Source organism: Homalodisca vitripennis, chromosome 3 (genome assembly GCF_021130785.1).
Source record: "Homalodisca vitripennis isolate AUS2020 chromosome 3, UT_GWSS_2.1, whole genome shotgun sequence".
Taxonomy (NCBI): Eukaryota; Metazoa; Arthropoda; class Insecta; order Hemiptera; family Cicadellidae; genus Homalodisca; species Homalodisca vitripennis.
The window spans coordinates 145,002,744-145,074,832 of NC_060209.1; the positions used below are offsets into that span (position 1 = coordinate 145,002,744).

Below are 72,089 nucleotides of genomic sequence, written 5' to 3' on the forward strand. Positions count from 1 at the left end.
CAAGTTTTGTACTGTAACGTGTTTTGAGTTACAACTTCGCTTCTGTGTTTCAATTACCTAATCTTTACTGGTTTAAAAAACGCATGAAGGATGGTTTACTAACGTTAGATGGCGAAGAAGTATATAGTCCTTAAAAAGTCCTTATAAGACTTATAGTCCCTTGTTATCGCTGAACTTCTAACCCTTCCTCGCTATTTATTGTTATTCGGTCTGTCCTTCATTATAATTACCATAATTAATACTTCATACGACAGTGCAGCAAAACTAGATTTATACTCGGTTACGTACCATTATCAATATGACTCATCAATTGCCTGCGTGGTCACTGTTGTCATTGCCATCCAGCCGGATTAAAAATAAATTATAAAACCATTAATAATATCAAAAATTATTAAACTACTATTTTAACTTATAAAATCATTTGTTCTATTATTAGTTTTGAGTTCCAATATTCACGACCAGAGCCTACGCACAGGTCCTAGGCCCATGTAGGCTCATCCCGGTTATACTACTCTTCTTATTTCAAATTTTAATTGCATTAAATAGAATTAATGGAAGGTTTATTATAATAAGAAATAATTAACTATGTATAAGTACCGTATTGTTACACTCTGATACATGATTTCAGACATTGTATATATTTGCTTACGTTTGTTGCAAAACGTGTATATGTGTTTTATTGTACTATTTTTAAGAAAATAAACCATTTTCATTTCATTTTTCATTTCACCTGATTTGGAAAAAAGTATCAAATTTATTCAGTTGCCAGGCCAAATTGAACAAAACTTTCAAAGTGAACGGGAAAGTCCTTAAAAAGAACCTTAAATAGTTTATTCGTAAAAATCCACTACATTGTTGTATGCAATGCATGGATTTAACCTGTTTTTACGTTTGGTGCTGCAACTCAGTTATTTGTTATTCAATCTTTTTGAAACAAAAATTGTTGAATTGGTAATAAAATACGCTAAAAAAAGTTATCCTGGTGAATTTGTTGTCAAAGTAGCCGTTTCAAAGCTAATACAATTTGAAAATTTTGAACGGCCGCCATTTTGAAATGCAATGAGATATTTGTTTTATTTTTTTTCACTGAAAAGGACTAACACTAGGTTAACGTAACTGTTAAGTTTGAATTCTGTATCTTAAGTGGTTTTTGAGTAGTAATTTTTTTCCCAAAAACACATACAGACTGACAGACGCTAAACGAAGTGAAATAGGACACCTGTTATATTGCATTATTTGTTAGTTTTGGCCTGCTGAACAATGTGGCAAAATTTGTTCGAATGGTTGCTGGACACCCTGTATAAAGTCTATCTATATTGAGAAAACAGCACCGGAGCAAATAACATACTTTGAACTCGTAATGCAAAAATTAATAATGAAATTTACTGAAATATTTGATTGCTCTCTTTCTCCTCTTTGAATTTGTCGTACACAACACAACACCCATTTACCCATGCTGCTCTTTTCTTGTTTCTGTTGTGATAGTCCTCAGAAGACAGGTCCCATATTTCTCGATACTTATTTATTTCATCAATATATAATTCAATGTCGTAACTAGCCATACTTGCGGTAGAAACGCGGAAGTGTACACTGTCCAATTTAAATGAATGTACTGTCCAACGCACGTACGGTCACGATACCATTGCGGTTCCAGGGGGGAACTCGATTCCGCAAGGTGAACGTTAGGCGCCGCAACGATAACGGAGGTAAGTGTGCAGCTCTTCACATACGTGCGTTATAAAAAAGTAAAGATGTCTTATTTTACCAGGCGAAGTTAGGGCTAAGAAGCCCTCTCTAACACGACCTGGGGACCAACGGCTTAAAGGTAACTTCCTAACCACCACCAATGGCAGGGCAGGCGTACTGCTTGCAAAGGTTGTCGCCTTTTTTGGGGTGACACCCACCCGGTCTCTCAACTTTATAAGAACAATGTACAAACAAACAAAAAATAAATCGCTAGGACAAACATTTCTTTTTCGGCGATTCCTCTACTAGCACTATCTGAGCTCTATGTATAATCCGGGGATTCCCGCCCCATACTCATGATCTTTGACGTTTCAGTTGCAACATTTCTCATTTGTTTCGTGGAGTGTGTTGTATTTGGTTGGCGTGAATTGTTAAACGTGTATAATTCTTTAGTTATAGAAGATTGGGTGTTTCTAGATTTTATAAAGTTAATTGTAGAATGGGATTTTACAGAATATCTTCCAAATCATTGCACTGAAATAGTTCACGACGATTTTGTGTGTCCGTAGCTTCATGTGAGAGGGGTTTCAGTAAATTAAAATCAATGAAAAACTATTTGCGGGCAACAATGACCCAATCGCGGTTTTGCAATCTTGGTATATTAGCAATCGAACACGAGGCAATACAAAATATAAATTTCGATGAAGTTATTGCTGAGTTTGCAGCTGTCAAAGCTAGAAAGAAGAAATTGCAATTGTATAACATTTCCTTTTCTGTCTTAGTTATTATTGTTATGCTATTTATTCAATATTATAAATAATAAATGATCCATGACCTTTATCATATAACATTTATTGCTTTTTACTTTCGATGGGGTGACACCACCAACTTCCGCACCGGGTGCTACCCAAGGTAGCTACACCACTGCTGGATCGCTCTGGGGTTACCCATCCAAGCAGCAGCCATGCTCGAGGTAGCTTGATCCGGTTATCTTGCTTGCGATAACCGTTGTACCCGCCACACTACGCCATTGGCACATAGACAGCACATGCGCCCACGCAGCGGCGCCGCACGTTAAAATACCTGACGTGTACATCGGGCATCATTGGAGGTATACAGTATAACACACGTTCGATATTTAGCATGATTATCTATACATTATCTTATAGTTCGTAACTGTTTCTGAACGAAATCGTCTTTTTAGGTAATTTTATAAATGATGCAAGTTGTTATCTTAATAATTATTATACAATCAGTGTTTTTAAAAATTTGTATTTGTTTTGATCTGTATAAGAATAGGTCATGTCTCTGTATTATTCCTGTTCGTTGTTCATGTAAACATTCTGTTTGTAAATTAGGTATTGGTAGTGGCATTGATATGAGGAATAATGAAAATGCCTATTATTTTTTTCCCTCTTGCTCTTCTACTGAACAATAGGGCTATGTAGAGAGACGTTAGTCGTGTATGCAGTCCAATATCAGCAATAGATTTACTTGACAATTGGATGATTCTATCTATGGACCATGGTTAATTGACATTAGACTAGCACGGATGTGCCTCAAAGTGAGGACGCGCAATATAAAACCCCCTTAACACGCACGTAGACGCATCAACGGCAAATTGTCGCATTTTACTATATTAAGTGAAGCCATTTGATTATCTCTGGACAAGAGTAGGAGCTTAGGTAATCCTCACCTAACTATTTTCCACGTGAACTTGGTTAGGGTTCCGCTCTAATTCCAATACCTCTACTGTTAGTGACGTGCTGTATATTAACATCAGTTACGATGTACAGAAGAGGTAAGTGACATCTGTATTTTCTGCACTCTGAGTAGGTTCCACTGGCTAACATATACCAGTAGAAGAGAACCTTGTTATGGAACAGCAGTGAATTAAGCAACTAGTATGGGGACATTATTATTATACATGGATTATATAAGTTTGGTATGTTCTTTTTGGGCTATTTAGTAACTAATACTGAACATGTTTGAGACAAAGGAGACAGAAAGTTCAAGAACACTGTTATGCTGGGAGCTATGTTGGTGAGGGTCCTTCAGACCCATAGAACAGTCTATGTTGGAAAAGACTAATCTATTTCTCAGAGTTGGCACTATCCAGTTAACGCGCTGGTCTATCTAGAATACATAATTATTGTGAATGGATTTTGACATGGTGATGCCATAGTGTATTCGACTGATATGTATTTAAAAGGTATATACTCAAGCAATAGTATATGATGTTAAAACGGTACTTTTGTATTATACAGAGACCACTATTTTTGTTACGGGAACTGAAAAAACTACATTATTAGAAAGAACAGACTTTGACTTACTGTGAAAATTACATGTCATTGTGATGATTGGTTCTAGTTTACTGATTCCAAAATGAAGCTATGTCGGCGAGAAGGCCATTCTGTCCCTATCTACTATTCGTTATTGTACATAAATAGTTAAACACGAGTACATACGCAAGTATTATAAATATAAAAAGTTAGTAAGCACTCTCATGATCTGAGCTTGAATTTAGGTACTATTTTGAGGTATATTTATCTTTTTTCACCAGAATTGAGGGGTGATTGAATGACCGAAATCTGCTCTCTAGATCTGTACTTTCCCGACCTCAGATCAGGTGACAGATCGTCCTACGTCATCTTGCGTCGGAAAAGTTTACTTACTGTTGTTGATTTAGTCTGTTCTTTTAAGTGATGTCGTTTTTTTTCACCTCGGTAAAAACCTTTACTAAAAATATTGGCTGTAACCAAATTTCTTTTCACGTAACAGATTGTCCAACGTGATCTCACAAGGAAAAGTTTACTTACTGTTATTGACTTAAAGTCTGTTCATTTTTATTAATGCATTTTTTTGGCCTCTGTAGAAAACTTTACTAAAAGTAATAGCCATAAACAAATTTCTTTTGAATATCGAAGCCAAGGTTGAATTAATTGCATGATGTGCTACTTACTGATCACAACTTAGATCTTGGAATCTCAATAATACTGTTTTAATACTATGGAATAAGTAGTGTCTTTAATTACTTTTATTCCTTTTCAAATTGCATTGCAAATTATCATATTACATGAGTACATTATAGAAGTGCTATGTGGACGACTAGTATGCCGTCTTTCTACAGCCTCCAAACGTTTAAGACTCAACAATTTTGGTTGAAAATTACACATTAAAAATATGTTTGATATTTTTAAAATTTGCCCAATCATACCAGGGCAAAGGAATTATTAAATATTGTTTTACTAAGGTCGATCTAAAAACTATACAAAATAAAAGATAACAAATAAAAAGAATTTAATTTATTTACAAATTAAATATATGTATACACAACAATTCGCATTTACACTCCCAGTAAAAATACTGCATAGTTTTGTATTTATTTTGCATTCAACATTATGATTGTTACCTAAAAGTCATAAAATGATTATATTAAATAACTCTCTTCATAAATAGTTGTTGATTTAAAAAATTAATGAACAATAAATACTGCCCTATTAAGAAAAACCAATGTATGTAGAAAAATGTCATATTTCGAGTTATATGTGCACTATGGATAATTTTAATGCTCTTTCAAAGGGTGAGCCCAAAATAACTATGTCTTCAATGGTTCCCATGATATTTAAAAAAGAGTATGTGGTATGTACTCAAAAAACGAATGTATTTCAACATGAAAGTGCCATATGTGCTGCATCCACACTAGTAACACTGTACCTACATCACAGTTACAGCATTCTTATTCTGTAGTAAGTACTGCTTTTCTATTGGACAAACATGGCATGCACTTGCAGTTACACCGTTCTTCGCTGTATAAGCGATCCATGTGTTTAATGTACATAATGTATCTTCTGTTGAGGTTGTGACAGTGCTTCAAAGGGTGTCCAGTTTACAATAAAACACCATATCTACACATTATTTGACTATAAAAATAAATAGAACGCAAGTTATAATATTTTGAATTTGAATTACAATAATTTATCTTTATAGGTAACTATGAAAACTTTCAAATTTCAGGTTTATAATTTAGCTTTAAACGTTGAATACATTGTTCTTGGATTTGGATAGTGTGTACATACATTTTTACTTAGTAGTGCACTACAATACTATTTTTTAACTAAAATCAGATCTAAATTTCCATAACATTTAAACATGAGGAAAAGATAACGATTTAAGAATGTATAAAAATAATCATAATCAATATTATTTCACTAATAAATATAAATATTTTCTTAATATATAATAGATACAATATTGATCAAATAAACACAATTCAAGTAACATACAGTAACTCCCTCTTATCTCGCTACCTCAGGCCAGCTGACTGGATAAACCAATATGCTCTAAAACTCATTATATTACAGTTTCATAAATGATACATTTATATATCTCGTATATATATGTACAAGCAATAAAACAAAAAGTATTCCTGTGTGTATATAAATGGTGAACATAAACATACCACAAACATCTAGGCAGACTAGAAAAATTAAAGGCTGTACAGGAATAAAGGAAAAGCATCATGTTGAAACAGGTCCATATGATTCATAGAGTTTAGCTGAAACATTACTACCAACAATTTCAGGCCAATCACAATCAGTTAAAACAATGTCTTATTGAAAATTGACTGGTTAAAGGATAACAATCTTTTCAAAACATAGACCGGTCGGGGAAAGCCAGTGGTTGGTTGAAAGGTGGCCAGTTTAAGAGGTAGGTTAATATAAATATTTTTTATTTAGTTAACTAACTGATTATTTACAGACTAAAAAGCTATCAAGTTATACAAATGAGTTACATGTATATAAACATCAATAAGCTACCTTAATACAATCAATATTGGTAGATGCAAAGAATTCTGAAAGAATAAGTTATTCTTGATTATTAACAATTAATTAACTTAGTATTACAAATAAAAATAAGTTGACTATCTATGATTATAAAAAAACTTATTTGAGGATGTATTTTTAAAGCACTAGGAATAAATTTGTAAAAATACGCAAGCAAGTAAAACAATCTATGTTCTATTAACATATCACAAGCTAGCTGAACATTTCAGCAATTAAAATTAGCACTATTTAAGTTGTTATTAATCCAAATCACATGATAAATTTTATATTTTAATTTTATTTATGTAAAAAAATTAAAATTGTTTAATAATTCCCTTAGTTTTAACTAAAGCAGAATTGATTAACATCCCATTTCCCATTAACTGTTAGGAGATGAGTAAATAAACTAATACATGCTTGAAACAAAACCAGGGATGCTACAAATTTTCTGGAATTAAATTTTTGGTAATTTCCAGGTGTTCTAGACCAAACTCCAAAAATTTCAAGTGATATCAAAGAATGAGAGTAATATAATTTGATAAAAACAAACAACTTTTACTGGTACTTTAAGCCATGATAGTAAAAATTAACTTTAAACCATAAAGTTTACAAATATGAAACCATATGAGTGGCACTTACAAAAGTAACAAATTATGAAGAAGATATATATTTCTTCTAGAAGAATTTCCTTTTTTTGTGTTTTAATTTAAAAAATGTTTTCTTCAAGTAAAGTTCCTTTTTTAACCGATAATTCATTAATTCGGTCAGTAGTTATCTTTTTAACAGCTCTGCGCAAATACGCACCAGACTCGTGGTGATGCATGTACATAAATACAGAACTGCAAGCAAAATTTTATTTTCAAAACTTTCTACCATTAAACTTGACCTTTACAACAAAAGGAAAACAAAAAGATCAGTGAAAATAAAAATAAAAAATTCTAGAACAAATTTTAAAATTCCCTGTTTTTTTGAGTTTTTGAGAGTTAGCAAAACTCCCTGAGAATTTCCAGATTACCCTGAGGGTATCAACCCTGGAAACTCATTTCTGTAAATACAAATAAATTGTATATGCAGTGATTGGTTATTTTTAATGGGGACAATCCAAACATTGTTGTTTATAACCACTAAACTACAGTTTAATTAAATGAACATAAAAGTTTTAAAATCAGCGAATAGAAACTGATCAGTTAAGCGCAGTGAAACACTGGTAGGTACATGCGTATTAGATGCTTTTGAATTCTATGCACAAATCATCAGTTACTTTACACCTAAACAGCTTTAAAATTTAACATACCATGAGCAAACACATAAAGCTTTCAAACACAATTTACAATAAACGTGATTTACAAAAATCTAATAGACAGATGATAAATACTTAGAAACATGTACTTTCTTACAACTGGAATATCATCACATAAAGATTAGTGCATCTTAGTGTGCTGATGATATAAGTTGTATACTTAAACATAATTTTATGACAAATTTTCTAGAATTATTTGATTATAGTTTTTATTATCATGTATATAACATGTTTTAGGAGTTATTTAGCTGTATAAATCAAAATCGATCTTTATCTCAAACTTACAGTTAAGCACAGTTCAAACAAATTAACTACTCTAAAAGGCTGTAAAACATTAAACTTTGGTTGGAGTTATAAAAATGAATAATTAATTAAACATTTAACATGGTTTTAAAACTTGAGTATCATAAAACTTTTATAAATAAAAAAAATTTTGGTTTTAATTAAAAATAACAAATAGAGTATTTGACCTAATTTTACTAGAGTCTTTTGCTGAAAATATTATTAATTTTTGTAAATATGAAATACTTAATTCAGTTTTGTGTTAATACGTAAAATATGAAGACTTTTTTATGCTAATAAATATTATTTTTCTAAAATATTAATGTTTTAAAGATTTTGTTAGTGTGATATAGGCTGTTGAATGAAAAATTGATGTACTTATTTATAATTTTAATCTTCTAGCACTGAGTCAAGCCAGTCATCAAGCTCTGAGTGTTTTTCTTGAGTTGCAGATTCAGATACAGCAGTCCCTCCGGGTAGAAAAGACGTATCTATGAAAGTAAAAGTCAATTTTGCATAGTATTATAAAATAAACCATAAATACTGTTATTTATTTCTATTTTGTTTTCATAACACATCTGTGTGTTGTTAACAACTCAAAATAACATCACACTGATATGAATTTTTCAAGAGAATGCACAAGCAGTAATACTGGAGTGACGTATCCTACAATTGGCAACATCAAATGCAATCATACAAATGTTATATAACAAATTAAAGTTTTGCTTCAAACAATATATTGGCCAAACGTCTGATCATTTAAGAATTCGTATGACAGGGCATAGGTTTTGACATTTTTCATCAAGACAAAGGCAAATCACTGGCAATAAATTGTCTTAAATATAATCAAGAGAAAATTCAACAGGGTTTTATACCAACGCAGTACACCAAATACCACCATGCCCTAATGAAAATTACAACAGGTTGAAATTAAAGCACATGGAGCAAGCTCATCAAATTATGTTGAAGACAAAAATCAATTTGGACTCATCATAGATTCAACATTTATCAAAATAATTAGTATCATTCCATCCTTTACTAAAATCTACTATTTCACAAATATTTGGTTTATAAAGCTTAAAATCTGCTGGACTTCATCAAATGTTATGTTCTGTGTTTAAATTTATATTTGTTTGGTTCTTGCAACTTTTTATTTTGTTAAAATTTTTTAATTTGTGTTTAAAACTTCCTGAAGATGGGGGTATTAAATGCTGAGATATAGAAGTAAAAACCACTTTCTTTTCTTTTTCTCTATTTAAACAGTCATTACCAACTCTAAATGAAAACACACACACACACACGCGCACGCGCCCACACACACACACACACACACACACACACACACACACACACACACACATATATATATATATATTATACTTAAGACTTTTGAGTGAAAGAAGTTAGCATAATGTAATAGCACTCATCAAACAAATATCTTTTACAGATTTTTGTACCTCCAAACTTGTAGTATAAGAAACATGTAAAGAAAATTTTTGCCTATGAGGAAGGAAGTTTTTCATTTGGTCAGGGAAGTTGGGTTGGTAAGAAATTCAATGAGATGCTATCATTTTATAATTAGTTCAACAGTTTCCTTGGTACATATGTTTCGTTATAATATGACATCTCCAGTTGTTGTCATATAAACTTACATTTTATTCAGCATTCAAACAAACCAAGTATGTAAGGAGCTTCAAATTCAGCTGTATTTTTAATTAGTCCTATTACTTGAATCATATCAGTTGATGTGTGTAAATAGCATTGTGTCAGGCTACATTTCATTACTGTCAAGTTGGAAGTACAGGTCCACTCAAAAAGTATCCAGATTGTTATCATATCTCCACTGATAAACAATTTAAGCACTGCGGAGCAATAAAACTTACCTGAATGGAACCTATACTCGTATCAGTTAGTTCTGTGACATTATCAGTTTGTTTGAATTTTAATATGCTGGAAAAAAAATTAATCACCACACATATATCTATTTTGTCAAAACCTTGGAGATCTTGTATAGCAACTCTTACTTACATTTAGTGAGTTGACTTTATGAGTCATGTGCAAGTTTATGAAAACGCTTTAAAGAAGGTTGTGAAAGTATTGAATGTGATAAGCGTTATAGAAGGAAAAAGTGAGGATTTAAGAATCAATGTTGTGTCATTCAATTTTTACCGATGATTTTGGTTTAAAATATGACTATGAAAAGTTGTTTCCAACATTGCTTTAACCTCAGATAAAAGAAGCTGTGTCTCGGCTTTTCAATGTTTCGTCCAGAGCTTTTAGCACTAAGAAACCTTTTTAAAAACAGTTATTACTGATGAGGAAACATGGGTTTTCAGATAGGACCTTGAAACACAAAGCACAGTAGTCCATATGAAAAGCTTCAGGTTACTTGAGATTTCAAAATGCACAGTAAAGTAGCAGCAATGTAAAGACAATGCTAATGGTTCTTTTTATTGCAAATAAGTCATTCCTTAAGAATCTGCTCATATAGATTAAACAGTCATTAAAGATTACTATCTTGATGTGTTATGTTATTTATGTGATGCCATTTGGTGAAAAAGGCTAAATCCATATGAAATACATGAAAGTATTGAAAAATCAATGGTGGTAATGCTTCAATTCACAAATTGCAATAGTTTTTTTGCTAAGGATCAAATTACTCAGGTCCAGGGTCCCCCTAATCACGTGAGCGACTAGCTTCAAATAGTGGAAATGGTGCTGAATAGAGTGTGTGCCATCAGAAACTACTTTAAAGTATTATAAGTCTCAAAGCCATAAATGAAATCCTTCTTTTTTAATAACATCAATCGGAATACAATTAAAAAACTCTTGTACATAGAAAATTGGAATAACTGTAATTTATAAGACATTAGAATGTATGTATTTCTTTACTTTATATAAATAACATTGTACATAATATTTTGATTTGAATCTGTAAATATCAATAAATAAACTAAGAACTGAGTATTGATTTTTCATTTTGATCTAAAGAATGAAGTATAAATGTAAAACAAGTATACATGACTATTAACTTTCCAAATGTGGATGCAAAATTGTACAATTCTATACATTACAGCTTTGAACCATTGCTAAATGCTTAAGTCTAAATCTAATAAAATATAGATCAGCACTAAAGTGTTTGCATTATAATTCTAAATTGAATGAAATGAACTCACCTTTAATGGCAACTGGTTTAATCTCTTTCTTAGTTTGTGGAATTTCTGGTTTCTTCAATGACAACAAATAATCTAAGTCATCATCATCTTCCAAAGTATCCTTCAATTTCTCTGCAATTTTATTTGATGATGTTTCGACTGATTTTTCTCTGGTGGTTGTCTTTTTTGAGCGCCTTTCTTTTGGCTGGCTGTTTATATTTTCATTTAAATGAATGTTTTCATTATCCATTTCATTCAGTGTACATTTGTCTGGTTTTTCAATACTTGGTGATTTTTCAAGCCTGATCTCTGGTGATAAAGATTTTTCAAAAACATTTTGGTCTAGTTTTTTATAACCTTCTTCATTATTTATTTTTTCAGGGGGTATGGGAGGCATACTTGATATCATAGGATTTTCACAAAAATCTATTTTTTCTGGTTTTGTATAAACTGTAAAGTTACTTCTACCTATCATCTGATTTGTATCCTTATTTAATTCAAGTATTTCAGGGCTTTTAAATGTTTCTTCTAGGACTACAGTATTCTGTTTCAAATCTTGTGTATTACCTACAGTATCTGATTTGGTATTTTCTGTGAATTCTTTAGCTGATATTTGAGCATTTAAAGACTTTTCAGACTCAAAAGTGACATCATAAGCTATGGTTTTTTCTACATTAAAAATATTGAAAGGATCTTTAACATCTGAGCGTGTGTTTATTTTACAAGTAGGTCTTTGCTCTAGACTTTCTTCACTTTGAAGTGAATTAACCAACAGTTGGAATTCTTTAGTATTTGGATCTTCAACTTTATCTGTATTGCAACACTTCTTACTCTGTTCTGCAAGAGAGTCTAAACACTTCAATTCTTCTTCCTAGAAATATAAAAAACTGATATAGTAATTTATAGTATAATAGATGAGTAGTGTAGAATTGTAAATAACTTTATTTGTGAAAACTTACACTTATTAGAAAAAACTAAACAAATTCTATGATTTAGATTAGGAATAAATGAAAGTACATGTACAAAATACATAGTATGAAAGGAATTTTAAGAATATTTAATATAATAACTTTAAGAATATTATTTTAGAAATACTTAATATTTGACTAAGCAGAAAAATATTCTACATTGTAGTTTGAATTTAACACAAATATTAAAGGCACAACAGCGTACTGACAATATGATAATCTTCTATATGATCTACAGCAGTCTGAATATCTCACTTTTATTTTGAAAAAGTGAGATATTCTACCTAAAATAACTCCAGTAAATTAAAAAATAGAGTCTATAACAAAAAAATACCTCTGCTTTACATTACAGCCCGCCAAATAAATAGAAATGTGAACAGGATTCAACAACAAATTATTGATTTTCTTCTTTTTGTTTCAGAATGTGTCATTTATAGGCATTCAAAACAATCCAATAACTTACAGTGAGCAAGTTTTTTGGTAGACGGAGCTGTTCGTACAAGGGAAGACATGCAAGACTTTGACCTAGTAGCTTCAAGTCCAGAGCAAAGTAGCCCCCAAGCTCAGAGCCTGAAACTGCTGACCACTCCTGCTCCTCCTTCAGCAGTAGATGACCTCCTCCTGACAACACCATAACATAGTGATTATCAGTGCAGTAACATCTAACTAGGACTTATACGTCACACTCAACTCAACTGTTCCTGCAAGCCTGTCAGTTCACACCCTTTCACCTGCGGATTGGACTTGTCACTGTTAACTAGTACTTAGATAATAGGTAAACAGGATTGCATTATGGAGGGAATGAAACTGGTTGAGAATCTATGAGGTACAGGATACACTATAAGTGAGTAAAAGCCAAGTATAAATTGTTTACAACAAGTTTTTAAATTTTTGGTTCAAAAACAGAAAAAAATCATATCTTTCGTTACCTTCTTGGTCATACTTTTTACAGTTTATTAATACACACAACAAAGAAGGAGTATGATCGACTATAAGATGCATAAAAAGCTTTGCTAAGGATAGAATCAGGTGTGTGTCCTAAGGAGAATCATCATGAAACCTTGCCTATGTAGAAATAAAGTTTAATGTAAAATTTCATACATATTATACTTCATAAAGATATCCTGTGGGAATCACACAAACAAACAGACATATGGGAAATTTACCCAAAACTTTTGCTACAAATGTTGTAGAAATGTTTTATTAGTGTCATTGTGTTTCTTTTTAATTGACCTTTAACCCATTGGCCTTGTATCACGGAACGGTTCCGTGACAGCTAGTATGGGCTCAAAATTTATATCACGGAACCGTTCCGTGACAAGTACAGCACCATCTAAATAATTTTTTCAACTCCTTTTTCAACCAAATGATAAGTATAAATTAGACTAATATTGTTGTAACACATAAGAAAAACTGCAATACTACAGTTAATTGAAATTTAAATGAATAATAAGTTACTATAAGAATATTAGTGTACTACAAGAGGAAAAAAAATCAATATTCTTGGAATTTTCAGTATATAGAAAAAAACATTTATTCTGACAAACTATGCATATATATATATATATATATATATATATATATATATATATTTACATAGAATATATATATACATATTCTAGTATTGCTAGGTAGAGAAACTACATTTCAAATAAAATAAAAGCAACAATGGGGTATTTTATTTTATATTATTTGAGTAAAAAAAATTTTAAAATTTAAAAGATTCCAAAACTTTTTTAGTTTGTACAGCATTATTATTTTTTAATTATGACCAAATATATCACTATCTATTTATTATTAAAGCCCATTTCATGTTAATCCAAAAAGATATAAAATATAACCAAATAACTTGAAGAATAAATATTTTATAAACATATAACAAAACTCTTACGTTTTTAGCACTTTTAATAGGATAACTCCAGTTGAGCTGATAGTAAAAATATGTATAAGCCAATGGGTTAAAAGGACATGTCACAAGATAGGTGTTACAGTTTGAAAATTTAAAGCTATTCCTTTCTACTCCCCTTTGAAAAAGGGGAAACATTTGATATCTTCCAAAAATATTTTAATAAGTATGTTGAAAATTGTACATTGATATCTCAATCCGTTTGGAATATATCCAGGTGTATCAGGACTTAATTTACACTGTATAATTTAAGACTCAAACATTGACTTTATTAGGTGCCAACTTAGTTTAGAATTATCTGAAACCATATTACTTTCATCAGATAATATATCCATAGATAAAGACTGTGATAATCATGGACCTATAAAAAATCATCAAGTTTGTAATCTGTTGTATAATTCTGGTGATTTATATGACACAATCAACCTTGTTGAAGATAATCATACTAACATTGAAAACTTATATAATTATGAACTTTTTAGATAGAATTTTTATTTGGAAAAGAAAGCTTAAGAACAGTTAAATCTACGCCAGAAAGAGAGTCAAGTTGGCCCCTTTTTAAAGAACTTCAAATAATGACACTTCCTAGTATGTATATTTATTGTTAAGGAAAGTTTGTACCATTTTAAATTTAGGCAAGATATTTATACCCTCAAAACAAGGAATAATTATTTACTTAATCAAGTTTCAGTAAGGTTGGAAAAATCAAAAAGTAGCCACATTTTCATGAAAATTATATTATTTAATAAACTACCTCAGAGAGCTTTTAGTGTTGCAATGAATACATTTAAGTTGGTATTACATAAATGATTGAACATGAATGCTTCTTTTTACTGTGTTGACAAATATTTAACATGTGATATTAATACCCCGATTTGTTAATGATTTTAATTTATAATTTGTTGTTTACTATTTGTACTTAGTTTTATGTGTCATGTTCATTTATTAAGTTTTAGCTATGAATTTTAATTAATTATTTATTTATACTTTTAAATGTACTATTGTTTTAGGGTAAACTGTTAAATATTGCTGATCTGACTTTGTCTATTGCATGTAAATTGTTTAATGACAATAAAATATCTTGAATCCTCTTGAGATGAAATATGTGTATTGTCAACAAAAGAACTCACTTTCTGTCATACCAAAATTTGATAAAGTTAATTTAGTTGAGGACACTTTAAATTTTGCAACTAATGTTCAAATTAAAAATAATTTTTCAACTGGTGAATCTCTACCTTTAAATGTACCTGATTGGAAAAGGTGATTGAGAACCTCAAACCTCCGCCTTTATCAATTGATCATTCTGTTGAACAATTTATCAATGTTATCCTCTCAAAATTGTCAAGTTCATCTTTCCAAGATTCATAAAAAAATAAGAATAATTCAATTACAAAAAATGAAATAAAAGCTAATTAAAAAAAGGTTATTTAACTAAAAAACAATAACAATATTATTATACTACCGGTAGATAAGGGAAACAAATTTATAATTCTAAACATAAATGATTATTGTAATGAAGAAGAGAGACAGCTGGCTAGTGATGGAACTTACCAATTACTTCAGAAAGACTCAACCAAAGAATTTGTTGGGTTCAAATTAAAGAATTAAGGTTCAAATTCCCAGCAATATGAATCTACCATTACAGACCCGAAAATTTACCTCTTTCACAGTCAATTTCAACTAACTAAAAGAGAACTGACTGGTATTTGAGACATTTGTATTTTTTCTGCAGCTATTTCCAATAAGAACTGGTTCCAAGCACCTTCACCTACTTACTCTCCATTGAATGATCTGCAACTCTTAAAAGATTTGGTAGCTTTCAAAGCTGTTAATAATACTGTAGCAGAGAAAACTTTAAACAAAATAAAAGATAAACAGTGTTATCTCTCTGAAACACTATTATTGATGATCGAGTAACAAATGAAACTAAAAAGAAAATTGTTACAGCTCTACAAAATGACAGTTCTGATCAACCACCAGTGAAGACATCAGTTGATCTAAAAGTCATTTAAGTGAGAAACCTTGAAATTTCCGTTCCCAAAAACACAAAGAACTTCTTTAGAACACTTAGTCTAGAGATGGAATTCATTGACAATAATGTAGAACATTGGAATCAGGAAAAAAGTTACAGGAAGAACATGAAAGTTGTGAATGACGTAACAGAACGAGGAGTAGCCTTTATAGAACTGAATGAAAAAGTGAACGTTTATTGTCATATTACACCTTAAAAGATCCAGCTGTGCTGGTAAGACAATGCCATAGTCCGAAACAGAACAATAATAAATGTTGTCACTGCTACGTAATATAACCTAATATTATCTGATATTACAAATTAAACACTATTACTAAGATGCACATAAAAAATGTACGAAGATGTCAGACATTAATATGCTAAACACTGAAAATTGTCAAACCTTGGCATCATTAATAAACCTTTTGAACTTGGTGAATCCATGTTTTGTATTTTCATGCACCTTTTTACTTCGTAAAAAGTATTATAATCTTTAAAAATATTCAGGTTTTATATTTTTCATCCAACAATAACTTCTGAAACCTAAATTCACATAGGACTTCAAATTAAAATTTATTTTTTTATGATATTAGAAGGAGTAGGTGCAGTTTCTTTTGGTTTATTCTTTCTACATCTATGGCACTCCTATAACACAACCACTCTTAGCCAAAAGATCTTTTCTTGTTTTACATCTCTATTTTGAATCTGAAAAGTAGTTCAAAAACATTCCTTTTCAGATTTGTCTACCTCATTCTCATAGGCAGCAAGCTTTCTGCCACTCAGTTTGAATTTGTTCTACTCTCACTCAGAATGTCTGATGTTCTGACGAAATCTTTAATCAATTGTATTTACCTCAAAATGAGCAAACATTTTACTTCAATAAAGTCCTGATATTTATGTTATACGGATGAACAATAATGTACACTTTTTTGCTTATTGTTTCTTAAGTCCTATTGTTTTTTTACATTTTTATAGAATGAAAGATATCTTTATTTTAATTATTGATTTGTGTATCTTTCTGCTCAATAAGAGGGTAAAGTATCCATTTTTTCCACTTACTATGTTACAGTACTCTTGCTTAACAATCAAGCACCAAATTATATAGAGTACTAATTAACCTAATCTTTTAGATTTATTTCAACCAACAAAACCTTAACTAAATTAAAAACTCCTTTACATAGTTCTAAATACAAAGGATAACAAACTTGACTTATAAACGTTTATGTTATTAAAATCATGAAATGATCATTTTTGTAACAAAATTAAACTGTAAGAAATAAAAATCAAGACATAAAAGGTCTGTTTAATCATTTAGAAAATAATGATGGTGGAATTTTTAACTTTAAAGACAATCAAAAAACTATAAATATAACACAAGACACAAGAACAGCATGTAGAAACTCTAACTTAGTTGTAAATAAAACCAACCAGTTTATGGATACAATTTTTCGGGGCCTTGCTAAGCAAACACAAAAAAGCATAACAAACAAACAAAATCAAAGTAATGGTAGAGAAGTAATGGTTGAGTACTTATTGGTTGAACTTGATGATTTCAAGGAGTTGGTCTGTGTTTATCTCTGCCTCTCCTAAATACAACTTGGCAGTATGAAAATAGCCCATCCATAATTGAACATTACAACTCTAACAAAAAAATATCTAATACGTAAAAATACCTGATATCCTGCCAACTATTCAATTAACAACAATGGAATCTCAATATATATCAAAAATGAAAGGGAAATTTAAAACACACACATATATATATATATATAAAACATAGAATATATATATATATATAAACATAGAATATATATATATATATATATATATATATATAAACATAGAATATATATATATATATATATATATATATAATATATATATATATATATATATATATATATAAAACATAGAATATATAAAGTTTAAAATTTCCCCTAAAAAAATATAAAATTCAATATAATCAAGTTGAAATTAAATTCGATATATAAAGGCTGTTTGGAGCAGACAACAACAGCAGTAATAATGTAGGCTTAATTATGAATACTTGATCGGGAAAGGTGTTGTAAGAAATGGTTGAGAGAGTATTTGCTGGCATACCAAACTCCTCTGCAATGTCACTTTTTCCTCATTCCCGGCGGCCATGGTCTCTCTAATTTTAACTTTATATTGGTAAGATAAAGTTTTTGGTTTTGATATCGTACTTTTACATAAAATACTGTCACAGCTAAAAATCTTTTTTGTGCACAGTTTACTGAGTTAACTTAAATAAACTCAAATCACAGTGATATCCAAACCAAACTGAGGGTGGAGTGGGGATTCACCATTGGCGACAACAAAAAACAAAGGAGTTTTGGTGGTGGGATTACAAGTCTCAACATGAAAAATATGGTACAGTACGATGTGCCGATAAACTGAAATTTTGATAAAATAGTAGGCGTAATTAAGAGTGAAAATTCTATATATTAAGGTTATTTATATTAAACCTTCGATATATTGAGGTTATTTACATTAAACTTTTGGTATATAGAGGTAAAATTAGCATTGAAGTAAACAGCACATTCAATGGGAATAAGAAAAATTTGATTTATCAAGGAATTCTATATATTGAAGTTTAATATATCAAGGTTCCACTGTATTATAATTACACATATCCCCTCAGAAATAAGAGAGAGCTCTCCTTGATCCCTTGAATTCACATACACATCTCAATCTAAATGACTATAATCCACATAAGAGAGTAAACTATAGATATATACAGTAGACAACATTCACCTATTACTGCTATGATTAACATTATTTATTTGGTTCATGCGGAAGCTAATGATGTCACTTGTAACTCTATTTTTATGTGGTTTTTCCTTAATAACATACTAACCTATACATGTCGATGGTCCTAACTCTAGAGCAGAAGAAATAAGAAATTATAGATGCCTACAACTTAAAAGGTGGAAATGTATAAACAATTAATGAATGTAAATTAATTTTATTAATGTTCATAATAAATTGATAAGTGTTAAAACATTCAGTGGCTTGCCCAACTTAAAGGATATAATTTTCTATCCATCAATTAAATTGTTAAACAAGATTAGATCTACTTACTTGACTCTGGAACTTGAAGTAAATCTGAAAAGTCAGCAGGTGCATCCTCTTCTTGATGCCAAGTCTCCGCCGTGTCTTCTGTTGCTGAATAGCGGTGCCAGTTACTTGTGATTTCTCTCTTAGTAAATTTCTTTGTCAGCTTTGAAATCTCTTCAGTTTCTCTTTTTAAATTGCTATGATCAACCACAATGTTTTCTTTCTTTTCTGAAAAAATCCAGATTTTTAGTTTGTTGGTGCTTCTTTAATGGTAATGTATACAGCCTTTAAATAATGTAAGGAATATTTTCCCCAAGTCTAACACTAAATTAGGAACATTTTGTCCAAATCTAATATTTATTATTTTGCTAAATATTTTTCATGTATTATTTGAGAAAATACAAAACACTATGGTTGGGATAAATATTAATAATGCATAAAAGAAGAGTACAGAGGGGTGCAATCACCACAGTATAAGTATTTAACACAATTTTTAAATCTCTTAATTTTACAGTAATTCTTCTGTCAAAATTTTAGCAATTGTATAAAAAAGTTGAATGCGATTAAATCCTATCTGAAAAACAAACTAAAAAAATGTCATTGATTTGATCAACAGTAAAGAAGTTATAAATCAGTTTAATTTAAATCCAGTATATCTTATAGGTCTACCAACAAAGTTCCAATTTTGGATATATTTATTTTCTTATGTACAAGTAACAAATTTCAAGAGAATGGTTCATGAACTCAGGGTTAATGTTGATTATAATCGGAAAACCAGTTTATATTCCTGATTTTAAGAAAATTAATTCACATGGTCAGTGCTATCTATAGCTCTGGGTCAAAGTTCAAAATAATTAAGTTGCTTAACAAATTTGAAATTTGAGAAAGATGAGGAATGTTAGAATTTAAAGTTTTTGTTCTTTTAGAGTGACTAATCTTTATTAAATTCTTCATGGTTCAATACACAAATATCACAAGGATATTATTATTATGTGTGTTATAGCATGTTTATTATTAATGTTAATTTAACAATAGTTAACTGGAACACTAATACCTGGAAGATATTAATTTTTTATAGATATTAAAAGTCTGTAAATGGTAATCAACATTTGACCCTTTACATTGCATCCATGGTATGATAGCTGCTATTACATTTATGTAATTAAACATTTTTTTATCGAGGGTTGATTGACTTGCAAAAGAAGTAGTGAAATAATTATAAATAAGTATACGGGTTATAAATTTTATATTTTCAATCATTAAGCAACATTGAAAGTATAAATTTTGTAACTAATTGTTTGCTTAAAAAAGTACTTTAAACAACATGATAAATTATGTCTTAAACCACCAGAGAACGATCAACTACTTGAGGCTTGGTTAACATGAAACTAAACTTGGCACTTTGTTATCACTGCAATCATAACTAACAGTGGTTTAAGAGTTAAAAAATTTTACAAATAGGTTTTTATTATTTTCTTTATAATTTATTTTCAGTATGTGATTTTATAAGAACATAATTACCAAAAAACAAAGCTACATGCTTCTGCATATACAAATTAGGAGAGACATACTACCATACATACAAACATCTGCATATACTAACATATATGAAATTTAACTGCTAAGCATTAGTGCTTGTATTTTATTGAAAGAAGCAATAGCTAACTGTACTATGATGTCTGTATACATTAACACTGTTGACTGATTTTAACCTTCAATGATCAAGGGCTAATTGCTAAAAGTAGAAAATTTTTGGGAATAATTTCTGCCTGACCTTTCCTTACTTATAAAATTTTCTGTATATCATAGTGTGAACAGATTAAAAATTTTAAAAATAAATTACCTTGGTAAATTGGAGGAGTTGTATTAGCTCGAGGAGTTGCATTGGCTGTGTTCTTATTTGTTGGATCATTTGGTCTCTGACGTCTATTGGCCCTCTGGGGTTGTGGAGCAAATCCATCTTGTTTTATTTCTGTTTTTTCTTCAACCACAGCCTCAGCTTTGGACGAGTTTGGAGTTTCTACCTCATTCTCTTTTTTCTTTTTCTTGTCTCTTTGATTTCTACAAAATATTTCTGAATCAAGCTAATTACAGTAGAGTCCCGTTAATCCGACCTAATTGGGACCGAGCCCTATTCGGATTATGTGATTGTTCGGATTAGCCAGAATTACAAAAAATACGGTTTTAAACTTGAGAATGGGTCTATTTTGTTATAGAATTATCAACATTGTTTATTAAAACATGTTTTCTGACTGTTGCATTGTATTTCTTGACAAATATACGTGTTTGCGAATACTAAGCATATTTACCGTATTTAGTGTGAGACTTCTATTGTTAAGCAATGTGAGCGTACTGGATATAGTACGGGTCCACGCGCTACGGGACGACGAGAACCTGGGTGATAAAGGAGGGTTGGTGCCACACGCAGACGGTGCAGCAGCGCTTAACCTTGCACTACGATACTTAGAGCAACAGGCTACTGCTACACTTGCCGATATCATGTTTATGACACGATGGCGAAACTACGCGTCATCCAATAGACTCTCTTTAATGCGACAGAAGACAATAACTGAATTTATGTCTTTTAACAACTAATATTGTACTCAATAATAATATCAGTACTGTACGTCCAATTTTTGTTTGATTTCACTTCTTAATACAGTAATTTAACTCATACTTAACCTATAAGTTTCAATTTGGTACTGTATTTAACTTCATTATTTATGTACTGTACCGTACACAATTTGTCTTAATAAAATACTATAAAATATGTCTATTTAATTAAAGTTTTCTTTGTTTATGTACGAAATGATGCACCCATTTTCATTTTTTAAGTAATTAGTTCCTATAACTATTCATTATCGTTATAAATAATTCCTCCTGGACCTGTTCGGATTAACCGACGTTCGGATTACACGTGTTCGGATTAGCGGGACTCCACTGTATTATGATGATTAGTTTCCATTAAATTTTCAATGACAAAAAAACTTAACAGAGCTAAAACAGAATATAACTGGATGATGTCAAATAGTAAAATTTCATGCATACAACAGGAAACCAAAGGAAGATATACAAGTTCACCTCAAAGCTTATAACTCAACAGTACCATTGGACTTGGTTTTGGGACTGGTTCGATTTATTCCAATACAAATAATTTTCTCAAAATACAAGACTTCAAAGCTACCTCAATAATGAGTGCAGGAAATACAACTTTGTTAGTAAAAGTAGCTCAAAACTTAGCCTAGAAGATGATGCAACTTCAGCTTTCAACACATTAGGCAATAAAAAATTATCAAGCAAATTAATTACTCCAAAATAATCAAAATGCTCTATAGTAAAAATGGCATAATTCCAGCAAACCAAACATCGTACAAAAAATTCAGGAGTTAACAAATGACAATTGTTACGGACTACTCATACTTACCGTATCTGTAAAAAATGACCAAATATGACTATGCAGTGTAACAAATAAACTGGATCTGTGGACTGGAAACAGCTAAAACTTCTTACTATCCTCTAATGAAGTTACTTATAAACTATCACCTATTTGAATGAGAAGAAACTTCAGCAATTAACTTAAACCGTATTTTTAAAGAAAAAATAAGCAACTACATCCCAAGCAGATCTTGACACAACAATCATGCCACCAATCATGTGGACAAAATGTCTCCTCTTTGAGAAAGAGATATCCATCACTGTGTTACTCAACATTTTGAATAGTATATCCTCCCAAAGCACCAAACCATACTATCTGAAAAATTACCCTATTTCTTGACAAAAATTAAAAAACCTCCTCAAAACCAACATCTAAAACTTCACTGAAAAAACTAATATATGAGTTAAAAAAATTGAATTCTCAAGAAGCAAATACTTTGAAGGAGTTTGTAGAAAATAAAAGTAGTAAATGGACAAACAATTCTTGGTCAACAGCGATATAGTAATCAAACTTGTTCTCATCTTTTAAAAATAACAAATTTTAAAACTATTTATATTCGTACAAAGTAAGTAAAGAATGGATTGAGTTTGTAGTTGTGGCACCACCTAATATACAATTGGTTAAGCAACATCTGATATGTGTAAAGCTTAAAAAGACATTATTAGGTATTATGGTATTTAAGTATTGATGAAATGCGATGCCAATACCTACCAATAATAAGTTACAGTGGGCAGAATAATGCAAAATCTGAAATTGTAAATAAATGTACTTGTAGAGAATTTAAAATGATTTAAACAGCCTACTATTAAGCAGCATGAAAAGAGTTTCCCTAAATAAAAGTTTCAAATTACTACATAGACAGTTACTAAAAATGCTCCTTGAATGCTGAATTTTGTATTTAACTACGTTTGTTATATGTGAAATATCTTATTTTGTTTTATAACTAAATGTTACTATAGTAAATAAGAAACTGGATGTCCATACTTTGCTATAAACTGCAAAAAAGTATTCAATGAAGATTAAAGACCAATTAATTACAAGATTTAAAGAAAAATAAAAAAATACTAGTTAAGAAATGTAAGAGGAATATAAAAAAATTAGTTACTGCTCAGGTACTGCATTAATTTGTCAATGTTATTTAATGCCTGGATAATTGTAATTTGGAATGATCGGTATCATTGTATTCATCTGTAAATGGAGATAATAAGAATATTTATCTTATCTTAAACACAAAAATACATTTTTTCAATAAACAGAAGGAAATGTTATATATAACACTCATTGATACAAAAAATCTTTTAAAAGTAATTAAAATAAAATAATACTCAGTGCCATGAGTGAGTACCATTTAAACAAAAACATATTACCTGTTTTGAATAAAATACAGAACATTTAAATACAGTTTACAGTGATTTCTAACTTATGATGAGAAATGTAGGACCTCAGAAGGCTAAGTCTGTTTGGAGGTTCCATTTTTAACATTAAAGATTAGGTAACTGAAATTGGTCATGCTCGAACACAATTAAAAAGAAATATATCAGTGCTAAAATAATAATATCAATACTCTTATCAATCAACATAAAATTAAATTAAACTACAAGGATATCCGTGGTTTTCCACCATGTGGACTGTTTTCATAAAGGAACAAGAAAAGATCTAATTTATACTTTTAGAATGTTCATAAGACTTTCAAGATTTTGTAAATAAGTATGATTATATATAGTTTGTATTTACTTGAAAGAACACATATTAAACTAGACCTGTAATTCAGCACAGGTATGGGCCGGCACAATGATTTTCAACTGGACACAGTTCAATTTCTGTCAATGCTTGTGACATCTCACTGGAGCCTACCGACCCTGAGTTAACACTGGTCTTGATCACACTCACTCTTAAAACATATCCTCCCACTGGATTGAATGTAATGTAATGCAAAATGTATTTTAAAATAAAAATGGTAAGGATGTAGACCCCAAGAGTAGTTTTGTGTATGTTATTTTCAATTGCAAACTTCTGTTAGTCCAGTAAAATTGTTTTACCTGCAACATATCAACAGAAGAAATTAAATTGTAACTTTTATTGATTTTAACTTCACAAATGTTTTATATATCTTATCTTATAAATAAAAATGAATCGTTGGTAAGCGCTAATCTCAAGAACGGCTGGACCAATTCGGTTAATTCTTTTTGTAAAATGTCCATTGAAATCCGAGGAAGGTTTTTATGAAGCAAAATATAAAAAAGTTACCTGGAATATTTTGAAATTCAGAAAAAATGTAGTTGTTTTTACGTTTCATAATCCAAATTAAACTATCACTAAACAGCTGTTCACACCTTCAGTTTTATGTCCAGGAATTGGCTGAAACATTTACATGGCTGTTTACATTTAAATTTGATCAAATACTAAGTAAACAGTGCTTGATCAGTAGTGTAATGCAGATAGTAAATAAAAAGTTAATATCAAAATGTTACTCCATATCACGCCAGTGATGAATTTAAATCATCTAATGCATTTTATATATTATTTAAACACTGTTATGTAACCAAACTTAATGAACAAAGTCATGAATTTTTCACATAAGTTACTTTAAACTGGTGGGCTTCCTTGACATTGTGATATGGCATTTTAACAGTGGCTTATGGGAAAACAGAGAAATTAATACTAACATGCCTCAACATACCAAAAAACTTTTATTTTGGAATGTTGTGTAACCTTGAGAAGGATATCTCCCTTATACCGAAAGTACTTAGGAAATAGGTAGGACTTCCCCCTAAGCCGTAATAGGCTTTTCAGCCCTACTTATGTGTATATTTTCTTCATCAGGGCAAAAAGGTAAACCCAACTATGTCCCTGGAAATATTTGAGACGGATATTTTCTTCATCAGGACAAAAAGGTAAACCCAACTATGTCCCTGGAAATATTTGAGACGGAAAGTATATTACAGAAGCCCATAGTAGATGATTTTGACCAAAGCAGATTTCCAAGAACTGCATAATCGAACTATATAGTATTTTGATCGAGGCAATACGGCAAGCTAAATTTTGACATAGTAAGTGAATTTAAATGGTCTGCAGTAGGTACATTGTAATCGAAGTAGGGTTCTTGGCCCTAAACGTAAGTATACTTTTTTTTCTTCAACAGGACAAGGCAAACTCTAATATAGTACTGGAAATATCTTAGACCTAAAATATGTGATAAAGGCTAGAAATAGACGCTTTTTGACCTAAGTAAGTTTTCGAGACCTGTGTATTGTATTTTCTTGATCAGGGTAACAATGCAGGCTCAGCTGTGACATTGGAAATATAATTAATTTGAACCAGAAATGTTCTTTCACGTACAAAATATGATATATTAATTAAATTAAACTCTGATACTATTTACCATGAACTTAAATAATATCTACTTGATGTATGCCTACTTATGTTTTAGAATTTTCATAGAACTCCATCATAAAAGTGATTTTACTAAGTAATATAAGGACTTCGGTTCTAAAGATTGTGTGCGAAGCCGGAGGTAACAGCTAGTATAAATATATATATATATCATTGTTTTTTTTTTAAAGCTTTGAATCAATGAAATGGATATGCTGGCAAAATAGAGTGATCTAATAATGTAAGCTTGTAAGTTATGATTGCCAGTAAAGCCAATATATTCTTAACATCTTCACTGCTATTCTATGCTGAGTAAAACCGACTACTCTTAATACAGCTCTGAGGCATAAGGCATTGGTCGCAGTCAGCGTGTAAAACTACTGTATAATAACTATCTAGCTATAATGAGTGTAGTTAACACCTTTACTGCTAGTCTATACTGAGTGAGACTGATTACTCTTATCTGACTGCATCTTAAGGTGTCTGCTGCAGTCAATATGTAAACCTACTGTACAATAACTGTCTAGCTATAATAACTGTAATTAACACCTTCACCGAGAGTGTCTATTGAGTGAGACCAACTATTCTTAATCTGGTTCTGCACCGTAAGGCGTCTATCACAATCAATGTGTTACTACGGTTATGAAAAAGGTTGTGTAGTGTTGCTCATGATACTGTTGTATTCCCACTACTATAATGAGTTTAATATGCTAGGGTATTCAAGGAACACTTAGCTGGTTATTTCCAATGATGTTTTGAGGCTGGTAAAAAGAGAAAGTGATACTGGAAAACATTTCATTTGGTTAGTTGTAGTGATGTGAGCTGGGAACATTCCCTGTGGGAGGGAACTTATGAAATGTGAATATTGATTGAAATATTTCTTTGGGCCAGAAAGATTCCAAAAATAGGGATTTCATGAAAATTTTTCGATTTCAAGTTTTTAAAATTATAAAGCCTTTTTCATGGTGGAGGGGGTTGAGAGATATTTGTGATGTGACAGAAGTAGCCATGAGAATATTTGGGGTGCCAGTAACTTCTGTTCCATAGAGCGTATCGAATTCGTTATTGTGTTTAACGTTAGTGTAATTTTCGTGTTTGATGATCTGGCACATGATCTGAAGTTGGGAAAGTAATAATCGGAAATTGCCCCTGGCCATCAGTGTGGGTTTTGGTTGCCCCTTCGGCAAAATCCCATACTTCTGGAAAAAAAAAAATCCCTCAAGGGCACTCGTAAAGGTTATGTTTAAATTTGGCATTACTAGTATCATATTAATGACAATCTACTTAAAACCTACTTATATAGCCTAATAACAAATAGTAGATAGGGACACAGCAGCCTCCTTCTTGCCGACATAAGTTCCTTTCAGCAGGCAGAAGACGAGAACTAATCATCATAACAACATGTAATTTTTACAGTATGTCAAATAAAGTCTGTTCTTTCTAATAATGTAGTTTTTTTAGGTCCCTGGAAAGAAAAACTTCCAAAAATTGTGGCCTTTGCATTATGCCAAAGTTCCTATTAATTTGATTTATGTAACATTTTATATTGTAGTTATTTTTCTGATGTTTTTATTTTATCAATAATAATCTTTTTAAATATGCAAGTGTTTCTGTTTTATTTTATTACACCATTAACATAATGACCTTTTAATTTGAGAGATTTCACTTTCAAAATTATAAATTTTCAGGAACTTTATTTAACTACTAGCAGCTACCCAAAACTTCACAAAAATTTCATAGGTTTTGAACCTGTACAAGCACGTCTGGTTTGAGTGAATTAAATTTTCTGACACTGATGCTGAGTTTGCCTTCTTATCACAATCAAGAAAATATGTACTAACTGAATATTTATGGCCATTGTAATGTACTCTGATGTTAGTATTTTTGTTCCATAGAAATTTTGCCTTTTTCATGACAGCCTTTCAAAGTATAATAAAAGCAAGATAGTAACTTTGTCTTTTATATCTAATACGTAATATTTGCTAAAAATGTACAGTTAAAGTAGATTAATAATGACACTATTAAAGTGTTAGTTTTTGTTCCATAACAAACTGAAAAATATTTTTAATATTTTAGAACATTTAGAGATGGAATTAGTACATTTGTTCAAAAACATAGTCCAACAAAATTTCATCTAGCATAGTTTTTGCTGACTGCTTCAAAGGGATTCTTAGGAGTCATATTCTGACCACTATGTTTTAGGACATTCTCTAAGATAGATTAGTACTTACCTAATTGCTGAAATCTAATGGTGTGAATGCTTACTCCTTAGAGAATTTACACACTATAAATATAAACAAATTGGAAATAATGGTTAAAGTATTTAAACATACGGTTGTGCTGTCATAAAACAACGTTTACACAGAATGGTAAATTACATTAAACAGGCTTCTTCAATTAATATTTCGCAACAAGAGGCCAAGATGTGATATTTCACTACTTCATAGACCAGTAGGGCATAGCCCCAAGGTATTTTAGAAATAGGAATATGCCTATATTCATACCAGAAACCTAAGAATGGCTATGTACAATCTGTTGCATAGTTTATGTGTAAAAGGAAAATAAACAAACAAAGGCACTTTCACATTTGTAATATTATTAGGATAATTTGATTTAAAATTCATTTCAGTTTTTGAGTTTGATTTAACCATATAATTAGTGATTTACCTACTAATTTATAGTTTTTGTGTTTTCTTAGTAATAATTCATAAATTCCTGGGAATTTATGGGAATATTGCCAACAATATTTCCTTGGCATATTTCCTCGATTTTGAATTCCCAGTAATTTTACTTTACTTGTTAGTTGTAGTTGAAACAGCCAAACATTTTGAAGGGATAGCCTATTCTGTCTAGAAATGGTATTAAATAATGTCTTCATTGTACAGTACTATTTATTTGAATATTATTTGTGGCTATGATACATGTAGGCCTACTAAACACATTTTTATCAATGATATCTGTATTCTAAACATTTAGAGTACCTGATAACCTAAAAAAGGCATTTTCAAACTTCCAATAAAATGGCTACAGCTTATTTCAATTCATTTTCTCTACATTTAATTTTCATGAAATAGCTTTTAGGAATAATATGTGCCTTTTACTTTAACATTTTTTGGTTCCATACTTATAATATATTACTTAGGTGTACTGTATTTTGAAATTTTAAATGAAATCTATTGCAGGTGATATAAAGGCCTAAATACATTTTATCAACTTTTAGCCCACCTGCTGACATAAACACACACTTTGCAGCATAAACGTGGATGATTATATGACAAGAACATAATATACAAATAGTACAATGCCATATAAACTTCAAGTCACATAAGGTATTAGGAACACGGAACTATATTTGGTACTTCTGAATTATGAAGACGCATGGTTTTTTACAGGGGGAAATGACAATATACTATTAATTTTGATTATTGTTGGGTGTCTGCGTTGTTGTATTATTGTAATTATCTGAGCATGAATTATGTTTATGCCACCAAAGCCCGCACTTGTAGCTGGTGGCATTTACGATCATTACTTTCCCATGTTCAATTCACATTAGACGATTGGTATAAAAAATGCCCCTAGCCAGAAGTACGGGGTAGTTCTGAAGGTGCCACCCCGTAATTCTGGTGAAAAAAAAGAAAAATATCCATCAAGATGGTACCTCAATTCAAACTTAGACCGTGTAAGCGCTTGTAAATATTAAACTATTAAATTATTTAAACCAACAAAAATGTGAACACAGATATAAATTGAAGCAAGCGACATTACTGCAGTGGAAGTAGTATTGTAATCAGGCCAATACTGGCTGCAATATTGATGAATGAATTACTGGCGCTATCTGCTTGTCTTGCAGTGACCTTAACTAGTGCTACTTGGCCATATATCAATGTAACTCAATAATAATCAAAACCTATAGTGTATTGTCTTTTCCTGGTAAAAAACCATGCGTCTTTGTAATTAAAATGTACCCTATATTTAATTTGTTTATCTTTTTTTGGTTTTCCTAACAATATTTATAATACAAAAACGTTTCAGCCTGCAGTTGATGTCTAAGCATGGAATTGTAGCTATATGCTACATGAACATAGAACTACAATAAAATAAATTTAAAGGTAAATACTATTTACATCACTGAGATTTATTTCTTTAACTTTGAATTAAAATATGTTACACTTAAACATTTATAACCTAATTATTGCAAAATTTCAGACATAATGTAAGTTTACCATATTTGTTGCATTGGTAATAGTAAATGGTATAGTGTACATTGAAGAAAAAAAAATTTGGTATCAATTTACAAAATCGTGACCATGGAAAGGTACGTTCATTTTTTTTTCCTGAAAACTACAATTTTTTCCTGAAAACAATAGTGAAGAAAAAATTCGTCGGCAACGAAAATCAAAGGAGTTACGATTTTTTGAAATCCTCTGAAAACTCTGTTTTTGACAGTACCTCTGGCAATTTTACTGAAATGATGACGTTAATCCTGTCAACGATGCCTGCCCGCTGCCCGCTGCGCAGTGCTGCGCACTGCTTGCTCTTTTAGAAAAAAAATTAACTCGAGCTTGCAAAAGTCGAATCCCAGATCACGTGATGCCCCTGATCCTTAACCCTTCAAGTGTTGTTCGACAAAATTTTGTCGGTTATTTTCCATCTTTAATGCAATAATGCCCGAAAGGCATCAATATAATACAATGATATACTTTCCCCCCAGTTTATATGCACCTGTGATAATAACACTTGGCTATAAATGCCCAACCCATGAAAAAAAGTCCATTTTTCATGGTCACGGTATTGTAAATAAATACCAAAAATTTTACTTCAATTACATTATTATGGGTTTAAGCCTTAGTAGGCTATATCTAAGCTTATAAGGAATGAAATCTAAAGTTTATAAGAAATTAACAAACATTAAAATTACCACTGCAATATACGCACACACGTTTTAAAGACATAAATATATATTACTATAAAATTAAAAGCATACAGGAAGTAACCTAGCTTAACCTCAATTGCCGAAATGCCTATTCTAATCAAAGAAGTGAATCTACCTTGGTTTTTTGCTAGAACTATTTTGGTTTGAACTCATTGCTGATTATGCCAATTGCAGATCTTGTTTAAAAATAAAAAGCGTGCAAATATTTATAAAAAAATAAAAGTGAGGTTAGATACAAGAATAGAGACAATCTACTACGTCGAGTATAACGAATGAAAACACATGAGAATGACATCTACAATTCTTGATAATAACATATCATTTGTTGGTAGTCAATCTACATGGGGTAGAGATTATATTAACTACTTTCAGGTTTGTATGCACAAATTTACCACTGTCAGAGAGTTCTGCTTCTAAATAGTCATACATAAATTGGCTGAAAATGAATATTTAACTATTACTTTAAAACATAAGCATTACTAAGTATCCGGTTTCGGTACCTAATGTGTTTAGATAACAATTTATTTAGAAGAATCAATATTTATGTAATAACTAGCTGTTTCCCGCGGCTTCGCACGCTTTTCGTAAGTTTTGCCCGCGTATGAGCATTTCTGGTTGAAGTAAATTATATTTCCAACCCCGATGTAGATTTTATTTTACCTTGATGTCACGATCAAGAAAATATGTCAAAAATGTATTGTACATGCATAATGTATTTTATTGCAAAGTGGTCTACCACTCAACCTTTAAGTTCAACCAAAAATTTAGTTTAGACAATTATACATCATAACTTAGCACCTTCAAATAGTGTTTCACTGTTTAATATACGTATCTATCTCGTAATTGCAGGTTATAATGTGCAGGCGCTTTGAAAACTTTTCTTTTAAAGTGCCGCCTGGTGGCGAGTTACATCAATGGGCATAGCATCCTTCTCCGTGGAAAAATACATATACATACAAATTTTCATAATGATCGGTCACATAGTTTACGATTCCATAAAGGACAAACACACAAACATTCATTTATATATATATATATATATATATATATATATATATATATATATATATATATATATATATATATATAAAACTGAAACACATTTGTAATATTCTAGAACATTTAGAGTTGAAATTAGTACATTAGTTCAAAAGCACAGTCCAGCGAATCTACCTGACCGACTGCTTCAAGTCTTCGGAGTCAAATTCTGACCATCTTATGTTTTAGGACCTTTTATAAGGTACATGAGTACTTACATCATCGCTGAAATCTATATACGAGGTCCAATCAAAAAGTATCCTACCTTTTGGTGCAACGTAAAACTGAAGTTACCTGAAAAAAGCTGGCGTTAATTTTCTTCAAAATAAGCACCCTGAGAAGCAACACAACGATTCCAGCGACGTTTCCACTTCTGGAAGCAGTCTTGAAAATCACTTTTCGGCATCGCCATGAGATCAGCCGTCGTTTTTTTCATCATTGCTTCTCGACTTTCAAATCTGGTGCCTTTCAATGGTTTTTTGAGGTGGGGGAAGAGCCAAAAATCGCATGGAGTCATATCTGGAGAGTACGGAGGCTGAGGAACTTGCGGAGTGCCGTGTTTCGCCAAAAAAGTTTGAATGAGCTGGGAAGAATGAGCTGGCGCATTGTCGTGGTGTAGCCGCCAATTTTGAGATGCCCACAAGTCAGGTCTTTTGCGGCGAATCGTATCTCGGAGACGACGTTGGACACTTAAATAGTACTATGCATTCACAGTTTGACCCTCATGGGCATATTCATGGTGCACAACTCCACGGTGGTCGAAAAAAACAGTAAGCATCACTTTCACATTGCTTCGAACTTGCCTTGCTTTTTTTGGCCGAGGATCCTGGGGAGACTGCCATTGTGATGACTGAAATTTGGTCTCAGGGTCATATCCATAGACCCAACTTTCGTCTCCAGTTATTATCGATGTCAAAAAGTCCGCATCATCCTCACAACATTGCAGCATGTCCTCGGCAACATCCAATCGCCGTTGCTTCTGCTCGTCTGTCAGCAATTTTGGCACAAATTTTGCGGCTACCCGGCGCAATCCCAAGTCATCCGTTAAAATTGCTTCAGCTGATCCGAAACTGACATCTAACTCAGTACTTACTTCCTCCACAGTCATTCGACGATTTTCACAGATCAAAACTTTTGCTTTCTCGATGATTTCCGGAGTTCGACTTGTTTTTGGTCGGCCCGAACGCGCGTCACTTTCTGCCGAGGTTTGACCACTTTTGAAACGGTTATACCACTCTTTAATCTGCGTAACACTCATTGCCTCATTTTCGAATGCTAGCTGAATTTTCCGAATGGTCTCACTTTGTTTTTCTCCGAGTTTTACGCACAATTTAATGCAATAACGTTGTTCCACTTTTTCCGTCATCTTCACAGTTAGAGAAAACCGATACGCCCACTTGACTTATCAGTACATACTGACCCGTCTCCGGCGAACCAGTCGGGGGATCAAGATAAGACTTTGTACCTTTCCTTATCATAGTAGGAACTATTGTCGCAACAAATCTTATCTCATTATTGGCAGCAGAAGCCACTATACACGACGAGGTCGGATACTTTTTGATTGGACCTCGTTATAATAAAGGTTATTAGTATACAAACCTTTAACTGGTACATCACATCAGAACTTCGTATATTTCTTAAACAAAACAACCTTATAAATTAGTTTTCCCAGTTTAAATTTTTTACTTGAGACTCTTTTATTTCCTTTTTTTGTGAAATTGCTTTCAGGAAATTTCTTTCTGTAATTATTTAACAAAATGTCACAGAAAACAAAAACACATTATTAACTTTAAAATTTTTCATCACTAGTGTCTAAGATTTAAAAGATGGCCTACTCCTTATTATACTATAAGTTGGCGTATGCTGCAATGACGAATTGGTAGGGCTGGACTTGTGCGTTGATATCCGAGCTATTTATTCTTAATACCACTGAATATTTTCTAGGGTATCTTAAAACATCAGTTAAAATGAGATTTTGGGACATGTATAATTTAGAAAGAGGAATTTCTGCTGCCCGAAACGATACAGCACTCCTGGGATGAAGTTGATTGGGCAACCAACGGTATGCATTCTAAACAATTCTAAGGTATGAACAAAATTTATATTTTAGTAGTTATAGATGTTTGAAATACATTAAAACTATTCCGATATCCTATATTGTGTTTTGACTAGGGATAATTGGTGAAAATGGAACAATAGGTAGGTAAATGTTCAACCGAATCTTTAAGAACAGATTATATATAAATCATTATATGAATGTGATGGATATACTAGAAGCAGCTCCTGTATCGTTGGATTGGCTAATTGTTGTAAACATGATAGGTTTGACTGATCACATCAAGTGCTGTGTCAATATTGATTGTATGTAGCCATAACACCCGTGCCCTCCCACTCCACAGTTCACCCGCTTGTAAAACGATCATCAGCTGATATCGCCGCGTGATCGCGTCACCACTGTTATATTATTACTAACGGTTACCCTCGTCTTCACACGCACTTTCGTAAGTTGTGCATCTGTTTGGCACTCTGGTTCGAGTGAATTATATTTCCGACGCTAACAATGAGTTTCTCTTCTTACCCCAATTATGTGGGTATCCTGAGGCGGAGGGTTTTAGGTATTGTAACCCACTCATAAATACAAGTTTTCAGGTATATTCTCGCCACTATATATATCGCCAGGTATATATATCTTATCTTTTTTACTTGTCTTCGTTACACGTCAAAGAATATGAGAACAATAATGAACATAAGAATGACGTTAAAGCTAATACAAATTACCCGTTCAAAGTGATGATCGGTACTCGTTCATTGACATTACTCACCATATTACTCGCTTTGAACGCAGGAATATTTAAAACACACACACACACACACACACACACACACACACACACACACACACACACACACACACACACACACATATACACACACACACACACACACACACACACACATATATATACGTTAAATATGTATAAATGGCTATAGCCTTATTTAATTTCAATACACATTGAAACGCAAAAAGTACTTGCTCCGCCGGGACTCGAACCCGGATCTATCACTTGCCGGGTGAATGTGCTACCATTACATCACAGAGCCCTCACTTTTTACGATTCAATTATTTTGTATTTGGACGTATCTGTCACATATGCGATTAAATAACCAAACTAACATATGATCGGAAGACCAAATACCTGTCAAATGACTTCTTTTTGTAATTTACGTTAAATATGTATAAATGGCTATAGCCTTATTTAATTTCAATATATATATATATATATATATATATATATATATATATATATATATATATATATATATATATATATATATATAGGAATAGTGGACGCACATTGATATTAAAATAACTGGATTGTTTGTGAAAGGAAATTGAACTCAATACATTAATAATTAGTAATGGAAATTTTATAAACTTAGATTGAACAGTGATAAAACTGGCCTGGTTTTTTTCGGAAGAAGAGGATTTAGATTTTTATGTAACAGTTGTTTTCGATTATGTAATTGAGTTGAACTTTCTCAAAGATCATGTATAATATCTCGTTCAGTTTCAATTCACCCACCTCACGGTTAGATGACAAAGGTGATAATTTTAATAGTTGATAACTTTTTAGGTTGCCCTGGAAGGGTCAAGATTCCTGAGATTGTCCGATTTTACTCAAACAATAAATTTTTATGTTGAAACTATTTTACAGCTTTATAATTTACAGCAATTCTTCAATTCTGGCAGGCCAATATTATGTCAAAACCTATCATTCACTCGCTGCTTTTCACGCAATATTTAGTACGCGTTGAACGTAAAGTTAGATAGTAACATAGTCATTTACATCTAATACTCAATATTTTGTAAAATTCACAGTTAAAAGTATATTCACAATGATTTGCGTGTTCGTTTCTCTATAAACTGAAACACATTTATAATATTCTAGAACATTTAGAGCTGGAATTAGTACATTAGTTCAAAAGCACAGTCCACCGAACCTTCCTGGCCGACTGCTTCAAGTCTTCGGAGTCAAATTCTGACCATCTTATGTTTTAGGACCTTTTATAAGGTACATGAGTACTTACATCATCGCTGAAATCTAAAAAAAGTGTGGAAAATAATGGTTACTCCATAAAGAATGTACTTACTATAAATGTAAAGAAATTGAAAAGAATAGACAATATTTATACAGAACAGTCTATTATATTTGACATACTTCACAACATTAGAGATCAGAATGGGATTTTGCTACTTTAAAGCCAAGTAAAGCGCGGCCTGGAGGGAGTTTTGAAATAAAAATAGGCTATATTCATCCCATGGACCGTATGGATGTCCTTGTAAAAGTTCAGAATGCATAGTTCACCGTGAATAGTTGAATACTTTACGCGTGAAAGCAAAACAGACAACCAAAGTTACTTTTGCATTTATAATATTAAGATTAGGATGGTGGCTTAGTTTCGAACTGCAACATAGACCCATGGTTCACTGAGTCATCAATTGGCAAAATAATCGCAATAGACTAGGCAGATTAACTACGATAGTTTGATCACTGAAAAGTATTTTGAACGAGCGTTTAATGAGATCCATTAATTCGAAAAGTGAAATGCTGTATTGTGTTACCCCAGTTCATGTTTTATAGATGCCTCGGTCTCATGTAACTCCCACTTTGTCTACCTGCATTATTCATTTGATGGTGCTCTATTCACTCCTTCAAAATATTTCATACTCGAGGCTGTGTTTGAACTCTGTAAAATATAAGTGAGGAATTTAGCTAATAGTTATTTCAGAGCCAAAGTCATTGGGTATCGTATTTATCTTGGTTTATTTTTAGTTCTCTATAAACAGCAATTGGTATCGTAATTCACATAAATATGATACACCTAGATTAGACTAAATTATATGACTTAAAAATACAAGTCTCAATAAGTGCATTGCCCTAACGAAAAGGTTTGTTTCTAGTATATTTTTACGAGGAAAATAGGATGAATTATTGCAGTTATTGACTTGACAGTGTTATTTATACGTAATTCTTTTAAGGACTTAACACTTCAAATATTATGAAAACTGCACGTAATATATTACTTTGTTCTCCAGATGCCTTCAATTTATCTAAAGCATCTAGATTAAAAACTAGCAAATTGGAAAAACTTATTTGTCCAACCTAAATAAAACTAATTAAAGTAAAACTACCAGTTATTAATAGAGATGGATCTTGCAATAAATCAAGTTGCCGTTCCTACAAAATAGGAAAATCTCCCAGAACTCCTAAGTAGGTTTTCCCTCTGAATTATGCCTCAGCATCAGTTATGCCGGCTTCGAAGTGCACTGGTTTTTAAAAATTAAAGTACAAAGTACATGATTGGACCTCCCGGGATTTGAACCCGTGATCTCTGGGTTAGAGAGCCGAGACTATAACCATTAGTCTACAGAGCAGGACACATAAGTAGTTAACTGATCGAACACATCCCCTCATTCATAGAGCGAATTGTGACTCTTTTAAATTAATTGTACATTTTACAAACAATTTATTGGTCAAATATTTTATTTTCTTAGATTCCGATATTAGATCGTAGATTTTACACTTTAAGAAAAATAGCAGATGCCAGTCGTAAAACATATTGTTGAACACAATAAAAACCACAATTGAATACTACTTTGAATAAGTGGAGTCTTCCCCCATCTTTAGATATCTTAGAAATAGATTAAAATTAAAACATCTTTTACTCATTTATTAATTTATTCTTAAATATAAATACTCGATTGGATTGAATTTAAAATGAATATAAACATTCCCAAAATTTTAAACGCTCCATTAATAATATGACAACTAAGTATTTAATTTATTTCAGAAGTACGTTTACACTTCTTCGTTACCTTTTTCGTGTACTTTATGGGTTAAACTATTTATACAATTACATCCTTATTATTGGATGAGCGTTAGCGAAGCCTGCCACTCGAGGGGAAAACTGCAGAATCTGAGAGCGTAGCCTCTAAGGGCACCCCGCTCCTGGGAGTTTCCGGCCACAGAAAACTCCAGGCCACATAAAGCTCACGGATAATAATGACAGGCCTTGATATCTGGAAGACACCGCCTTTTCGCAGTTCTCGCTCTCCAATAGGTCCCGGCATCTGGGATCTCATGGATCTAGACAGATCCCGGTCTCAGAGTAATACCGCATTCTGACTAGCCTCGTCCTCTGACTTCCCGACCACATGGATCTTCCAAGTTCAATAAGGGGTTTCGACCTAGTTTATATTCGAATTAGTTAGATAACGAATGCATTTTAATTTATTTCATTTAGAAAACCTAAATTTGTAATCGATAAACATTTCCTACAGTATAAAATAACAGTTTTTATAAATAACATTAGATATCGTTTTTGTGTTATTTATTTCGATGCTTAAAAGAGGAATAGTTCCTATTTTCAATTTGACTATAACTCTCAAACTTTGGAAAAAAGATATAATAAAAAAAATGGGTAATAGAAGGCACAGTCAATTGAAAAAACTGAAAGAAAAAAGTGATGGAGGTAAAAATCGCCTCACATAATAGATTATTAGTTAGCTGTGTGTATACTATGGAAATGAAATCAGATGTAATTCGAATGATAAACTGGAATGAGGAAAGCTATTTGGGCCATATGAAAACATAAGACTAGCACTGATGAAAAGCCGCTTTACCAGTTTTGTCCAAATGGTCCGGATTCATAGTATACATACCAAAAGGCAATTTGTACAAACACAGATAATTAATCAATATAAGCACAAAAATACAATAATGGATTTCATAAAGCCTATACTTGATGATTTTTCCAAACCTACGTTGCTAAGGAGATCTTTGAAAGGAAAAACGCAAATGCAAATGAAAGCTACAACGTTATATGAAACATTTGCCCTAAAAGAGGATTTTCTGGGAAAAAGATTGTTGAAATAGCTGCCTATAAAGCTGCAGTCATATTTAATGAAGGGAGCTAAGCTAAATATAAGGTCAAAGAGCTCTATGACGTGACCAATACCAAATTTTGAGGATAAACCAGTCAAGAATAAAAATTAAGATCGTATTTTGATAACAAATATTCCATTACTATTCTAAGATACTAAAAAGTTACGTACTCAATTATAGTACAGTTGCATATATCTTGTATCATTATCGAATCACAAGTATCCGAGTTATGAATGTTCAAAGTTGCAGTTTGGTTGAAGAGTGCATAAAAACTGAAAGTTATTGTTAGTAAACAGTTTTATATGTGGAAACGCAGAAATATACAAGCTAAATTTTATTATAACTCCTGTTATTGAAGGTCTATTAGTTAGTGATTCTAAAGTAGACATCAAGATTTAGCTTTTGTCTTAAATTGTGATTTAAACTTAACTATTTTGTTTATTATTTTGTTAATGTTATGATTATATTTGGTTTTAGTTAAGGGGAGCCTGATGTCATTAAGCAACATTTTTCATTTTATATTTTTTCTTTTTTTTTTTAATTTGATGAACAAAACATTTATATTTTTATTTTAATAAGCCATTCAAATAAGTTTTAACAACGTTATATGGCACAAGGTTGATTTTTCCATTTTTGATTCTTATACTAATATAGCTTATGAAATATTGATCTTTTGTTCCATATTTTATGGATTTACTGCTCTTTATGTCACTGTCCAGTTGGCAGTTATGAATAAAATCAAGCCTATCTACAGAGACTTTTCAAACAAGACTATTCCAGAAATGCCTGCATGGAAAAACTCAAAGTACAATGATTCTATCGATAATGTGCTATGGTCATGGACACCATGAGTTTTTGTTGCTATTGAAATGCTCAAATGGGATTTTCGGATCTATTAGTAATTTTACACTCTGGTAACTTAAGTAGGGTAAAGGTGTTGCAAGAACTTTTTGGTAAGGCTGTTGCAAATTGTGAGCTGATCAAATGCGGCAAATAAAAGCCGAAAGAAAAGTTGATATGACCCAATCAATGGTGTGATGATGATGAAGTACAAGGACTAAGAAGAGGAAGATGGAACACTGGAAGAATAATAAGGGCTTTATAGGTTTGGAATTGATGCTGGTTTGTCTGAATAAAGACAATATTTTATCTTTTGGCTTAACTTCCCGAAAAATTTCAACTTTAGGTACAGTTTTTCAAAAAGTGCTTAATTTTCACCACATATCTCTTTCAACATCCTTTTCTATGACATACCTAAATTTACTCAATAATAACCATTAAAAAAGTATCCAAAATCCATTAAAGTAAATTAAAAATGTCCTCTTTGTATACGTTATTTTTGTTCATAAAAAAAAAAAAAAAAACACACACACACACACTATTATATCTATATGTATTTTTGTAAATATATATACATATATTTACAAAAAAGTGTAAAAACTTAAATAAAGTAAAAATAATTATAGAAATTAAATAGGTATACAAGTTTGGTAACGAGTCATAACAACATGTTAAGAAGTTTGGGTTTCCTGGCTAAAGTAGTTTTTAAATAACTGGTACCATTATGACAAATTTAAAATTAGATTAAATGAGACAGCAAACTGCATACGAACCGATTTTTTCCCAGAAGATTTTAATTGTTCCCCTTACTAGTGATTGGTGGTAAAATGTTACTGCAAACTTTTTACACTCTGACCCTTCACTTTGCCCTCCTTTATTAGTTCAAAAGTACTATAAAATAACCATTTTGGGACCTAATGTATCAAAAATTTTCTGAAGGCCCCCTTACTGATCTGGGGATGTTTCTATACCTCCGACACAACGGTGTACCAGACACCCCTCAGAGAAGATTTGTGGGTGCGCCACTGAATATAATAATACCACCCTAACCCTCTAATAATATGACTTAATTTATTTTTCCTCTGGCCAGTTAGCTTATTAATTTTGCTCCAAGAATCTCTGGTATTGTGTTTACAATCTGCAAATATCGGCCTGTATTAAACCATTTGCCTTTTTCATATACCCGTATTAACGTAATTTCTAAGACTTACATATACTTAATCTAAGGTTTTCGTCTAAGGCGGTCTTCTTTAATAATATGTGTATTTTTACGGTTTTAATTATATTACACAATTGATATTACTAATTCATTGTACTTTTAAATATTTATACTAATCAATTTTTCACTACTAGTTACTATTTTGTTAATAAAAATAGGTTCTCTAAGGCACTGCCTGTAAGAGGGTCCAGGTAAAAAAAAAAAAAAATGTAAATAATGTGAAACTATATTCAATTGTTTCTTATGTTATTGATGGAATAGAACCGTGTTTTCAGAGTATAGATCGATCGGAATAACAAGTATATATTGAGATTGTGGTTTGTAACATTTACATCAAACAAAAATATTTTTCACCCCTATTGTTTTTGTATGAATCAATTTGATGTTTAATGGTATAAGCAGCAACCTATGCCAAATGCACTATAAAAGCAATGCCATTATAGATGAGCCGCATTGAAAGCGACCTGCGCGAAGATTTCTTGCGCATAGAGGGGGGGGGGAGCAGGACGCCTACCGTCACGCCCTTTTTCACTGCTTGATGTATTTCTTGCTGGTGCTCTGCTTCCCTATGTTGGTGTCTTGGAGCATCACGCTATTTTTGTTATTGTCGTTGTTACGTAATAAAAAATATTACTATTTACGTTAATGTTATATAAGGAATGGAATGGAAAGTGAGTCCGCTTCTTTTCTCTCTCCACATCTCTCTCACTCACTCCCCCCCCCGCACTGTTCACTTAATAGGTCGCTTTTAAAGCGGCTCATCTGTAGTGATAGTGTTGGTTTACTGCAACAGCTGTTGAGACGGATCAGTATTTTCCATTCACGAAAAACTAGCAACAGTGTTGGGCGTAGGTTGTAGAGGGGGATTCAGATGTGCCAGCCACTATCGTACTATTTCCGGTGTTCGCTGCTCTACAAAATATTTTGAAATACAATTGTTGCTTTATAATGCGAATAGTTTTTAAGTCAGATAAAAGTTATTTATCTATCACAAATATCATGAAGTTGTATACAATGTCCGCCATAATGAGATGATTATAATGCAATCTACGGGCAATACTATATTTAGACATAGGCAATTAATTAATTCTACCCGTATCGATGCCTATTGTGCATAATGTCTAGTACTAATTACTAATTAGTATGACACTAATATACACAACTACCACTCCGCAAACCCACCCCACGCTGTTTCATAATTAATATTCTACATGCATATTAATACATGGTGTAAATCGAGTGCTATAGTTTCAATAACTGTTTTAATAAATTATTTACAAATTAGAGACTTTAATAGATGTTCCTTATTCGACTTGTATTTTGTTTTACCCTAATAATTTATTTAAATAATAATTTTGCACCTATTTAGACAGTTGGTTAAGACTTGTCAACAGTGTCATATATTAACTCTGTCCGTTGTACCGGTAACTCATTAAATTGAAAAAAAACACGTAAAATTAAAGCCAAGACAATTTTTAACAAAACTAGTATCTTTTTTTCAATACAAAATAGCGATGAATTGAAAATTGATTTTTGCTAAGTTAAATAAGTATATGACTTCATTTTCTTAATTTTTAGATTTTAGTACAATAGCAATAATACTTGAGATATTTTATTACACTTTATTCTGTTGGGACCTAAAACTTAAAAAAATGTAACTCTGCTGTCGAAAGCGGAAACAATGCCAAAAATTTACTGATCTCACATAAATTTAATTGAATAAAAACGGCCTCGTTATTGATAAAAATTATTTCCTTGCAAACAGCAGAAGATTATTGAACGCACAGCAAAGGTAGCGAACACCGAGTACCTAAATAGGCTCATTATGAAATACCAGCATGAACCAATGGTGTTCGATCTTATTAAGTAGAAGAAGAAGAGTTATTCATCAGAGTCTTCTACATGTAATCAAAATTTAACTTTAGAAGGTAAGTACAATTTACTTCTTACATCTAAGTTTGTATACCATGATAAGTTTCAATAACTCTATTATGGTATTAAACATAATGAAGGAAATATATGTTGGGCCTCTAAAGCATTGCCTGCACAGTGCATCATGGTACATTGCATCAGTTTAAACGCCATCAGAACAATTAAAACTATAATTATATAATTTTGTTAATATAATAATAATTATTCGTCGCAGAATGTAATATAACAAAACAACACAGAAAGGAGCAAAGAAATTTAATATAACTTGTAGAATTCACAAATAGGTATATTGCAATTGTTCCTGTCATTGAATGTGTCTGATTTATAAACCTCAAACATTTGCATTCAATAAACTTTTTACCTATCAGATAGAAAGTTACCTTTCATACTTGATTCTTTTATAATTCACATAGAGATGAATATGTTTATACTCGATAGTCACACAGTACTTTCAAAGCTTAATGGATGTTTGTCATTATTATGAACAAATCAGCAACTATCCACGTTACCATTTAATTTATTCACGATATAAGGGAAATTAGCTTCAGTCGAAATGACATTCAAATAACGTCATTAATATTTAAACGTAATTATGTTAAACTGGAATTAACATTCCAGACAAAGGTGATTATCATACGTTGCAATACTTTAATAGGTATATTGCTGTTCTATAATGGCGTATAATTAGATTTCTATTCGAAAAGCCTATATATAAGCTTTTCTGTAGGAATAGGTTTATAGGAATACGTTCTTACTATATTTCATAAAGTATGACTCTTTTATATCGTGAAGGAAACAGGATCTTTCCGGAAATTTGCCATCGTTCAGCGAAACAAAAAAATAAGTAACACTACGTTTCGAGATCTGCAATCTGATCTCTTCTTCAGGTAAGGTCTTTTATACCTTTCAAAAAGGAATTATTCGGTACTTTGGTAATATCCAGACCAATATATTATTGTAAGAGTATTTCTCACCGGGAACCTAAAAAACTACATTATTAGAAAGTATAGACCTTATTTGATTTGCTGTGAAAATTAAATGTCATTTTGGCAATATGTTCTTGTTTTAAGGTCTATTCACACACATCAGTTGAGTCACAGTTCTGTCACAGTTCAATCTCAGTTCAGTCACAGTTCCTCCCAAAAGGAAGCGATGTCAGCGAGAAGGAGGTCATTCTGCCCCTTACCGAGTATTCTTATTCTGAGTCACACATTGTGACATTTCAGATAAACTCTTGGAAATTAGAGTAATACATTTTATTTAGGACAAGATACGAACTAATCAGATTCAGTTCGGTCGTTACAGAAATATTTAAACAAAACAAGGTTTTTTCAAATACGCTTTTTAAGTACAATTAAGGTTATTCAAATAATGAATAAAATTTATTATTATATATCTAGGAGTAATAGCTACTAGGCCCAGGTAAATGTACTGACTGTAACAGTTACATTATATTACCGTTACTTATATTATGTGAAATTGTAGATTAATAAATCATCACATTAGGCGTTTTATTAATAGCCTCCAAAATAATCCAAGCAATATCAGTAATGTAATTTCTTAGGTGGACATTGGTTATAACATCTTGAAATTTTAATTAAAACATATAAAATGACTTACCGAATGTCGACGAGTGTAAGCCATCATAAAAAAAATAATCTGATGTTATAAGTTGTTTAGTCGACTGAGAATAACTGTCTGAGAAACTGTGTTTTAGTAAATCATCCGTTTTAAACTGAACAAAATTACCCTCATAAGATTAAAGTTTTGAACTTTATAATCCCGTGGGGTAGAGCTCTCTATTTGAACGTATCAACAAACAGGCACATATAAAGTCTAAGAGCTTTAATTTAATACCAAATATATATATATATATATATATATATATATATATATATATATATATAAAATACATTAATTATTTTGTATACCTTAAATCGCAGTAGAAAGTTCTAGAAATTCTTTTTGGCTGAGCGTTAGCGAATTTCAATTAAATCTGTCTACCTGTCCACAAGATATCTCGAGAACTAACTGAATTAAAGACTTAAAATTTTGCATGAAACTTCATTTTTATATAAGTAACATCTAGTTCGATGATGATGCATGTAATTCCATGAGATTTGGCTGAGCGTTAACGAACATTTTTATATTGGCCTTATGGGTAACCATGATGAAATGAGAAAATCGAAGAATATATATTAGAAGCAAACAATAATATGACATTTAACACATGACACATTAATACATGTGGCTCTAGGCTTAAAATTTTCCTCAGCAAAGTTGTTACGTAACTCGTGGTGTAGGGTACTCCTACCGTGTAATAATATTGATAGATACCAAAATAAAATTACTGAAATTTATATTACATTTGCTATGCGATCTTATTATAAAAGGTGTAATAAACATATTTATGATTGTTTAGTTTATATATTTGTTTAGGGCTTAGTATATTGTAGTTGTATCTTGCCTTATAAAATGTTTGTTCCTAACTAATTGTTCTTTGCCAATCTGTAAATTCACGTCATTAGATATAATGCAAAAGACAGTGACTCAAAATTAGCTTTACTTCACTAAGAAAGAATCTTACAAAGGATCAATGATTGAACTATTTGTGAGACCAGGCGATATTTGGATAGTTTTTTTTAAACCTTACCTCAAGGATAGATAAGTGAGAAATTTCGTAGCACGTTGTTGATATTTAATTTTTGTTAAATATAAGTTTTTGGTTATAGTCAAAACATTGTTATCTAATTTGTTCTTAAGCAAGATATGAATAAATACGAGTACATGTCAAAACATATATCAATAGTGTTTACAAGGTTTATAGTTATCTGCTACACACTCAGCAGAATGTGGTGTCATTTATTTTCATTCAATCGATGGGATAATAAATCATTGACTTTTATAACTGTTCTGAAAAATATAATATTCTAATAAATACGCTCTAAATACTCTAACCTTAGTTCACCGATTAGTTGTATTAAGAGTAATGAATCTTTGAACTAACTCTCCCTTCCTAATGAAAATTATTAGGCAGTACAATACCCAAACTTCACATCCGCTGTGTAATATAATATGATTATACTATAGGGAAAGAGACAGTAATTCAACAAGATAGAGTTTTTCACTGCAAACAAGCATTTACCCGTTACTGACCCAAATTACCTCGATATCCACTTTCACTATTTTCTCTCTGGTTACATTTTAAATAATAATGATGTACTCTTTGACTTGCATATAGAGTGTCATCGGGAGTTGTAATCTAGACGAAAAGATGATTTTAAGGCAACAGAATTATGTTTCTGAGATAACTGAGATTTTATTTGATATTGCGTGAAAGATCCAAGGCTAAAACAAAACATTATCGTCATAGAGAACGATCATACTCAACTAGACGGCGTCAGAACTGCTAATCAGTAGGAAATACGTTAGCCTTGCATCCCTTTTTGTGACCACTGCTTAAGCTTACAGTCTCTAACAAGAGAAGTCTTACATTACTAAATAGGATGAGAAAAACAACATGAAAAAGAGATACTTTTTCCACCCAGTTTATGTGACTTTTGGGAAAGATCTTTCTTGCCAAAAGCATCATTGAGCTATTTGGTATAAACTGAGGGCAGAAAATGTCTCCAGATCCCGATAGGAAACTGTATATAAGACTTTACTTTTCATAAAATTAGAATGACACAAATGAGAACAGTATATAAACGGATCTTGAAAATGGATAGCTATTTTCACATGTGTAGTTCAACTGTTTGCTTTTAAATATAAGTTAATATACATTTTGTTATAATATGCAATTGTTTTACTTAAATTTGATACATATTTATCTAATTATCTTTTATTTTCATTCAAGATTTTATTTTATTGAAGCCATTAGCATTCCAGCCAATAACGGATCATCATAATTATAATTTATTATTGATTAATATACAAAACTACTAATTTATCTTTATTAATATAGCTTAATATGAACCTTCTTTTGGTTTAAATATGCTGGATTGAGTGTACCATAATCCACATGATCATATTGGAAAAAACTAGGTTGAACATTAGGGTTTTTCCCATTTAGAATAAAGTATTTTTTATAAGTACTGTATTATAATAGATAAAATATTTATTATAGCTGTAGGAATAAGATTTCTTCTTGTTGATCTTAATTATTCCCATAATTAATTCATCTAGATGTGCATATTCACTTATAATATGTCCCAATCCAAATTTATGATATTTTATAGGGCCCCGTGTAACCAACCTACTTTATTATTGAATGGGAAAGTAACCACAGATCTGGTAGATACACCTGGGGGCTGCCAAGGCTGTATATTTTATATTTCTCCAAAGAGGTATTTGGTTACATGCACTAGACGAATTTATTACTAAGCACTAAATTTGCAAATAATTAGTATACAGTATGATCATTAAGCAGTAGTAAACCAGTATATTAAACGAAATAGTTAATAACGGTGTATTTAATAAATTTAATTTGTTATTACGCGCCAGTTTGCTCTCTAAAGAGAATGGCGTGCCTTTATTGCTCCCCAACAAGTAACTAACCTTATTTTCAATTAAATCCCTATAATCGAAGGTGTTTTTTTACTGAATTTAGTTCCTGTAAAACTAATAATTTTAACAAGAACATTCAAACAGCAAGAGGGATTCAATATTTATTTGAGCTAAAGCATAAGAATTATGTGGAGATTTAAATCAACTGACATTAGCTTGAATTAGAGTGCCATTTCAGTTAAACCATAATAGTGCATAGGTCTGTGGGAACTGGTAAATTCAATCTAATGTATTTGTTCTTTTAAATTTACATCATAGTGTTGAATATCATTGTAATATTATGTTGACGAAACTATTGATATTTTATAAATTTTGATGATATTTGTGCGCAACACATTGGTAAATCAAAAGTTGAAAGTTTCCCTGTCCGTCAGATTATTACACAAGATAGAAAAAAAACCTAGAGACTTGAATCTTTGTACATATTTTCATTTCTGTTCATGTTTGAGTTATAGGTTAAGTAACTGAAGGCAATACTAATCTACTTAGTGGACAATCGCAAGAGGAATATGAATATGAAGAGAATTTTGTAAATAGTTATATTTGTTTCGTCGAATTGTATTATGTTGATTAATTTTCGTAGTTTTATTATTATTATTGTATTTGGTGTATGATGAGAAGTATCGTTCATAGCTTGTACCTAAAATGTATTTTTCCGGTCCTTGATCAAATTTCCGGACTCGACTTACGCCTCGCTCATAAAACACGATCCCGTCCCTGCAAATATTTCTTAAGGTACTACTTATATACTTTTACGCAATCATAATATTAGGTATAATATTATTGAGCATGGGCTTATAATAAATATAAAAAATAGTGCTGTATGAGCAAATTTCAAGGCTACAGCTTTTGAAGAAGCTGCTTCATGACAAGAAATTAATGTTTATCATGTTTTATAGAGTTATAGAGTTTTTTAGAGTTCTTTACTATACGGTCCTTTTTTATTTTATTTCGGAAAAATCTGTACATAATAGAAAAATGTATTATATTATCTTTATTAAACAACATATAGGAGTTGTAAAGTAGATGTAACATTTCTGTTTCACTTTATTTTCCGACAGTTTGCTAAGAAAATGACAGTTTTTTGTCTATAAGTTGTAGAACATTGATATTTCACAGCTGTATCATAAAAAACCTGTTAATGTTCTCAACTTAACTATTACTGTAACATTAATCTTGAGTGATTTACCGCAAACTTCTGTTACCAGACTGAGTGGTTTATTTACCGTGATAATATCAAGAAGGTATTAATACTGTGAATAAAATGTTACGGGACCTAGGGGATTTAACAAAAAGTATGGAAGTAGAATTATTTTAATCCAAATAGGAATTTTTCTAAGTGTCACTGTAAGAAGCTCAGCGCTTGGAAACCGAACCGTGCTATACATCAATGTTTACCATAAATTTTAACATTGTTAATAGGGTACCTTGTTTAAGAATCTTATAATCTAGTTATTGAATGAATCAGCTGGCTGAGGTGGTTTTATTATTGAAGTGTTATTATTTATATTTTTTTAATTTTATTATTCTCTTAATCGTGAACAGTAAAAACAGTGGGACATTTTATAGTTTTTTTGAATATAAAAATACAATGTGAATGTTGAGTTTAGCCCAGCTCACCTTCATCTTAGTGCAGCGTCTCCAGAATCAGACGCAGTCACAGACTTGACTCCTGGAATCTGGAGACACGTTCGTCTGAATAGATCCAAAACAATCGGCAAAGAAGAAGCTCAGACGAACTCTTTACACAGTTTCGACATCAGAGACACCTAGACTACATAATCAGATACCAGAATCAGATAGGAGGTAAACTAGACCTAAACTAAACAGTTTACATTGAATGAAATCTTCCTACCATAGCCACGTTAGTTGTATAAAAATACAATTAATAATGAATATCACTATTATTATAATTAAATAAATGATAAATTATTTACTATACAGAGTGCCTATTTCGATTGTGCCACCCATGGTGTCTAAAAAACGACTAAATTTACAGAAAAGTTTAAATGAGGAACCTCACTTACATTTGATAGATAATATTTTTAAATATAAATTTATATTTAAATGTTGAATATCACCTTCTTTTTATCGCAGCGTCTGGTATCTGACACTGTCTCAGACTTGACTCCTGGAATCTGGAGTCATGTTCGTCTGAAGAGATCCAAAGAAAGTTGGTGACGAAGAAGCTAAAAACGAACATTTACATCATAAAAAAATCAATATTTAAATTGAACCAACCCTTCCTACCGTAGGCTACGTTACGTGTATAACTTTATAATTATAAAATGTTTCACCATTTTCAATATGCCTTTTTACGGTGTGAGTCATTCCCCTCAACCCTTAATTGTGAGGACTTTCATATTAGAGAGATAATACACCTGCTCACATATGGGACCACTAGATCTATACTGTGACCTGAGGAATTACAGGTTTGATAGAATTGAACTTTCCATACTAAATTTGTAACATCGATTTGGAGGGATGCTGAGTGTATACGTGATTTCAGATTAACTAAATATTAAAATTTGATATATACTGGAACAAAATGGATCTTTGAATAAAGATTATTCCAGTCTAGAAGTAAATTATATTAAAAGAAAATAATATATTCAAAATTAGACGTTAGTTGCTTGAATGCCTTAAAGTTACTAGACAACTTCTAAAATTGTTGAATGATCCCGAACTAATATATGGTTTCTTTTATCATATGTATTAGATTAGTAGATTATTTATGTAATTATAAAGAAACAATGACAATAGTTGGTTCTGAGTTGTTAACTAACCTAGTGACAAAGACTGTAAGGTTCGGGGAGATTTATGATCTAACTGTGCCTCTTAAGATGGGGTGCACACTACTATTTTATCGGTCTGGGAGAAAAGCCTAAGGACCCATAAAGTCTATACACCCTCCTGGCTATAAACCACTTCACCGATTCACGTTTTCAACTTTATTTCCTCTCGAACTAATTGCTTGATATAAATTTTATGTAATTAAGAAACAACTTCAATCCTCATTTTCAAAACTTACAACTTCATACTGATAAACAGAATTTATAAAAAAATTCATACATACATAGTTATTGATTAGAGTGTACTTCATTTTTATTACTAGGACAGTTCTTCCGGGTCAGTCGGAAGAAATAGATAGATTTAGTGACAACTGATACATTAATAAATATTTTAGGAAATCTTGTAAGCATTACCGAACACTTTTTATAATTTTCTCTAGGTTCACAATTACAGATTTGTGATTTTTTGGATGGTTTCATTTTTTTATATAAGTAACATCGAGTTTGATGATGGTGCATGTCACTCCATAAGATTTGGCTGAGCGTTTGCGAGCACATTTATAATGGTCTTATAAGCAATCATGATGGCAACAAAAAGTCCCGTAGTAAATAAATTTATAAGCATAAATGATCCAATCATATGCCATTTTAATATATACCCTCCTCAGTCCATTTGTCCTCTATAGGAGACACAAAACACTGTTTTTGTGGGAATTGTTATAGAGTTTAAGGAAATGGTGGTTACTCTGTTTCTTAGTCCAGTGTAAATCTATTAAGAAACAACACCTACCAGACCATCTTCCAGTCTGATATTTTGTTTATCCCCATTTACTGCATAGCTTCAAAGATGGCGGACCCACCTCGATCACGTTTTGTTGGGTCTCATTTGCGTAAATAATGTTTTATGGTTTAATGTTACAGTGGATATTAATTCAATATTTGTTTAGATATCTTAAAGACAATTAGTATACATACATGTCTTAGCTCTCGATTCATTCTAATTAAGTTTTGTTATGCAAACCTATAAACCTTTATGTCGCCTCCAGGAGACAATTGGACTCAAAACTGACCTTTGTCTCAATTTTCTCTGTGAGATGTTATTTTGTTTGTTATGTTCTCTGTTACATTTTTGACAGGTTTTCATTGTTGTAATATGTTAAAAAGTAATATATTTCATGGAGGAAAATGCTAACTTAAATTATGGACCAGTAGCTATAAACGTATAATAGCTAAGCTGTAACTTTTTTATAAAGGTTTTTTAAGGATTAATAGCAATTTGAAGACCCCGAGTCTTTGATGGAAACGCCAGCGAGATTGATGTCTCTGACAACTAAGACGATCTGGACACTGATTATACCTTTTTGTCAGACAAGGAGCCTACTGAAGACAAAGACTCTTAAAATGAAGATGATCTGGCCCAACCAGAAGATTCACAAGTGTTTGACTGGGTTGAATACAGGCGAGACCAAGCTGAACTTGGGACACGCATTGTAGATACATTGGACTTGATGCAGTTCAGGCAAGAATATGCACACTACCTCACCTACAGAACCAAAGGAGAGTGAGATAATAACCATCCTCCAGGTGTGTTACGGATCAAGCATACGTTACTCTTACCAGAACTGTTAACACCTGCAACTAAGAACCGTTGTCGGCTACCAGGTTGTTCTGCAAACAGCAAGAATAAATGCCTCAGCATGCAAGGTTTACTTGTGCAGCCACTAAAATAGGAACTGTTTTAATCTTTATCATGAGCTGTGACTATTCTCTTTTTTCTCAGTTTATTGTTTGTCTAAGAGAAAAAATTAACTGTTTCAGTTTATACATGATATCAAGTTATTTCATAAAATGTCATTTACCTATAACTATAAAAATTTTACTCTTTTGTAAAGATTAGGCAACCTATAATTTAGAATAATGTATATATTCTTTAGTAACTCTTAACACGTTTACATATTGTTTAGTTAAAATATAATTCAACTCCATTATATTTTCAATAACAAATTATGTATTCTAATAAATAGTACTTTCAAAATAAGAGTTCTTTATTTTCCATATTGTTTAATCACTCTTCGGTACATGTCCTATAGGAGACATAAGGTAGCACAGGTTGTTGAATACAAAAATATTGTTTCTCTATTTTTGTTTTTCCTATATCTATTTAAACATAAATCACGAAAAGTAAAATTAAAAGAAAAAAAGTTTCTCCAGGACTGAGGAGATGATGTAATAACACAATCATGAAGTCTAATGAGCTAAAAGATTTGGAATGTTACATTAAATCTCAGCGAAGCCTGTTACACGACACGTTGTGTTGTGTGGCGTACGCTTACCTTGTTATAAAACGTACTATACACATAAAAACTTGTGCTTTTACGTTCATAAACCTGCATTCTTAGTTTTTGATCTGTTGAAAGTTTAGGGAAACAAATGATTCTATAAATGAACAGAAACGAGGGTATCTGCATGGCCCGGATAGCATTTCCTGCACAACACAAGAGTGTAATGTCACGCAATGAACCTGAATGCAGTGTCTACTCGATGATCCATTACTAACAATCAACAATGGATGAACGGGATGGTCGCTCAATACAGTGATATATCATCCCGTTATAGCCGTGTGAATCCAACTTCCATCGATCCATTTGGTTCTCGCCAAAAGTAATTACGATAGTATGCGTTAGTGTTAAAATATCAATTATGTACATCAGAGTTCTTTTATTACAAACTAACTAAACAAATGTGAAAATGACTTCAGTTACAGCAAATAAACTAAATGTAATTTCCTAATTCGGATTCAGAGAATTAGTTGAAAATCCTAGACAATTTCAAGAATGAAGGTTCCAAGGTTTCGATTTGTGGTAGGTTGCCTTCGTTTGCCAAGTGGGAGGCGAAATATCTTCTCTTGGGTTCGTGGCGAGGAAGGTTGTATAAACTTTTCAAAATAAAACAATGGAGTCGAACTATGATAGGAACCGCCAGAGAGTGCAGTTGGCGGCGACCAATAGAATGGACTGGCCTGCGCGACGTTGCCACACAACTGCCGCTGCGCTGCCGCCCGGCACGGCTGGCGCATTGTGGCTGATAAACCGCTGCGCTGTCACAACTAACACTGACACTGAACATTAAAACTTATCAGTATAATTGAAAAACAATATTTAAAATGCGTTTGGCAGTTTGCTATATTATATTTAAATTACTTGTATAGTTTATTAATGTTACCTGTATTACAAACTAACTATCGATTAAAACAAACAAATCGTCCCGTCAGTTAGTCAGAGTAAAGTACTTGCTTATTTCCATACAACTTTTCAGTGATTTTAAAACGATTACTAAACACACACAAAATTAATATACATGTTGCTTATATTGGACACTGCATGACGTGTTGCTTGATTAAAAATAATTAAAACAATATAACAAGATAATCAATTTTTAAAATTATCGAACAATTATATTTTTAAATTATGAAATAATCAAATTTTCCACTAAATAATCTTTAGGCCTACTATTTTAAAATGAAATACCTTAAAAAGCATGATTGACTTAATAATATTCTTACCTTTGCACTTGTATATTATTTATTCGCTCTCAGGCGGCAACATCGTAGCCAAAACCTCGGAGTCTTCTTCATTTTCACTTTCTGCCTCACTGCTACTCGTGTCAGAATTGTCTGCTAAGTTTATAATTATTTGATCTACAACACTTGTGCGGATACATTCCTTTTCAAAATCAGCTTGCTGCAAGGCTTCTGCGTGCTGAACTCTTGATTGCCAGTCTTCTTTAGTCACTTTGTCCAGAGCATCATGAACAAGTTTCTCAACGTCGGTTATTTTTAAATGTCTTATTATTACGTGCTACCTCTCCCTTCACTTGAGCCCATACCATTTCAATGGGATTGTACTGGCAGTGATAAGGAGGGAGCCTGACAACTGTATGTCCCATTTCATTGGCTAATACGTCGAGTTCATAAGTTTTTTGTTGGGTTTTATATGGGAGAACCCTCATAATAAGTTTCTGGTTTCGTTTCTTTCATACAGTATTGTATGTTTTTTCGAGACAGCCAATTTTGAATCTCTTCCTTTCTCCACGATGAATTTGGAATTTTCTCGGCGAGTACTGAGTGGTATGGAGCATTATCCATAACGATGATCGAGCCTTCTTCCAAAATGCATAGCAATTTTTTAAACCATTTTCTAAACGATTCAGCGTTCATTTTCATCGTGATAGTCCGAACTGGATGATGTCTTAGACCGAAAAAACCCACTTACATTCTTGCAAAAAACCCATCTTTTGCCGAACCGACATGACAAATTTATTTAATCTTCTACTTTGCCGAGAGGAACCTTTAGTCCACCAGACTCAGTCGTATCCTGCCATATGTATTTTCGAGTATGGTTTTCATTAACCCATGTTTCATCGAGGTAATATATGGGCCTACAATCACCAGATTCTCTAAGCTCTTGCATAGTTCTCAAAAATTTTAAACGAGCCGCTACAATATCATTTCGTTCCAATAAAAACTTTCTACCATCATTGGTTTTCTTATACCTGAAACCAACATGCCTTAATAATCTATTTGTTGAAGTTACCGATCCGTTGTAATCCAAGTTTTTGTTTGAGATCCTGCGTGATTCTTTTTGATGTGGGAAATTCCCCTCTGTCGTAGTACGAAAGGGACAGTTCGTCTCAAAACATCTTTTTCAAAGTCGTCAAAGCCTGTTATTTTTGATTTTCGACTTCTTTGTTTTTCCTGGCGTTGAAAACTTAATTTCTGATGATGAAGGTCCATCTTCTTCGGCCAGCTTAGCTTCTTTACTTATTTTGTTAACGGGTCTTTCACTTACACCACAGGCCTCAGCACACAGTTTACCACTTTGCTTAAAGTTTAGAGTTTCTCGGAAATTTGTCAACGACAGTTTTTTGAAAAAGTTGTAAACGTTGTAAATAATACGTCGTTCTCCACTATGAAGGGTTTTTCCGCTACCTTTCTTACTTCCGGATGGCTGTGCACTTAAACAAACATCATCACACTCCATTTTGTCCAAATAAGGAATCACAATAACAAGTATATTACAATTTAATGACACTACACAGAAAATAATCGGTACACTTATAACAGCTACCAATAAACAACACTTAAAAACACGAAAACGTTCATCAACAGTAAAATTCAGCACAAAATAATATACGCGTACTGGAATTGAAGAGAATGCAGTATTTTCAACCGCCACTGATGAAGCGACAATAGGCACTGACTGACGGTCAGAGACAGGAAGGAGGAAGGGGCTGTTTCTTGGAAATAGTATGACTCATCCGTCTGGTATTACCACCACTGCTGGCTGGTGAGGCTTTTGTTTACAGGCATTTCACCCGTTTCCTCCACATTTTCACTCGTCTGAATCATCTATTATGTACTGTGTTCAATTTCATTGGATGTTATAGAAAAACCGTTACTTTAGAATTTTATAAGAAAGTGCATTCATATTATAAAAATACTTGTGCTGTATGATTTTTCAACTTATGACCAGTTTAAATATTTAAATCACCCACTTGTAATAAAAAAAACAATTTTACATAACACAGATTCAAGACTATTAATAGCCAGGTAGGAAAGATGCTTTCAAATGGTTATATAAATTTATGAGAACCGAAGTGCGTAACAAAACCGTTTGCGGCAACAATTCCCATCGTTATGTACTGAATAAGTATATTTATGGAAAAGAACATATATTTCAAATGTATTTGATAACTTTCTTACCAAATTGAAAATCCATTTAACATAACATGATTATACTATGCACACATGTAATGCCTTATTATATATCAATGATAATGGGCATTATCTAACTGTTAAATACGGGGAAATTAACGTTTTTGCGGTATTTTTTATTTTTCTTTTTAATTTATATTTCGGCTAAAGATTTTAATCCTACGATCTTCGTATATGATAATATAATACAAATAATTTATTTCAATCCATTTAACTCAACATGGAAAATAAGCTACAGAGATGTACTTTTTTTTTTAAATGACCGTAAAATTACATTTTGTAATACGTAGTTAATTAATTCAAGACAGCTCTAACATTTCTTTCGAGCGTAACGATTAAGTATTTTAAGAATGTTGGACTCGCGCGGCTTGTGGTTACAGCGGGGAACAAGTTTGGCAAACGTCGCTCAGCTCTCGTTGGCCGCTCCAAGGTTACGGGCAAAATAAGCTCCTCCCCTCAACTGCACTTTCTCGTGGTTTTTCGTATAATATATGATTTATTAAAATTAGCACACTCCTTGGATTAGATTAATAAAAGAATTTGGTTTGATTCATACATAATTAAGAATTTAGAATATGGCTTCCGAAAAGTTAAAATAGGGGGGGGGGAGAGAGAGAGAGAGAGAGAGAGAGAGAGAGAGAGAGAGGGGGGGGGCTAATTTCACGTCTGTCGGATTTTCCTATATTAATCCGGATGGCACTTGATATGTACGGCAGCATTGTTACATATTGTGGAGGTCTTACCAGTATAAAGGTGGTTAAAATAATCACTACAGTAACAATAAGGCGTTTTCGTAGTAGTATTAGGTTCAACTAATTTATTTGTTGAAATCTTGGGGCGTTAACACCGAGGTGTCACAAAATATTGATATGAAAATATGTTACATAGCACACAGTATCATCATGTTTGTGAAAGTTGCTTTTTAAATAATATTGAACCGTTTGAAAATTGTAGAAAAAAGTAACATTCTCATTAGAAATTAACTTCATTCGAAATAAACTCCCACACATTATGACTTAATAACTTAATATGTTACATAATTATCTATACACTATTATTATGATCTTTTGATAAACATTGTAAATTAAAGCTTGACCATTTTAAAATTTGTACGATTACTAATCACAAATATACCAAACTGAAATAAAATAGATAGTTAACGTCATGAACATTGATAGTATGAAACGTTCCCTTTTAACATCTAAACTTTAAGAATAAAACTAGTAGATCTTTTATTACAATTAGCTTCATATTTCGGAGTGGCGAACGCTAAGACGTTGGACGTGACGTTGGAGTCTGAGTTAGAGATAGCGCAGGTTCGAATCCTGTCTGTGACCGTTGCACTTTTTATCAGTACCATCGACCTTGTACTGTATCGACTCTCCCCCTTATTCTGTTTGATAAGATCCTCGCACAGGCTAGTGGCCCATGAGGACGGGCAGAGTAAGGCTTAAAAGGGGATCGGCTTCTCCTTAAAAAAAAAAAAAAAAAAAAAAAAAAAGCCTTAATCACGTAAGGTCTATTTCATTAAGACACCTGAAATTATCATGGTAGTTTATTGTATGTAGCTTTTTAATACGGGTTTCTCTCATATTTAGTATAGATTATTTACGTAACTATAAATGGACGTATTTTTATCCGTACAAAGATAAATTAGTTACTCATATCTTACTATTAATGTTTAAGTTTTTTAATATATTTGGAAGAAAGGCATTATCCAATTAAAATATAATTTACTCATTACCCTCTACATATATATTGTAAATTATTGAATAGTGATGTAATTATTTTACAATGGTCAGATCTGGAGGTTCAAGATATTGGTTGATTTGAGTTTTAATGTTTGTGCCTTTATTTTTATTTTTACTAAATAAAGTAAGAATAATTAGCAAGTTACCGTGTTTTATTGATTTAAATAGACACAAATTTTAGAATTAGTAGTACTTATAGAGCTTGTGTATTACTTACCTTGAAACGCAAGATTTTCGTAAAAAACAATGAAATTAATTTATATTACGACTGAATAGAAAGATTTTTCATTTTACCACGTCGTCTGGTAGGAGAAATGGTGCTGAATTTTCTGGTGATAATAAAAATAAAAACACAATTGGAAACGCAGAATAATATAACTGGAAGCTCTAAAATTGTAAAAAAGTCATACTGTGCAAGCTTCAAAATGGAGCTGATCTTTAATGGAGTGTTTTGTGTTTTAAAAGAAGTTTTAATATTGTATTAATTTCATATTCTTCTATTTTTCTCAGGTAATCCCGGCACATATACATAAGGGATTTATATTTACGTAAATGTTTATCTGTTTTTATTTCCATAATCAAAGTGTTTCCTATTATTTCTTTTGCGCTTATTTGCAATAGACTCAGGGTACAAATTTTATGTAAAACAAAATAAAATCACATAACTTACTGTATAAATGAGCTATAAATGATTAAAACTATAAACTATAAAATAATGAGAAACAATACAAATTGTAATACAGTAGGCCTTTTAATCCCTTTACTAATTTTTAATAAGGTCTCGAAATTCTGAAACATTGTATTAAATTGTATTCAGTTCTTTTATTTAAATAAATCTTTACTGGTAAAATATCCACAGTTACCTCTTTCAGGCTTTACGTTTCATCCACTGGGTATTTATTGTTTATAGATATTGTATTAAATTTTATAACAGCTCAGAATGGATGTTTGATGACGCTATTTGTAGAATGAAGAAATATATCGCTAAAGAAAGTAAGCGTCTTTACAAAGTATTGATCGGAAAACCGTTCTATGTGCCGCTAAACTTGTTTCCGAACTACTGTAGCAAAGTTCATTTCATTGCTTTGAGGGAGGGTAAGAATCGTATGATAAAACTGAAGGTTGAGCATCCAATATACAATAAACATTTATACGGGAGAGGCATCTTTATAGACCACTTCTTTTATGATAGTGATCCAACAAATTTCTCCGCTAGAGCATCTGAATAACCGTTGAAAGGAAATAGTCATCGTAGAAGAACGGTTCATATTGTTCCTGTTTCTTTTTATCATCTCTAGACTTATCGAATACCTTCAAAATTTAGTCATCTTGCACGAAAATACGCCTTTGAAAAAATATCTGTATGCAAACGCAAGATTTAATTTCCTTAGGAGGAAGAACAACACGTGATCAAGGAAAGTTAAGATTTAATCGAGAAAAACATTTGCTCTTTATTTTAAACTGATTATCATTAAACGTTGCCATTGATTACTAGGAGGCCCTCAGCAGGTTAACAGTGAAAATTGTAACTATCCGAAAGAAAACGATGGCTTTCAATAACTACTTACAGCTAACAAAATATAGGCCATTATTAAATAAGATTTTAAAACAATGACAATTTAGTGAATGACAGCCAGAAGAAATGCCGAATAATAAAAGATTTTATAATAGTTCCTTATTTATTCCTTTTTATATACTCGTACAAGAGGTCGATCTCCTTTTAAGCCTTATTCTGTCCGTCCTCATGGACCTTTCGCCTGTATGAATATCTTATCAAACAGAATAAGACGGAGTACAAGTTCGATGGTACTGATAAAAAATGCTACTGCACATACAGGATTTGAAGCTGCCCTATCTCTAACTTTGATCAAAATTACGTCTGAGATTGATATATAACTTAAAATTTAGCACTTAAATCTAATTAATTAAAGCAAAACAGAACGTAAAGAAATATAATTTGTATAAATAAAATGAATTAATGATTATATTTTGTGTATAGTACTATTTGTAATATTCATGTTATAGTTTTTTTTTTATTCTGATAACGACTAATCTCAACTTCTGAACTATCCAAAGGATAAATATTGGAAGCACTCATGTGGTAATTTAATATTTCATATTGTTTTGTTCATATTGTTAATTAACAATCTGTTGTATATAGGATGTCAATTAAGCCTCGAAACGGCTTGATATTATTTTAACTATTACAAATACAGGTACAAAACTGTACATATTGTACTATTGTAATTGTACTATTGTAACTCGTAGTTACTCGACCGATACGCTCCAGGCGGACAGCCCGTAAAGAGTCAGAGGACAAATTAGTATTAGATTTTGTATTTTCTTATATTGTTTATGAAGAGTGTACAGTAGAGATAAATTTTCAAATGGAAAAATAAAGTTTTTTGTTTCAATAATACACAATTACTTTTATTTATTTATTCTGTTATAATATCGTACACATGGTCTTATAAATTAGAAGTATTAAACACATTTTGAAACTTCATTGACCTACCATTTTGGTAAGGGTCAGCCTTTTGAGGTCGTATGTATGGCACTGTATTATATTAATAAAGACTTTAATTTGATATGCTACTTGATCTATCAACCTATGTTTCCATTAAAACTTTCAAAAAAAGAAAGAACTTTATTTCCCGAAACATACAAATTTACAGTTAGCTCTCTTGAACGATGAAGAATAAAAAAAAATTAAAATGACATACATTTCATATTCTTATTACAGGAATAACTAAGCAAGACTGACCTCGGCTCTTATGCTTAGTAATTAATGTTATACAGGGTGTCCCATGAAGAAACGGAGAAACTGTCAGGACTTGTTCTTACGGTGAAAATAATGAAAAAAGTTCATATATGTACACATAGGTCCAGAAAAGCTTAGTTAGCGAGCTATACAGGGTGAAAGATTCCGCCCAGATTTCAGTGCCACCGTTAAAAGGGAGCCCTATTAAATTATTTTGGGTGTTACCCAGGACGTAAAATTTAATGTATATTATGCAAATTGAACTGAAAAATTGAATAAAATTGGTACCAGACCTATAGCTGCAGTAATTTTTAAAGATATCTAAAGAAATACGCAAAATTCGGTGTCCAAAAAACAAGTTTCATTTAGGTTTCAAGTAGATTAACTTTGTTAAATGTGTAACAAACACGTAAAATTCTTTAACAAAACTTGTAAAGAATTAATTTCTTAAGATAATGATGTAAAATAAGCCAATAAAAATTATACGTAAACTTCAAGAAAATCAATTTTTAATAACGTACGAAGAATAGACATAGTCGGTTACACTTTTTTTCTTACTGAATGTACATCCTAATATTTGGAGAAAACATGTTAATTATTGAAATTATTATTGAAAATAATTATGTATAGATTTTATTTATGGAGACATTCTTCTACTTTTTTCTAATGAATTAAATACTAGTAAAAAAACTTTAGTGTCATGAAATCTGAAACTTAACAATAATTGCGAATTAATTTACGTTATTCTACAACTTTTGTAACAAAAATATTATTTTCTTAGGTTGGCAGTACTAACAGCTGTTCAACAATCACAATTACGAACTGTTTTTGAATATTTTATATTGAAGTGTCATACAGATAAGTTAAGTGTAAATATTGATACAGTATAAAAGTTGATATGCCGTTTCAATTTTCTAATGAAGAATATGCCGACATAATGTTCTGTTACGGATATGCTAATGGAAATGCGGAAGCTGCTCGACGTGAATATCAGGAAAGATTTCCTGCAAGGCGGATTCCGAATGCGAAAACCTTTTCTTCAGTGTTTCAGTTTTTAAGAACGAATGGATCATTTCCAACAATTTCATTTTCGGTTGAACGGCAGGCACATCATCGCGTTAACGATGAACTTCAAGTGATTCAACATATTCATCGTAGCCCGGGTACTAGTACGAGGCGAATTGCGTATCGCACTGGTTTATCGAGAAACAAAGTGTGGCGCATTTTGCGTAAAGAGAGACTTCATCCTTTTCACCTGCAAAAGGTACAACATTTGCTGCCGACAGATTACCCTTTACGGTTAAAACTTTTCTCATTGGCTTCTAGACAATGCTGATAGGGTGAATTCAATTTTATTTACTGATGAAGCAACTTTCACGAGAAAACGGGTCCTTCAATTGTAGAAATAGTCATTTATGGTGCGAAGAAAATCCACATGGTACCTTAGAAACCTTTTTCCAACACAGATTTCACATTAATGTTTGGTGTGCCGTTATTGATGACAAAAAATAGGACCATTCGTTTTTGAAGGAAACCTTACAGGAAATATGTACGAACAATTTCTGAAAAATGATTTACCAGCTCTTTTGGAAGATATCCCTTTACAAAAAAGATTAAAAATGATTTTCCAACACGATGGTGCAACTCCTCATTTTTCTTTAGTTAGCTAGTTTTGAATGCTAATTTCTTGAACTGGATTGGGCGTGGTGGACCAATCAACTGGCCACCACGATCGCCTGACTTATCGCCTCTTGACTACTTCTTACGGGGGACATATCAAAGCTATGGTGTATAAACGTAAAGTTGATACCAAGGAAGAATTACTCGTTAGAATTCGCAGCGCATTAGACAGTATAAGAAACAATCCAGGCATAACGCAGAGCCACCACAAATATTTTACGTCGAGCAGAGTGCTGTGTGCATTGTGAAGGAGGGAATTTAAATTTCGAACAGTCAGTTATTTTGTTAGCATTTTTTTTTGCAATAGTAAGTGAAAATAAAAGTTTATAAAAACATGTACGTTCAGCAAAAAAAAGTGTAACCGATTTTGTTTATTCTTCGTACGTTATTAAAAATTGATTTTCTTAAAGTTTACGTATAATTCTTATTGGCTTATTTAACATCATTATCTTAAGAAATTAATTCTTAAAAATTTTACGTGTTTGTTACACATTTAAAAAGTTAATCTACTTGAAACCTAAATGAAACTTGTTTTTGGACACCGAATTTTGCGTATTTCTTCAGATATCTTAAAAATTACTGCAGCTCAGAGGTCTGCGGGTACCAATTTTATTCAATTTTTCAGTTCAATTTGCATAATATACATTAAATTTTACGTCCTGGGTAACACCCAAAATAATTTAATAGGGCTCCCTTTTAACGGTGGCACTGAAATCTGGGCGGAATCTTTCATCCTGTATAGCTCGCTAACTAAGTGTTTCTGGACCTATGTGTACATGAACTTTTTTCATTATTTTCACCGTAAGAACAAGTCCTGACAGTTTCTCCGTTTCTTCATGGGGACACCCTGTATAACAATATAAAAATTAACGAAAATAGCAGGTTACTTAATAATAATGACTTATTTTTATGAATTAAAATTTAACTAAGTACTGTCATTTACAAAAATTTAGGATAATTTAAATATATTTTTAAATATATAAGGCCAGAAATATTTTCCTAATATACATAACAACATATGTTTGGGTTTTGCAAATATTTCGTACCCCAAAAGCCTTACTTGTGGTGGGATTACCTTCACTAACATGGAAAAACTAATTACAGTCTAACGTTCAATTAAAATTAAAGAAATGTTGTAAATAATTCGCTTTGATTAAATGTTAAAAAGATTGAATTGAATAAATGTTTATAAGTGCTGTTCAAATTAACCATCTGAAAATACAAAAGTTTCATTATTCTCTGTTTTTGAAGAACTTTAAAATAGTTTTAAATTTATTTAATAAATTGGTTATGCTGAAGGTAGCAATCAATAAATAGCTTGAAATGTATACGTTTGATGAAAAAGGATTAATATAATTTTAATACAAATGCTGTAACAATAATACTTTGCAGAACTCTAAATTTGTAATGTCTTTATTATGGAAATTCATGGCTATTATTGGCATATTATGGATATTAACCCACGAGCCCTGTAACTATTATTAAAATTACCTTCAATTTCACAAATATTTTCTCTAACTCTTTGTGGGTCGTCCCCCTAGGAACGTAACGGTCCACTGAATACGTGTTAAAATAGCTTTTAAAGTGCACTAACAAAATGTAAAGTTTTGTAGCTCTAATAGTACTGGTTAAGATAATATTAACTGACCCGGGACTAAGTAATAGACACTCTGTACTGAACTTTAGTTTTGGAACACTTATGTTACTATTGTTTTATTATTTCAATATCAGTTAAAATTAAACTGTCACATTATAGTTCCTTGTATTTTCTTTCATTAAATTAGTTTATTAAGCAATAATCATACCATATTTTATTGACTATGCTTTGACGAAGCTATTATTCAAGATTTTGGATAATTTAATTTCTGTCCATCCGTCCGCACGATATGTAGAGAACGAAGTGAGTTATAGATTTGAAATTTTTCTTCTATATAGATAACATCAGGTTCGATGATGGTGCGTACGACTCAGTGGGATTTGGCTGAGCGTTACCATTTTTCATTGGTCTTATGGGTAACGATGATGGAAATCAAAAATTCACAGAATAAAACAAATTTGTATACAAATTGAGAACAACCATAAGGTATTTTAAAGTATGACATACTAACAGTAGCATAGTGAAATGAACGATAGCAACCTTAGTGAAGCCTGTAGCACGTCACGTGGTATCGAATACGATTCTACCTCGTACAATTAATGCACATTTTAGTTTGGATTTGATCAAACAACTGAGTATTACAAGTTTGGAACCCTTCTGTTGAGATTAGGCTGGAAAAGTTTATTGAGCAAAATTACAAACAAGTGTGTTGTTTATTGTAAGTGTCATGTTGTATTAATGAGATCAAAATAATAGTGAATGGATGAAAGAGAGAAAAAAAGATTTAGGGATGCTAAACAAAGAAAGAGAAAAAATATAAGCTAAATGGTGGAACAGACACACTTGTAAATAAAAGGGTTGTTATAGTACATAACACTTTAGCCACACGTGTAAAACTGTTCTCCAAGACCTACATGTTTATTTTATTAGATCAAGGAACAAGACAAACTCAGTTGTGACTCCATAAAAATACAAAACCATAAGTGAATTTAAATGGTCGTAACAGACATATTTTGACCGTAGAAAGCCTCCTCATACTTATGTATTTATGTTTCCTTCAATGAGACAACAAGCCAAACTATAGTATCAAAAATATCTTAGACCGGAAGTAGGTTACAAGGGCTGGAGATTTTGTGACACATGTAGGTTTCCGAGTCCTGCATGTGTAATTTATAACTTCATAATATTCAACAAGGCTAAAGAACTGTCGCGTCGGAAACATCATTCAATCGAAACGGAAATGTTCATGCACGCGCAAAACCTAGTTTAAAAGTTAGTATAAATTTCTCTTAACCTATGATTCTCTTAACCATAACAATTAAAATAATATGTACCTATATAAACCTGATCCTAACTCCGACTGAAAAATATCATAGAGCTCCATCATAATACATCGTAAGTGAGAATGTTGGGTTCAGCTCCATCATAATACATCGTAAGTGAGAATGTTGGGTTCAGCTCCATCATAATACATCGTAAGTGAGAATGTTGGGTTCAGCTCCATCATAATACATCGTAAGTGAGAATGTTGGGTTCAGCTCCATCATAATACATCGTAAGTGAGAATGTTGGGTTCAGCTCCATCATAATACATCGTAAGTGAGAATGTTGGGTTCAGCTCCATAATAATACATCGTAAGTGAGAATGTTGGGTTCAGCTCCATCATAATACATCGTAAGTGAGAATGTTGGGTTCAGCTCCATCATAATACATCGTAAGTGAGAATGTTGGGTTCAGCTCCATCATAATACATCGTAAGTGAGAATGTTGGGTTCAGCTCCATCATAATACATCGTAAGTGAGAATGTTGGGTTCAGCTCCATCATAATACATCGTAAGTGAGAATGTTGGGTTCAGCTCCATAATAATACATCGTAAGTGAGAATGTTGGGTTCAGCTCCATCATAATACATCGTAAGTGAGAATGTTGGGTTCAGCTCCATTTTAGCTTCCACTCAGTCTAGAGTTTGAAATCTGACTCTGTGACAGACGTCTTCTGGAATCTAGAGCCCTCGTCCATCGGTACAGATCCAGTCGACTACGAAGACGTAAAAACAAGCTCTTTGCATCGTCTCGACATCAGAGACACCTAGACCACAAAGGATATACGTCTAGTTTCCTAGCAGCCACCCAGTAATAATGCACATGAAGACGTGCTCTCATTGTGTCATCAGGTGCAAAATTATCTCACATCGTTTTATCAGGCGAAACACATTGGAAGTGCTTTCACAAAGTGGGCTACGGACTTGCAAACTTGTGTGCGAGAACTCGGGTAACTACTAGTACTAAATAAAAACAAACAAGAATTTACCTAAATAAATTAACAAGAAATCACTGCATGATATGAGCATCAACGTACATATAGTAATTACTAGAGGAAGGAAAACTCAAGATTACACATTTATTATAGCAGAACTGCATTCAAAATTTACTTTAAAAACTATGTAAACGATCTCAATCCTGTTTGTTTTTTGGTCCATTGTCTCTAAAAGAATACAAATCAGGGAAAGCAAAAAAGAATAACATTTCCTGAACGAGTTCTTGATGTGCTACGGAAACTGTTTTGTATAATGTTGAGGCAACTTTCCCCATTTCCTTAGAATGGAAAGCCCCTATTTCCACTAAAGCTGGTTTCAACACTATAAACTTTAGTTTATGTCTCTTCTAAACACAATATCCACAGTTTAACTTTGATTATATTTTTTGAGAATTTCTACGGAAATAAATTAAATATTTCTAGTTATCTCAGTACGTTTGTTATTCAAATTCAAATGACTTTATGTGTATAATATATACAAAAGGGTGAATTTAGGGCCAAAAGACTTAGGTAGTAATTTTCTTATAACTATTTTAGATTATTTAGTTTTTAAATATATTATCTATAAATACACCTCGAGGAAATGTTAAATACACGAGAGAGGTTGTAGTTTAAGTAAACTGAATTGAATTTAAAGATAACTTTGTCGTATGTCTCATTAATATAAAATAAGGAGCTTCGTTTGGAGTCGGAGAATACTTAATAGGATCGTATGTTTAAGGAACAAACTTTTGAGCATTCGCGATGAGTGTGTCTTTTACCCGTTTTCGAATTAAAGATTTTACTTTAATTTCTACTATTACCCAAACACTCTTCGCTTAGATTAAATCTTCGAGTGTATGTGTTCATCCACATAATCCAGAAATAGAGATGTGTGTTAGGTTTCAGGTAATGATAACAACCGGTTTAAAAATGTAGATTGACACACAAACGTACACGTTATGTAAATGTGTAAAAAGTATCATTGGGCTCAGATAATTACACTTACGATGATTGATGCGTGTGCTTGCTTTCATAACAAACTGCGAGAGCGGAAGAAACCCACGTTATACCTGACGTATTTGACTTCACAAGTTATAAGTAAATATTGATTGTTTAGGTTTGAAATATGGAAACGCTGTTTACACTTACGTCATGTTGAATGCAATTTGTTTACATTAAGAAATCTTAGTAAATAACACATTTGCAATAGGATTACACTTAGTTGTGAGAGTGTTTATGGCTGTGTATGCATATCTTCATAATCAATCGCAAAAATCCTTGAAACCCCTACTCTCTTTATCAACTTATCCGTAACTAGTGGACGCTTGAGACTTAACTATGATAAATGGAAGAAGATTTAAAACTTACCCACTTTATCTTTAGAGCATCGCGGAGAACAATAACAACCTTTAAAACAAATTTTGCATATTGGTTTGTTTTCATGAATTTAAGGTATAAAAATATCATTTGAAATATTAAGTAAATATCACATAGGTCTGTTATGTTTACAGAATGCTTTTTGCTCACATTTTAAGATAAATTGAGAACACTTGCAAGAATACATTCTATAGCAGACTTATTTAGTAGCTGTAACAGACAATCTTAACTCTTATAGAGCCCAAACGAATATTTATATGTTTTACTTGTGCAACAAAATTAGCTTTGTCCGTCATTGTGTCACAGAATTCGGAACAATAGAAAAAACTTTCGTAAATAGTAATTATAAAAAAACTGAATGTGTAGTGTTAATTTATTGGAGCGTGAATGTAAAAATTTAAAAGGACGTTTTAATATTGAATCAAAATTGATATTACTATTTATACGCGCGTGGATTTTATTTGAGTGGTAATTTTATTTGTATTACGTTCTCCTTAATAATTAAGTTCTAACTCTCAAAAAGGCATTACACTAAAATAAAATCTGTACTACATTTAGACATAAAATATTTTGTATTTTCACTGCTATCCTTTTCCGTAAAAAGTCTTCATTTTATTTCCAGAGACTCTTTTCTTCAAACATAAAGAATTTCCGTAATCCAGTTTTTTTTTAATTTAAAGAGAAAATTTTAATGGAGAGGACACGTAACAAAAACAAAAAGTGGAAATGAACATTTACGAATTGCAATATAAAAAGAAAAAAAACCTGGGTTGTGCAGTTTTATTCCAGTTATTAGTTTAATAGTATTTTATGACTGCGAGAGTTGTAAAGAATATTACTCCAGAATCTAGCAAAGTATAATACATATAGTAGTAAAGAGATTGAGAGAAATATTTGCTAACATGTTTTAGCTTAAAAAACGAAAGTGGATTATACTATATACATCTACAGAGAAATAAATCTATGAACTAGGTTGAGAATTAGGTATGTAATATTAATAGGATAGGTATAGGTATGGTAAAAATATGATACGGAATAAAGTTGTAAATTAGAGCGAAAACTTTTAAATCAGCTTAAAAAATAAATTATGTTAAAAATAATACTTGAAATATATTCTCAAAATACCTGAAACAAATCTAATTATTAATATAGAATCGCGCAAGTTATATAACACTGAAGTGAACCAGGTGAATTTCCAAAAGAACAAGACAATTCTTAATTCCAATAACATTAACAAGAATTGTGATCGTAAGCCGGAGTTGTAACGCTAAGGGTTACATAGCGTGGGATCTACCAAGCGCTGATATTCCTTACAGAAACTGACAAGGTTAACAAGCATATTTTTGGAATTGTAAATTGTGTTTACGACACCGGTTTATAAGGTCACATGAATTTCATCGTGAGCACCTGACTTCGTGTAAGAATTGTCGTTATCCTATCCTGTTATGCATGCCCGGACAAGAGTACTTCGAGATACGATGTGTCAGCCTATAACGACTTGGATTGTTGATCTTAATATTCCAGAGTATTAATATATAAATCATCAATAATACATCCAAGACGATATAAAATATTTTTTGATTAGTAAAGATCCTAGTGAATATTAAGTACAATGTATTACTAAAATTGTTAACTATTAAATATTATCTGGTTTTGTCTAAAATAAAAATCACAGTTCTTAAATGAAAAACAATGGATTTATTTTTAACTGGCAAATTAATAAGTTCAACGTTTCAGAATTTTTATCACTCTATTTTCCACAAAGAATTGACAAACCTTTTAGTAAATTTAAAAATTCCTTTGGCAAGAAATAAAAATATTAATCAAATTATCAAACTAAAAATCAGAGCTCTCTTCTAAAATAAAATAATAAAGTTTTAAAATAAAATGAAATTACCACTTGGAAATAATAAAAATAAAAATGTTTCACTTCTAAGTTCACTCAAAATACAAAATAAAATTTCAAACTTCTCTTTACACCTATTTGAACCTTAACTTTCAAGTCTCTGCAATTCAGATTACAACTCTCTCTCTAACAATTATAAAGTTCAATTAATTTTCAATTAATAATTCACAATAAACAGTTCCAGTTAAATATTAATAAATCACTTCTCTTTTCAAATCTCAATTAAAGTTATTAACAAAGTTCAATTTTAATTCACTTCTCTTGCAAGCATGAACCAAATGTAACTTGTATGATTCTATTATGCTCTATTGTTCTTCGAGAATAATGTTATTCAGATTGCTCTGTAGTTTCTATGAATTTAATTTTTTCCTATAAAAAAAGACAACAAAATTAATTTAATATCAGATCAAGAAGACTTTTTCAATAAAACGTACAATAAATTTGGTGCTTACCTCAAAATCACTCGCGGAAAAAAAATTTAAGAAATACGGCGCACTGCAATTAACTTTACTCACGAAAATAACCAAAAGAAGGGCGAAAATTATGAGCGTGCGCTTAAATACTTCCCTTTCTAATCACCTTTGCAGGACATCACTGGAGCTCTCTCATTGGTCCAGCTGTATCAAACCAGGAGAACAATAACTCTCACAATAAGACAAGTTCTAATCAATTCAAGGCAGTCAACCTGCCTTCCTAACAATTTAAAAACTACCAGTGCTAACTTGGCCAAAGGATTACATGTTCGATTTTACCCTGACATTTCACAATCTAATCTAAAATTAAGTCCCAATATTTCGATCCCAAAACTTTTATTTAATTTAAGTTTTAATTAAAAAAAATAAATCAATGTAGCTTTTAAAAAACGCTACACAGCCATAGATCACATCAATGACTGGAGAACTCACGGCCTGATCCACTGACCACAAAATGTCTTAAACCTAATAGCTTGACATATTACACGTATATACATACAGAACATGTTCAGTTTATGATATAAGAGCTCTCATTCCAACTAGTCTAATAAGTTTTCAATAGAAGCTAATAAATTCTTTAAAAGTAGTCTAACAATGCCCCAAAACTTTGCGTAGAAATTCATCTTCCCTCACATCACAGCTGCTTGCTAAACAATTTTTTCTTATTGTACCTCTTTTCAAATAAACTCAATAAATTTTTAAAGTTATATTAAATTATTAACATTTAAAAAAAACAAATGTATTAAGAAATGTATCTTACTGTGTTCTCACTTAAAAGTGTCTACTCTGATTACACAGCCCACTGCTCACCAGCCACTCCCTTGTCAGAAGTCTAACATTATCAACCTGTAACTTAGTGATATCACATTTAAATTGTTTTTCACAAATATATAACTATCCAAATATTAACTATTATAATAAATATATTGTAATGAATAATTATAAATATTATTGTCATTCAAATTTGTTTGAATCCTTTAAGAATAGATTTAAATGTTTCATACTTTAAAGTTATTATTACCTCTTTGAGTATAGGAATAAATTAAGGGTGAAAAAAATTCAGGACCCGCCCCTGTATTTTATTCTAAAGTTTATATAAGAAGATATCCTTTGAGTAGTGGTAAAATGTGGAAAGGAAGTTTCATTTGGTGATTATGAAAATTTTCGGTGTCCTCAAAAAAATGAGGAGTTTTGTCACCCCCCCCCCCCCCCACCCCCCCCCCCCCCCACCCCCCCCCCCCCCCACCCCCCCCCCCCCCCACCCCCCCCCCCCCCCACCCCCCCCCCCCCCCACAAACAGGGAATTTCAACCCAGCCGGCGACCACTCTGCTTGGCCTCAAGCAGTCAACTGTAGAGATACGGGAACAGGGAATTTCGACCCATCCGGCCGTCCACTCTGCTTGGGTTCAGCAGCCAACAGTAGAGGTACGAGAACAGGGAATTTCGACCCAGCAGGGCGACCACTCTGCTTGGCCTCAGCAGTCAACTGTAGAGATACGGGAACAGGGAATTTTCGACCCAGCCCGCGTCCACTCTGCTTGGGTTCAGCAGCCAAACGGTAGAGGTAGTACGAGAACAGGGAATTTCAACCCAGCCGGCAGTGAGTTTCACGTCTGCTTGGCCTCAGCAGTCAACTGTAGAGATACGGGAACAGGGAATTTCGACCCAGCAGGCGTCCCACTCTGACTTGGCCTCAGCAGTCAACAGTAGAGATACGGGAACAGGGAATTTACGACCCAGCAGGCGTCCACTGTGCTTGGCCTCAGCAGTCAACAGTAGAGGTACGAGAACAGGGAATTTCGACCCAACCGGCGTCCACTCTGCTTGGCCTCAGCAGTCAACTGTAGAGATACGGGAACAGGGAATTTCTACCCAGCAGGCGTCCACTCTGCTTGGCCTCAGCAGTCAACTGTAGAGATACGGGAACAGGGAATTTCGACCTAGCCGGTTTCCACTCTGCTTGGCCTCAGCAGTCAACTGTAAGAGATACGGGAACAGGGAATTTCGACCCAGCCCGTGTCCACTCTGCTTGGCCTCAGCAGTCAAATGTAGAGATACGGGAACAGGGAATTTCGATCCAGCCGGTTTTCACTCTGCTTGGTATCAGCAGTCAAATGTCAAATCTAATTAAATTCAGCCTAAACTTTGTAGCATGTTGACGCTTTAATTTTGAATTTGAAATG

General features: G+C 32.0%; 1 protein-coding gene across 2 annotated transcripts; it reads right to left on the reverse strand.

Moving 5' to 3' along the window:
* Positions 1-4,976: 4,976 nt before the first annotated feature.
* On the reverse strand, positions 4,977-31,259 carry LOC124357638. 2 transcript variants are annotated; one of them, XM_046809612.1, is made up of 7 exons: positions 31,069-31,259; positions 24,383-24,687; positions 21,056-21,273; positions 19,237-19,440; positions 12,681-12,838; positions 11,271-12,120; positions 4,977-8,585 (listed from the first exon to the last, which is right to left on the reverse strand). In XM_046809612.1, exons 2-7 carry the CDS (start codon positions 24,394-24,396, stop codon positions 8,485-8,487), a joined length of 1,545 nt encoding a protein of 514 aa, XP_046665568.1. In that variant the 5' UTR covers positions 24,397-24,687; positions 31,069-31,259; the 3' UTR covers positions 4,977-8,484. The 2 variants fall into 2 exon arrangements, with proteins under 2 accessions (XP_046665568.1, XP_046665567.1); XM_046809611.1 differs by lacking the exon at positions 24,383-24,687.
* Between the last annotated feature and the right edge of the window lie 40,830 nt (positions 31,260-72,089).

Coding starts and splice junctions, on each gene's coding strand:
- LOC124357638 (XM_046809611.1), bottom strand. CDS start 31,106: ATGAGTTCAAACCAAAATAGTTCTAGCAAAAAACCAAG. Junction 21,274..31,068: donor AGTTCTAGCAAAAAACCAAG/GTAGATTCACTT, acceptor AATATTTTGTAG/AAATCAAAGAGACAAGAAAA. Junction 19,441..21,055: donor AACTCCTCCAATTTACCAAG/GTAATTTATTTT, acceptor GGATTTTTTCAG/AAAAGAAAGAAAACATTGTG.